Source organism: Dysidea avara, chromosome 2, assembly GCF_963678975.1.
Source record: "Dysidea avara chromosome 2, odDysAvar1.4, whole genome shotgun sequence".
Taxonomy (NCBI): Eukaryota; Metazoa; Porifera; class Demospongiae; order Dictyoceratida; family Dysideidae; genus Dysidea; species Dysidea avara.
This window is the reverse complement of record NC_089273.1, coordinates 54,288,509-54,360,597: the sequence shown is the minus strand read 5'-3', so window position 1 is coordinate 54,360,597 and position 72,089 is coordinate 54,288,509. Positions and strand designations below refer to the sequence as shown.

General features: G+C 37.7%; 2 protein-coding genes and 2 long non-coding RNA genes across 5 annotated transcripts; 3 read left to right on the top strand and 1 right to left on the bottom strand.

The window, feature by feature from the left end:
* Positions 1-13,202: 13,202 nt before the first annotated feature.
* On the top strand, positions 13,203-16,447 carry LOC136247706 (uncharacterized). Its single transcript, XM_066039537.1, has 6 exons — positions 13,203-13,904; positions 14,013-15,227; positions 15,295-15,456; positions 15,503-15,691; positions 15,772-15,904; positions 15,953-16,447. Exons 3-6 carry the CDS (start codon positions 15,433-15,435, stop codon positions 16,261-16,263), a joined length of 657 nt encoding a protein of 218 aa, XP_065895609.1. The 5' UTR covers positions 13,203-13,904; positions 14,013-15,227; positions 15,295-15,432; the 3' UTR covers positions 16,264-16,447.
* Positions 16,448-32,757: 16,310 nt separating this feature from the next.
* On the bottom strand, positions 32,758-34,083 carry LOC136247720 (uncharacterized). The gene is made up of 3 exons (XR_010697727.1): positions 34,016-34,083; positions 32,948-33,016; positions 32,758-32,897 (listed from the first exon to the last, which is right to left on the bottom strand). It is a non-coding gene; the product is annotated as an uncharacterized lncRNA (long non-coding RNA).
* A 154-nt stretch (positions 34,084-34,237) lies between these two features.
* Positions 34,238-64,751, top strand: LOC136247696 (uncharacterized). Of its 2 annotated transcripts, XM_066039524.1 has the most exons (8): positions 34,238-35,165; positions 56,662-57,276; positions 57,367-58,447; positions 58,495-58,874; positions 58,925-59,263; positions 64,296-64,376; positions 64,438-64,494; positions 64,545-64,751. In XM_066039524.1, the coding sequence occupies exons 1-8, from the start codon at positions 34,250-34,252 to the stop codon at positions 64,580-64,582; spliced, it is 3,507 nt and encodes a 1,168-aa protein (XP_065895596.1). In that variant the 5' UTR covers positions 34,238-34,249; the 3' UTR covers positions 64,583-64,751. The 2 variants fall into 2 exon arrangements, with proteins under 2 accessions (XP_065895596.1, XP_065895594.1); XM_066039522.1 differs by having other exon boundaries at positions 56,662-58,447.
* Positions 48,784-49,348, top strand: LOC136247713 (uncharacterized). Its single transcript, XR_010697719.1, has 2 exons — positions 48,784-49,017; positions 49,066-49,348. It is a non-coding gene; the product is annotated as an uncharacterized lncRNA (long non-coding RNA).
* Positions 64,752-72,089: the final 7,338 nt, after the last annotated feature.

The window sequence follows — 72,089 nt, the reverse complement described above, 5'->3', positions numbered from 1 at the left end:
AAACGAAGCAACAATAGGAAATACGGCGCGCGTTTGTTGGCAAGGCTGCATCCTTGGGTACGCGCGCCGTATTTCCTATTGTTGCTTCGTTAACAGGCCTTTGCTATTCATCACCACTAATCAACGATCCCCAAAAGTTGTAGATCCGGCTGCACAAAAAATGTATTGGAGATCCACCAGACCCTTTTTTTCTCCGCCCCCACACAAAAAGATAAAAAAGCGGTCTGGGCACGAGACTACTGTACGGGTGGAGGAACCTCACAAGTCATGTATCCCACAATTAAATCCACGGAGCTATAAAGTGCGTGGCTCACGTCATTATTAAACTGAGCAGACTAGATTCATGTCATCGACCATTCTAATGTTTAATTTGTTGTTTGGAATTAGTTGGCCCTTCTTATAGCCCATAAGGTCCATTTCGTAAGTGTCATGTGACTGTCGGTTCAATAGCCCCGGCACCGACTTTCGGTTCAGTAACCACTGCCTTATAATATGTTACTCTTGACTGTTTTATTAGAGTAAATGACTGTTCTATTAGAGTATCTCGATTTCTAAACATAGAGAACCACCTAGTTCACTTGTGCTATGTCAATATGGGTAGCAATTTGCTACATACACATTTATCATATTACACATAGTCATAAACTGCATAAAAAATGTTTGAATTATGTCTAAGGTGCCTAGCTATGTTCAATGAGCAACACTAAAAAATTCTGAAGGGGGGCACTGGCCCTACTGCCTCCCCCCCCTCCCTCCCCCCCCCCCCCCCCCTTCCCCTGGATCTGCCACTCTAGACCAGTACAAAGCCTGCAGCTACAACATGATAACCTATTAGAATGCCACATGAAACAAATTGTTTTCTCAGCCCGACAGTAAACAAAATGATTGAAAATGCTATTTTCAAGGAATTTTATTAAAGTTTTACATTTCCAATGCACACAGTTCTGTAGTATCATTACAAGGATTATCTTGATGTGTATCGTTTCTTTATTGAAGGTGTATAACAAAAATTATTGAATGATGGAATTTTAATTGGTTACAGGTGGACATAAAATCATTGGAATATCAGAGTATATACTAAACAACAAGTTACTGTATCTCTACAATACTAAATAGATTTTGATCAACACTGCAAGGATAATTTATGCATATACAGACGGATTTCAATAGTTTTATGTCCACCTGTAACTAATTAAAATTTCATCATTCAATTTTTGCATTTGCAATGCACACAGTTCTGTAAAGTATCATGTACAAGGATCATCGTGATGTGTATCATTTCTTTATCAAAGGTGTATAACAAAAGTTGTCAAACTTCAATAAAATTCCCCGAAAATATCATTTTCAGTCATTTTGTTTACTGTCAAGCTGAGAAAACAATTTGTTTCATGTGGTATTTGATGGACCATCATGTCGCAGCTGCAGGCTTTGTACTAGATCCAGCCTTTAAATGGTCCAGATAATAGAGGACCAGATAATAGAGGACCAAAATGTATACATTATATTATATACATTATGTTACATATATACTTAAATAAATAAATAAATAAACAAATAAATAATAAATAAATCTAAATGATTATGTAATGATAGAAACTTTATAGTTGATGTGTTTTTAATTGAATCATTTTTTGTACAGGTTAAGCGTGATCCCCGCGACAACGACGTGTTAAATGAGTTCCACAAGATGAGCAAGGCAATCTCAATCATCCACAACTTGGAGCCAAAAGGATGTGACATTGGTGAGTATTATGTTGGTAGTACTAGACCTTGTGGCCCTGAAATGTAAACTGTAGAGTATCTAATCAAAAACAGCCAAGCTGTAAAAAAGGTGCGGCCCCCAAAAAGGCCATGGTGAAAAAAGATGTGAAATCCAAGGTGGCAGCCAAGAAATGGCTGTGATGGTAGGTTAATGGTTAAATTTTAATAACAACAATTCAGGTGAATTTGGTGCCAAGACCAAGCGGCACAAAATTCACCTGAATTGTCGTTATTAAAATGTAACCATTAACCTACCATCACAGCCATTTCTTGGCCGCCACCTTGGATTTCACATCTTTTTTCACCATGGCCTTTTTGGGGGCCGCATCTTTTTTTACAGCTTGGCTGTTTTTGATTAGATATCACTTCTTTTTGTATTTGTATACTGCAAAGCCGGCCTATGGCTGGCTTTGGGGCTTTTTTAACCCATGTGTTTTTTTCTTTACCACAGGAAGAAGAAAAGAACTTAAAGAAGATTTTTAATACTTCAATTATTTTTGATTTTATTAGTAATTATCCAAATTATATACATATATTTATTACATGCCCATTATTCCCCACAGGATATTTTTTTGTAGCTGATCTCTCTACTGGGTGACTGAAATGTAGCTGAACTATATACAGGATGGTTTCTTTGTAGCTGAACTCTCTACAAGGTGACCTCTTCTAGCTAGTCTCTCTACAGGTGATTTGTTTCTAGCTGAACTCTCTACAGGTGATTTGTTTGCAGCTAAACTCTCTACATAGTGGTTTCTTTGTAGCTGAACTCTCTACATGATGGTTTCTTTGTAGCTGAACTCTCTATAAGGTGACTTCGTCTAGCTGAACTCTCTACAGGGTGATTTTGTTGTAGCTGAACTCTCTACAAGGTGATTTGTTTGCAGCTGAACTCTCTACATGATGGCTTCTTTGTAGCTGAATTCTCTACAAGGTGACTTCGTCCAGCTGATCTCTCTATGGGGTGATTTGTTTCTAGTTGAACTCTCTACAGGTGATTTGTTTGCAGCTAAACTCTCTACATGGTGGTTTTTTTGTAGCTGAACTCCCTACATGATGGTTTCTTTGTAGCTGAACTCTCTACAAGGTAACTTCTTCTCTACAGGGTGATTTGTTGTAGTTGAATTCTCTACAAGGTGGTTTGTTTGAGGTTAAACTCTCTACATGGCGGTTTCTTTGTAGCTGAACTCTCTACAGAGTGATTTGTTTGCAGCTGAACTCTCTACATGATGGTTTCTTTGTAACTGAACACTCTACAAGGTGACTTCTTCTGATAATTGAGGACCAGATAATAGAGGACCATAATTTCAATAAATATTTCACATAATTATATGTATTTATAATTGGATTTCTCAGATAGTGTATGAGACTCCCAAAACATTAGCTTCTCCTCAAGAGGACCAGATAATAGTGAACCAGGTAATAGAGGCTCAGATAATTGAGGACCAGATAAGAGAGGACAAGATAAGAGAGGTTCCACTGTGCAATGGTCAGTGTTGGGCAAGTTACTTTGTAAAAGTAACTAGTTACATATTACATATTACTTGCAACTGAATTATTTAGTTACAGTTACATATTACCCAAAAAATAAAGTAACTGTAATAATATTACATATTATATTACTTTGTGTCCACAGCCTTAAGCTGTCACGTGTGAAACCACCACCTTATCATGTGACATGATTGCGTTGTTGGACAATGTGGAAACGTTGGTTATAAGTAAGAAGCTGGTGAATAAGCTTCATTCAGTAGGCTTCATTACTTCGTTGTGGCTAGGCGTTACTCAGTGGATTACTAACGAGATTAGTAACTTCATTACTTGTAGTAATAATATTAGGTAATATTAGATTCGTTACAGTAACTATATTACTTTGGTAACACGTTACATTAGTAAGTAAAGTAACTTGAGTTATATTATGTTTTTATAGCGTATTTTGTTATATTACTTAGTTGCCACAAAAGTAATAATATTACATAACGCGTTACATAAGTAACGCGTTACTCCCAACACTGGCAATGGTTTGTTTGTATTAGATAGATGACCAGTGGCTATGTGCATGTAGTAACACCTCTAACATCACTTTCATCCTCTAGAGCTAGTAGTTGTAATAATACACAATCATTCTGTTATACTGACTGTTACATCATATCGTGTATTTTCTGCATGGTGATCATCCTCTTCTTGAAGGGTATATGAACCGTTCTTCCAGAGACATAATATGATTTGTATATCATAACACACAACAATAATTATTATATACATACAACTACAGCCACACAATCACATCAAATACACTCACATATCATCAGTATCTAGTAGTAGTAGTAGTACCAACCAGAAATCAGTGGTGGAGAATAGTACTTCAAATTGAGGGGATGAAAGTCATATGGAGTGGCTGTCATTTCTGAAGTATTTAAAAGTCCTTAGTGTAACGGCAAAGCACACTAACATGTAACACACACAAGCACGCAAAGTCTAATGCTTAGGGGCCTGCTTGAACATGTGTATATACTTGAATAGGATACTCCTATAATTATGGCAATAACTGTCATTACGATAAAGTACAAGTATATAGATACATCAGTAAAAGCATTTAAGATAGGCTCAGGTACTATAAATACATCTATTAATGGAGACATATTAAATAAATTTCATAGCAGAACCAACTGCAACTTATGTGATTCTTGTGAATGTTCTATTAGATTAGTTAGGTGACTGCTCTATTAGAGTATCTTGATCTCGTACAATAATCCCAGTACTGCTTTATGTAGTATTCTATTGTTACATAACCTTTAGCACAATTCATACTAAGTCAAGAGGAAGTAAAGAGATACAATAGTTACTGTACTTTAGCTACTGAGCATGGGAGAATTTGAGGGGTACTGCCCCTATGACATGTTCAGTGACAAGGTATGACATGTTCAGTGACAAGGTGTGACATGTTCAGTGACAAGGTATGACATGTTCAGTGACAAGGTATGACATAGTCTTAATAGTTTTTTTTTATCAATTTAGTCATGAGACAAGGTCATACAGAAGGATATACCTATAGGAGACTTAGGAGAACAACCTGAACAACAAGAAAAGACAATACAAAGCACAACACACACACACAAACAGACAAAATGCAATAATAATAAAACAAAACAGAACTACAAAAATCAGGTGGTCAAAAATGAATATAGCTGATGTTCAGTGACAAGGTATGATATGTTCTTTGTGTGCCATGAATAACTTATAGAAATAATAGTCCCAGTCCATCAATTTATTTCATTTGGACAAAATCACTGCTATGTTCATCCAGAATGAGATTTATTTAGGGACGCGTCTATCATGCTGGAATAAATAGCAATGAAATATCAACAGCCTAATTTTATAATTTAATTTTATAATTTTAGCAACAAAAACGTTTAATTTTGCACTAATTATTCCTAGAACTCATCCAATTATTCCAGAATATTCTCAATTTTTTTCCACCACCTATTGTTACTGGTGTAATGCAAAAATCCTTTGAACACAACACTGAAACAGTACGAGCATAAAAATTGCTGAAAGATCGATATACTCTAATAGAGTAGTCACTTATTCTAATAGAGAAATGTTTTAATGTTTTTATTTCTAGTCACTTTCCTTAGTGGGATGGGATGATAAGTATATATCGTGACTGACATTTCTATCATAAACCTGGTTGATGTTATTGTCATAATAGTACTGGTTGTAGCTATCAGCAAAACTACTGTTCATGTTGAGAGCAAGGGCAGTTCAACATCATAACTGTCTATAGCCAGTGTGGACTACACATCAATCACTTTATACATAATAAACCATACTAGCTACTATCAAGAGTAAATAATGGACAAGAGAGCATTGAACGTCAAAAATGACTATCAAAAATGACCGGGTGGTTTGATAGACCTGCTAGATGATGAGATAGACAAGCATGGTTACTCTGCATAGTTCCAAGCACAAAACTCCTCACAAAATTTTATCAGAATAATGCATGGACTGTCATATGATCAGAACGCTCCACATGGAGTATAAACAGAAGCCTGAGCAGATAGGTAAACTGCCTCATGGAAAACCAAAAAAGTTTCAGGACAAAGAATCAACTGCCAAAACAAAAAGAAGCAAAACGAAGGCTCTCAATTATTTACTCTTTGTCAAATGCTACTCCTAATCTTGCTACCACATGCCTTTAATACAATTTTGATAGTACAATAAGCCACAACATGATCATAACCACATATCAACACAACTGATAAAATGAAAGTCAAAAATGTATCAGTTATGTTTGTTTCCTAGTAACCAGGAAGTGTGGTATGGATTTTTTGGATATTGTCACTATGGAGTTGCTATGAACCCCAATACATCATCTTGAGCCAGACAATGACATTATAAATACACTAAAATATTGTAAAATACATGACCGGAGTTAGGAAAATCAGCCTTAATGTCATAATTTACAACTCAAAATATTGATGATCAAAATGAAACATTCCAAACAATTATCTTTACAATAATTAGAATCATTAGTCAGTTCCTTGAATCACAACAAATTGTGTGAAATATTTTAACATGTTCACAATACTCAGGGGAGGATCTAGGAGCTGGCAAGGGGAGGGGCACAAACAAGTTGTGTAACTAGCTACTGGTGGACATACTCAGAGTAGCAATAATCACCTCTCAGTGAATGTTTCACATATGCTACACGATAATTATTGTTAGAGGCACTTAAGTGCATGAAGGTGCTAGTTGATAGTTTTGGTTTGTTTCAGGGGAAGCTGCAGAGAGAAGAGGTGACATGTCTGCTTTAATATGTTAATAAACTGATTTTGCCCTTACTGGCAGTCTTACAAGGTATAGCTCTTCGTATTAGAAGGAAAGGGGCAGGGGAGGGGGGATTTGCCCCAAATACCCCGCCATTGATACTTTATTGGTGACACAGCAAAGTATAGATTTCTATGTGTTGCCCATGTGACTTATTAAGACTGGTCTTCCAAATCCGATCGCATATGTGACTGGATTTGCAAAAAGGTATACCTTTCCCACACACCAGCTAACAAACAAAATGGTATAATACTTGACTCCTTATACTGATTGACTTGCTCTTAGCCTCAAAATGTAGCCAGATACTGTAGCGATACCCATGGAAAACTTCAGGCAATTATATGCCAAGATCAAAAAGTTATGAAGCCTTAAAGTTCAAAAATAGGTCAAATTTTGTGTGTGAGAAAGGAACCTTTTTGCAAATCCAGTAACATATACAATAATACCTATACAGTTAGCTAGTCACTAAACAATGAAACATGTAACCATCACTTGTAACCATCATATCCTAACTGGACTGTGTGGCTTGTTATAGTTTGAAACCTGTCTGGTGATCAACTCTCCACCTGAGTCTCCAGGACTACTATACTCACAACAGTTCAACTATATTATCATACAATATTTGACCACCAGTAGCAAGCGGCAGCACCAGCACCAGCACCAGCAGCAGGTTTCTAGTGGAGCAATGATAAAAACCTAGATGGTATCTCATACTAATGGTTTCCTTTCCGGGTGTTTATCAATTGACACCTAGTCATACAGTCTGTGATGTCACTTTGAACTAACATCAAAAAGAATTGCTGAACTGCTGCTAGATGGCTTGATAGATTCCTACCAGATGACATATAATGTGTTATAAACAACCAATCTGTCACTGAAGGGACTAGCTGTGTGAGTAGTGTGCTCCAGTTTTGTATGGAGTTTCCTGGTAAATCAATATAACTGTTATTTGTTTGTATCCGGCCAGGGACAGTTTCTTGTTACCTCATTATAGTGACCATATCAAGTAGCTATAGTTTCCATGCTATCATACATTTGAATGTATTTTACAACTTCATGACATTAAGATAAATACCTAATCACTGAACATTGCTTTATTCTTGAACGTAGCCTTATTAATGTCATTACACTGAACATATTTTAGCAAAAATTGCACATTATGAGCACTGAAGTCTTCATATACAGCTAATGTGAATACCAGGATTTTTGTGGGACTAGTTGTACTTACAGATGGATCAAGGGCTGACACCAAATCACTGTAGAAGGTCTCTTTGAGAATAGCCACACAATGCTGGTCATGTATAACTTATTTCATAGGAATTCCAATATTTTCATATCAATCTCTTAACACAATTACAACAATAATGTATACAGTGGGTTAACAACTTACAAAAAATAATTTATAAAGTTTATTAAAAATAACACAATATATACTAAACTTATTATACAGTAACTCTATTACCTTATACAAAACTACATTATAACAGTTATAACACAACTATATAAACAACAATTAAAAACATTACATAACGTCATTATATAATCTCGTACTATTATTAGGCATTGCTTTATATCATAAACACAGTGTTACTATGGTTACTAGTTGTTGTTGTTAGAATAGCCCATTGGTATTACTACGTGATAATAGTGGTGAGATCATTACTGGGGGTAATGAGGGTGCAGCATAGGGAGAACCCCCTGGAGAATAATTGTTACCATAGTTATCTGTTGGGCGTAGTTGGCTCATGATGTGGACTATAGTTACCTCCTGGTTGCCATGGTGATGCAGCAGAAGGTTTTCCAGTTAAGCCAATCGTGTGAGGATAAGATGGGAAATTAAAGTTGTTCATTACTCTAGCAGGGCTGGTAGCACTGGTTCCCATTGGATATGACACACTGTAAGGATATGTCTCCAAGTCATAAGGGGGAATACCCCACGTGGGGCAGCACTGTAGTCGGACATCCCTGAGGGTGGCAGAAATGTGTTATTAGCTGTTACAGCTGGATAGTACTTGTTATTATTAGGGAAGGAACTATGACATTAGTAGGATTAACTAGAACTGAAGTCTTCTGGATCAAGGCTGGAGGGAAGGCATCATCATTCATACTTGCGTCTAGTTTATCACCATCAGGGGTTACTGTGTTATTGTTACATCTCAGTAGTGGAGAATCCTTGTCACCATCAGGGGTTACTGTGCTATTGTTGCACCCCAGTAGTGGGGAATCCTTGTCACCATCAGGGGTTACTGCGCTATTGTTACATCCCAGTAGTGGGGAATCCTTGTCACCATCAGGGGTTACTGTGCTATTGTTGCACCCCAGTAGTGGGGAATCCTTGTCACCATCAGGGGTTACTGTGCTATTGTTACATCCCAGTAGTGGGGAATCCTTTTCACCATCAGAGGTTACTGCACTATTGTTACACCTCAGTAGTGGGGAATCCTTGTCACCATCAGGGGTTACTGTGTTATTGTTACACCCCAGTAGTGGGGAATCCTTGTCACCATCAGGGGTTACTGTGTTATTGTTACACCCCAGTAGTGGGGAATCCTTGTCACTACAGTCTTCAACATGGCAGGAGAACTAGCTGTGGTGTGGTCACTGGAGTATCCTGTGATATCAGAAAAAGGACTGCCAATGTCACTGGTTGTAGAGTCTAATTGATGGGTGGGTCTTAGGGGAGTCCCCTGATAACTTTTCCTTTATTGCCTTGGGGGACTTGATGCTACCACTACAAGTGAGAGATACAAATTTAATATCTTTATTATCACTACACAAAGTAATCTATCCATTTTGCAGTGTTGTAACATCTACAACTCTCAGCTTGTAGGGTAGTCTGGTGCCACCCGCCCCTTCGCAAAAAGCATAGATTATAGACACACCCCGGGATTGGAAACTATGATGTCATCAAATTGAAATCTTCAAGTTTGCAAGCCGCTGATGCGAAGATAAAGAATTCTTATGATAGAACAGCGTTTAAAACACCACACAAAACAATAAGACTGGCACAAAACTCACCAGCACCACAGTATAAGGTAATTCTTTTGACACGCACTCACGGTCACTCCTCACCTACAGTCCATTAACATGTTTGGGATTAGTATGCGACTAATATACAGAAGTTTTCGATGCGTAAAAGGACAGGAGGGCATACAGCAGGGACGTAGCTAGCCAGACGGTGGTGGGGGGGCAGGCATCCCCCACAAAACACTCGACATTGTTCATGATTGCACAAAAGGCTAATGACCCAATGATGGGCTAGCCAACATACGGTGTTGTATTATTACAGCTTATGTAACTAGCTACGTAACTACTTCATTACTGATTGCTACCATACAGTTATCACTTATCAATGGAAGTATTTTTGTCGAGCATCATCGCACGTGCCACAGCCGTACTCCAACAAATTCGCCCACAATCCAGTAGAACTATTTTGTGAATATTTAAGTACAAATACAATGTGTCACAGTTACTTACGTCAGCCAAAGTCTGTGCTGCAGTCCTAGCACACTGGCATAGTATGAAGAGCTCACTCACTTCAGCCGGCGAAATTCAAATGCCATGAATTGGCATGAAAACCCAACTCTACACCTTTCCTGTTAGCAGAATTTATAAGCTTGTGACGGATTATCTGACTGACTGACAAAGTGAAAATTAAACTGGCATGCCACCACACTGTACGAAGATCTAGTCTCGCGTGGCCAGACCGCTTCGAGCAGGCGCTTATAATTTTAATCAATAAGCGCCGTGCTGAGAAAAAGCGGTCTGGCCACGCGAGACTATACGAGGATTATTATATTTATTATATTTATTATTGTGCAGCAATCAAAAGATTATAACGCACAGGTGTGATCATAAAAGTTACTTAAGTTATTACAAAACTCATTAGGGATAGAGGAATTAATTACATCAGCAGGGAGTTGGTTCCATAATTTGATGGTTGATGGGAAAAAGGAAAATTTGTATGCATCAATTAGAGTCATTGGTTGGTGATAGTAGCCACTCCTTAAACTTGAAAATTTAGGGGTAAGATCATCTGTAGGCACAATCAAATATCCGTTAATTATTTTGTAAAAAGTACTTAATTTAGCTTGGGTTCTTCTTGCCTGTAACAATGGTAGATTAAGAGAAGACATGTTAGTAACACTTGAATATCTTGAAAAGTCATTATCCAGAGTGATTAACTCAGGAAAATAAAGTTGGTCCATTTAACATTGTTTACTCCTCATCAGTCTTAACAGTCCCAAATTATTTCACTAACACCACATATCCCACCCGCCACCACCACCCCTTCCATTTTGAGATTCCGTTTGCTAGAACAGATCATTATAAATTTAGCTATTACCCCAAATCTATCCGCGATTGGAACAATTTACCAACTGACACAATAGTAGGCATTCCAGACCGATTTTTAAATTTTGGAAAAACGGGCTTTTTATATGCTCAATAGATAGAGTATTGATTGTCGATCTCAGAAATATATAGTTTGTTGGGTTGGAATTAGCTACTTTGGCATGCACAGTGCTTAAAAACTGAAAAAAGGTACATTTTTTCTCCAGGCTCCCCATATATTTTACAAGGAAAAATGGCACAATTGAATCAGGAAGCCATCTAGCAATTTTGACTATCTTGAAACTGCAGTTGCTCCTAGCTGCAAATTTGTACATGTAATGAGAGTAACTTCAGGTCTTATTGGATCTCAGCGATCTTTGTATGCTTTGTGGTGAGCAAATATGTTTCACCTACTGCACACTTCTCAATACAGTGGTGTATACCCCCGTAGGCAAGTGGCTATCTCAAGTTGGTAAAAACATCAAGTTAGCAACTTATAAAGTAAACAACTAAAGTGGAGGTGCCACAATGATGCAACAATACCTAAGGTGGAGTTGTGGTTTCAATTATGGCATTGTTATGCCGACTCTGAAGTGGTTTGTACTTTTGAGCTGATGACACAGCCATCAGAAAATTGCTCTGGAGCTGAAAATCGCTAACCCGAGCGAAGTAACTACGCACTTTAAAGTAAGCACCAGTGACTACCTTCCACCCGACAGTACGTTTTTTAAAGTTTTAAAGTATTCTACATACATTACAAGGTTTGAAAAGATTACAAAACAACACAGAACTTACTTATATGTAACGCGCACGATAAAACTAAGATTTTCATGATGATCAGCGTGTGGACAAACCCCACAGCGATTTTCATCCTCATTGGAGCTCGGACGACGGAACAATCCCAAGTTAAACACGAGTTGTCATTTTGTGCCAGGGTTCTATTGGGGAATATACGGAGAATTTTTTATTAAAAAATCTCGGATACTGGAATGCCTAACAATAGAATCCCAATCTCTACAAGTATTTTTAGATAAATTATAACTGACTCTTATCTATGTGATTTGTAATGTTTTTCCTTATCTGAACATATCAGTTTGTAACTGTGTTTTCAGTAATCATAATCATAATCATAATCACTTCGTAGGTTTATAGCATCATTGCATATCACTTGTCACTTCTGAGTTGCGACTCTTGCGAAGTCACTTTGAGCGGGTCATCTGTCTTTGGGTTCGAAGAATGCACTATCACGTGAGTAGTGTAGGCTAAATATAGCAGTGTCTAATATTTTCGTTCGGTAAAGGCATCGGGGAAAACCCCGTTTTAACAATTGCTTTAACGCGCAAGAAATCATCGTATTATTATCCATTCACAAACGAGTTGAATGTTGTGTGCACTCGCGTAGTAGCGCACAAACAGTAATTTGGGATGCGTGTCAGTTACAGGAAAGCTTGTGACGGAAGTTTTAAAAAAAAATCTCTTCGTGACGGGGGGGCGAATGCCTCCCCTTGGCTACGCCACTGACATACAGTTCATTTTTCTTCGTGAAATGAAAGTTTCAGTCGCTCTTTTGTAGATCAATGGTACATTCACAGTCGTTTTGCGAAGGTTTTAGCGTAGTTTTTGTAGTATCACAGTATGATGAGCGATTGTAGAGTCTCAATACATTTGTGGTACTCATAACTTTATGGTCAAAGGTTCAATTGAGCTGATATTCAAGTATATCATAATAAATGTATTGCCAGTCACCCCAACATAGTCAAATTTTTGTATTTTATATAATCTTTTTTTTTTTTAATTTTCCATTATCAACGATTAACATTCAATAGTTTTGTTGCATAAATGCTTTACAGTTGTATCATTGTTTTGTACTTGTTCTACAGAGCCATGGGTAGAAGAAAATTTTTGACTGCAAGAAAAGGAGATCCAATGAGCGTGATTCTTTGAAAGCACAGCAGCAGGATAAGAAAACATCATTTTCAAGAGTGCGTTTCATTAAACTTGTATATGGAAGTCTAGGAAATACTAAGGAACTAAGTAATGATGATTTATATTGTGACAGTAACCAACAGATTGACAGAGGAAAACAAATTGATAATTCTGTAAGGCTGATTATAGATGACCATGAAATGATTGATGAAGATGGAGGACAACAGACCAGCACTGACGCAGAACAAATTGACGATCACAGAGGACAGATTGATGATTACAGCAATGATGACCAAGGACAACAGACTGGTAGTTCCATAGAAGAGATTGAGGAGGACAGATTGACGATGACAGAAGAGGACAGATTGACGACATAAGAGAACAGATTGACAGTGATACAATAGAACAGATTGATGATGATAGGAGCTCCTTGGACAATAGTTTAATTATGGGTGAAATACCTAATGAGTTGCTCACTGATAGTCCTCTCCATTATGAGCCATATGAGTATTCTGTTTGGGAAGATGAAGTAGCAAATGCTGACCTGTTATATGATGAAGCGGTCACTGATCCTGAACCTCTTAATTGGACATTTTCGTGTGGTTTACCAGCAGTATCAGATATAAGTATAAGCAATATAGGTATGGACACAGAACAAGCATGTCTCAGTGCTCCCTCTGAATCTGTACCTACATTTCTGAATCTTTGGCAGTCATTGCAACATTCAGATATCTTAAATGCTGGTTGGTTTATTTTGCCATCAAATCAAAATGATGTCTTTCAACTTTGCAAATCAGGGATCAATGCAGCAGGCTCTCCCATGATCAATTACACGATTGAAATTTTGTTGGATCGCCATTGGGCTTTGTGAATTCCTCAAGGTGTGATTAGCTGGCAGAATCATCCAGTTCTCAAAGAACTACCTGTTTTTGTCAATAGTTTGGATGACCTTAAGAAAATAGCTGAGACCATCACATTTTCCAAGCGTTGCCCTGGGATCAATGATCCATAATTTTATGTAGTTGTTAGGAAGCACAAAGGAAGGTTTTATGATCATTCAGGTATGTACTATACTTTGATGCAACAGTTTAATGTGTCAAATAGCATTCTCTGATATTTTATGTTTTGTTGTTAGTAGCTACAATTTCAAGTTTTGCTTATTTCTGTAGGTAAAAAACTGGTTGCTTATTATGACCATCAGACTTCAGCTATCAGACATTTGTTGTGCTTGTGGATTAGTGATTCTCATTGAATTGTAGACATGTGCTATTACTGTTATCAATTTCAGTGCAACACTCTAAACAGTGCCTTTTCTACAGAAAGTAAGAGATTGGCAATAGTTAGCCCAGGTCGAACAAGTGCACAGAGTCATACAAATTACAGGTGCTGCAGTACACCAGAGATATCAGTACGTACAGCAAATGTGAAGCACACTGCTACTGTTCAGAAGAAAACTATTGAAAGGCTGAAAAAAAAATTGATAAGCGAATTCAGAGTAGTGGTGTAGATATTGAGGAGGAAATGAGCAATGACTTGGTTAGCATGATGAAGACTCATTCTGAGGATGTGCTGAAAAAGCACAGTGAGGAATCATTTCTGGGAATCTTCTGGACCCAACATTTGAAAGCAGCAACAGCAGCTATCAGCCGAGGACGATGGTGGCATCCGCTAGTAATTAAGTGGTGCTTATATTTACACCACCTCTCAAGTAAAGTATATGAGACCATCCGCAACTCTGGGATTATTAATTTGCCATCATCACGCACACTAAGAGATTACACACATTTACATCCCACCAAGATGGGCTTTTCAATTGAGGCTGATAGACAACTGTTAGACCTACTGAATCAGAAAGATGAATTGACAAAGTATGGAGTTGTACTGATTGATGAAATGTACATAAAGCAAGGGATTGTATTTGAGCGCTCAACAGGAGCATTGTTTGGTTTTACTGACTTGGGTGAGGTCAACAACCTGCTGGATGACTTTGAAGCCATGCTGAAGAAGGATACTTCATCATTGCAGAGACCACTTGCCAAGACCATGGTTGTATTTATGTTCAAGGGGCTATTTACTAACATAGCTTTACCATATGCCCAATTTGCTGCATCATCCATAACAGAGGCTGATATGTTTCCTCTTTTGTGGAAGGTAATAGAGCGTCTGACAAGAGTAGGGTGTCAGGTATTGGCTGTAACTTCCGATGGGGGGAGTCCCAACAGAAGATTATTTCAACTTCACAAGTTGCCAGGAATTTCAAGAGACCAAGTTGTTTACAAAGCACTAAACCCTTTTTCAGAGGAGGAACAAGAAGTCATGTTTTTCATAGACATCTGCTAAAAACAATCCGCAATTGCTTTCAAAGTCCTACCAGATCTTTGTGGGTAAGTGATTTAAGGCTGCTTTATTGTTATCATATATTGAAATATTGTATTTTGTCCATTGTTTTAGTGCAATGGAAATAGAATCATGTGGAAGTATGTTTAAAATCTATATCAAAGGAATGCTGGGAAAATTACCACCACACCTGAACTTTCACTAGTGCCAAAGTTAAAATATGAGCACATACACTTGACCTCATTGTCTAAGATGTGCGTTGATCTTGCAGCCCAGGTATGTAAATTATACTTTGTTGATGGTATTATTAATTTGAATATAGGTCATGAGTAGTACAGTTGCAAAGGAACTTAGAACATTTGCCACCAATGAAGCTGAAGCTACAGCAGAGTTTATTGAGCTAGTCGACAAGATGTTTGATAGTATGAATGTATCACTCTTATCTGAGCGAAAGTTAACCAGGAAGGCATTTTTGAAACCATATAGGAAACCAGATGATTTTCGACTCAAAGTAAACAACCAATGTATAGTTAAATTTTAATTATAATGTCCTTGCATCATGCCATGAAATTTCACCATTTCACTCTTTAGTTCCTTCGTGATGAGGTGTTGCCTTACTTTCAATCATGGGAGGCTAGTGTTAGGGCCAGGGAAGGATATTCCAAGAAAGAAATTAATTTGATGCTGCTATCAAAAGAAACACGTGATGGAATTACTCGATCTGGTAAACATGTTGAGTTACCTAAATGTTTATTTTATTCACGTTTTGCAGTTAATTCATTTTTGGAGCTGGTAGAGGGTATTTTTAAGATTCCTGGGGTCACTTGTTTTTTAAGTAACCGGATCTGTCAGGACCCACTGGAAAAATACTTCAGCATGCAATGCCAATCTGGAGCCACCAATGACAACCCAACTGTGCACCAGTTTGTTAAGAACAGTGACACCATCCGTTTGGTTGGTAACATGTGGTTTGAGGATACCCATGGAAACTGCAGAAAAAGTTCCAGCATCAAGCAGTTCATTGAGTATACAAAATGTCTCCCTTTGAGAAAACGTAAAAGAAATCGAAGAGCTTCTTTGTAAAACAATGTTACATAACACATAATTTATTGTACAATAATAATTATTCTATTGTTTTACGTAGTGCTTTTGCTTTTTCTGTGCCCTTTTTAGTTTGCTGTTTGTAAAACTCAAGTATTGAATTAGCAAAAGCTTTATCTCGGACTGTGATCCACAGATCTATGCAGAGTTCTAACAATTCTTCTTCCTTTTCTTCGTCAACTTTTAGCGTGATGCCTGTCAAGCACCAATGAAATTGCACATCACCATCTGCAAATATATCGTTCTTTAACCGGTGTCTGGTTTTATCATCCAGTTTGTGTGCAACGTTAAATGTGAAATTGGCCTTAGTACAAGCTTCAATCGACAGAAAAACTTCTTGTGCTTCTTCAGAAATGTATGGGTCATTCCATACCAAATCAACAAAAAAAAATCCGGACCCCTTTTGAATTTCATGAAATTTGACACAAACATGGACCCTATCAAGAAACTTTCTTACACCAAAATTTGGCTCATTTCATTGGTCTCCCTTTAAGTTATGACCACTCAAAGTTTCTGTTGAAAATGTCATTTTACTTACATGTCTTCAATAAAATGACCATAACTTTGCTTGTGATTGATGTAGACACTTCTGGTTTAGATTTTTGAAATGCATATTAAATTCTCTTTTAGGTGATATATGAAGGTTTATAATTGCTCAAAGGAAAAGGTCAAACCACAAAAATGTAGCTTTTTCCTTTGATCTTAATTTTCAAAAATAAATATTCTTTAATTAAATTTATTTTTGGTTTACATGTTACTCTAATACCCATCATTCACCACTGTGAGTTTAGAGTTGGGACCAATAGTAGATCATGAGTTATAACTATTAATGTGTAGCCTTGTAAACATTGCTGTTTGTATGGTATAAATAATTATGTGTATAGTAATTTCCAATACCAATTGCAAGTAAAGTATGTCAAAAATCATTTTATGCAACGAATTAGTTAGGGTTTGTATTGTCAAAAGCTCACTACAGTGAAACCATACTAACACAAGCCACTTTTAAATCTAAGAAAGTTTGTGCAGTAATAAGGCTGCCTATAAATAAAGGAGTCACTAATTATATTTTTGCTGTAAGTTCAGTGTCCTATAAAAGAGGTGGACACTATAAGAAGGTGGTCTTATTATAGAGGTAGCTATATTTATAGGGGGCTTACTGTACAACTAATGACATTCCAATCTATTCTTTCAATCTTACTGTATTATGCCGCCACAGATTATGATGATAGTTTCCAATCTTATATTGTGTATAATAAGTTATAGTAACTGCAGGATGCAAACGATACAGTTATTTATACATTTGTATGTATATACATGTAATGTGTTACTCTAATGCAACTATATGAAGCAACCACCTAGGCATTAAAACCAAGAAGTTTTGGATACCATTAAGACATGGCATTTTGATTAAACAATTTCCTATTTAAAGTTGGCCCTTGTATATATATAATTATAAAGAGGTGGCCACTAAGATATGTTCTACTGTATATCACTTTGAATCATGCAGACTTTGAATGAGCATGCATACTACTGACCACTTAAAGGCCATCTTTATATGTTTGTACCTATAGACAATGTCTTTGCTGGAAAAATGTACACTTCTAAAACCACTACGCATTGTCTTACTCATCAAAAATTTGATTGAATAGAGTGGAACCCATGACCTGTCTTAGTGGCCACCTGTATAGAAAGGCCACCACTTCATAAGGGCCAATTTTAAATTGCAGTTGCCTATATATACCGTAAAGCTTAAATATTTCGAAGGGAAAATTTTTGCTGAATTTGCAATTTTGGGTGTTACCAGTGAAAATTTTATGCTTGAAATATTTAGACCTCCATATATTTTAGGAGTGTTTGCAAATCCGCAAAATTTTTATTTTTAGCAACATTGCTCAACCTTGAAAAATTTGCCCCTCGAAATATTTAGGCTATACGGTACACTTATGCAACTGTATTAAGCAGCTACCTGCACATTAACTGTCATTAAGGCCCAATAATTTTGGCCCTAAGGTAACTCCATACATCAACTGTATCATGATGAAACTATTTATTATAGTAATGTAGCTCATAATTTGATTCTATAATTGAGAATTGTAATATCATAGAAATGTTCCATAGAAATTGCTATGTGTTACATTGTACAAAAGATTCACTACAGCAATTGCACACTAAATCATGTAATATAGAAGAGTATCATAGTAAAAGTTGAGACTGAAAGTGGTGCATATTGCATGATGGTCTCTACAATTATTCACATGTAACTTTGACATGCAACGAAATCTGATGCATTGATATCAGTACACAATTGAATCTTTGAAGGTGCAAGTTGAAAAGACTTTAAAGCCATTCTACTGCATCAGTCATTCATTACTACTCATTAGAAAAGCTCTAGTAGATTACAATATCTGTTAAGGGCCAACTTTAAATTGTTCTAGTAAGGCATCTATACACATCAAACTATATAAATAGCCACCTGCTTAGTAAGGCCAAAAAAGTTTGGTCCTGACTGGCTTAGACAGTTTCCACTATAGCTACATTTGTGTATCAAAATACGTGCTTGCATATCAATAATCAGCATTAAACACTAATAGTAGCAGTAGCAGTTGCTGTAGCTAGTGAAAATGTCATCGAGGCTACTATATAATAGACTTGGCGTCATAATCAGAAACCGTATATACAAGCTTGATTAGGGGTAAATTACATATTTAAGTCTGGGTTTTCTTACAAAGCATAAACAAATTTAATGAACTTTACTTACAAACCAACAATGTATAAAATGATTGTGACATAGTATTATATAAAGTTACTTGCAATTGGTATTGCATCTTTACATACTTGAACCATACAAACAGCAATGATTACAAGGCTACACGTTAACAGTTATAACTCATGATCTACTATTGATCCCAACTTTAAACTCACAGTAGTGAATGATGGGTATTAGAGTAACATGTAAACCAAAAATAAATGTAATTAAAGAATATTTATTTTTGAAAATTAAGATCAAAGGAAAAAGCTACATTTTTGTGGTTTGACCTTTTCTTTTAAGCAATTATAAAACTTTATATATCACCTAAAAGAGAATTTAATAAGCATGTCAAAAATCTAAACCAGAAGTGTCTACGTCAATCACAAGCAAAGTTATGGTCATTTTATTGAAGACATGTAAGTAAAATGAAATTTTCAACAGAAACTTTGAGTAGTCATAACTTAAAGGGAGACCAATGAAATGAGCCAAATTTTGGTGTAAGAAAGTTTCTTGATAAGGTCCATGTTTGTGCCAAATTGCATGAAAATCGAAAGGGGTCCGGATTTTCTTTTGTTGATTTGGTATGGAATGACCCGTATGTAAGCCCACCTCTGTCGATGGCTTTCACCCATACAGCAGACTCAGAACTTCTGATTTTTTCCTGATCCTTTTCTATGAGGTGATCCAAGCCTGCTAATAGTTCCATGTCAGTTGATCTTTTCTTCAAAGCAGCAACAACATAGCCTCCCACATAGCGTATGCCATTCTCTTCTTCATAAGAAGAGAGCTGAGCTCTTGCTTCAGATGCTTTATCAACAGGGAATTTCATCTTTATGATGTTATCAAAAAGTATGCTGGTATAGCTTTGAAAAAAGATGGCTTTTTGTGGTAACTTTAGCAAGCACAAATATGATTTCCATTTTTCTCGGAAAAGCACTGAGGTTTGCAATAGGTAAAATTCTGTCCACAGCTTCTCCTTATTCACTGATGATGTAGCTTATGTGAATGATTTGTCCACAATACTCTCAAGTTTCTCTATCAACCAACCTGCAAAAACACGGGTGTCGCCCAGTGATGGCGACTTCAGTCCTGTGAGCATTGCTCTGGCTGTCTTCAAGCAGGCATCATTAGCTTCAGATGGTACCTGATAACTTTTATCAGCAACCATGTCCAAGGGAGCATCACAAACATGTGCTACACAATCTAAACGAGAAAACAAGACCGTAGTAACATATTTGAGAGCCTCACGTGATACACATCACACAATAAAATCACTTAGACTACAACAAGTTTGATACTGAAATTTGATTGGCTGAAAACGTGGTCTCTAAATCTCGTAGAGCCACGGTCATGTCCAATAGAGACCACGCTCTGAGGCGATACGAAACACGATAATTACGCGCCTGTAACATTGGCAACGCATGGGCATTTAAATGGCTAGTAACAGCCGTACTGAATTAGAGGGAGGTGTAATGGGCTTGTTTGTACTAATCAACACTGCATTACTTGCTTACAAGCAGCTGTCGAGGCATAACAACAGCAACAATGAGTTGTAGTCCACTCGCTGAGTCCAGTACTTCGATACATAGCACGCGCCTGTAACATTGGCAACGCATGGGAGTTTAAACGGGTAGCAACAGCCACGCTGAGGTCCCGCCATGTAGGGAGGTGTAGAGGGCTTGTTTCTAGTAATTAGCCATACTTTTCCTATTTGCAAGCAGCTGTCAACTCAAGGTACAATAACGAGTTGTACTGAGTCTAAATAAGTTAGACGTCAAGAACCACTGGGTTCTAATCCTAAGGCTGCAGCACATGTTGTTGTAGACCTTCAGTGCTGGTCACTGTAAAGTGTTAATAATAAAAATAAAATAAAATAAAAATACGGGATTTAGAAAACCCTCAGGCCCTTAGTAGCGCCCTCGCTGCGCTCGGGCGCTACAGCCCAGGGCCTTCGAGTTTTCTAAATCCCGTAGAACCCTGGTTCTTGACGTCTAACTATAATTTAGAGATACTTTAACAATAAAAAATTATGTGTGGGGTACGTAATAGTGTATATTCAACATGGAGAAGCCTAGATTTAGCATAAAAAGTTAGGCAGGCGAAAAAAATCGGTACCACAAACTCGAGGAATTACAACATTGCAATATACGAATTTGCTTTAGACTAACTCTTGATAGAGGACAATCCTTGCGCCATTATTCAACCTCAGTAAAGTAAACTCTTGAAAAAACACAACGAAACCACGCGGTAGGACGATTTTTTAACGAAATACTTTTGATAGTGGGTTTCGTTTTTGAGCCAATTAAAACGTGTTGGTGAGGAGCGGCCGCGCGAAATCAGAGACGTCTATCCCGGGATGTGTCTATAATCTATGCAAAAAGGAAGGGTCTGGTGAAATACAAATACCTAATCATTTCAAAAGGAATTCAATTAGACAGCGCACATAATGCTTGTTACGTCAGATGATTGCACTTCAATTCGAACAAAAGCATTGTGTTATTATTTAATGGGCTTGTAGATGCCAAGGCAAGCTAACTTGCCAGGCTAGGCCGCAGGCCTTTGAAGGTGCCCATATCTAGATTGCTTCCAAAAATTATCCAAGCGCAGCTTGAAGGTTGCAACTGTTGGTGCTGAAATGATAAAGTCAGGTAAGGAGTTCCATAGATTGACTATTCTATTTGTAAAAAAGTTCTGCCTAACAAGTAATCTTGATCTTTCTTTAAAAAGCTTAAGAGAGTGGCCCCTGGTGGTAGCAGTATTTAAAGTAAAAAATGTAGATGGGTCCAAGTCATAATGTCGTTTAAGTATCTTATATGTTTCAATCATATCACCCCTTTGACGTCTGCAATACAGAGAATAGAGATCCAGAATTTCAAGACGGCTTTCATAAGTCAAGTGGGCTAATCCGCGAAGGTGTTGCCAAGGCGATTCCTGTGTGAACGTCATTGGCATGCACTAATTGGCTAGCGCCGAATCTGGGCACTAGAAATGATTTAGTATCTGTATTTCACCAGACCCTTACTTTATGCGAAGGGGTGGGCGGCGCCAGACTACTTGTAGGGCTGAAACTTTAGTAAACCATTAGAAAACATATGTAATTCAAAATAAGCATTAATTGGGGTTCTTTCATAAAGTCACATCTTAACACCACAAGAGCTTGTTTCACTCGAAAAAACTACTAAAAGTTCAATAAAACGTCTGTACTACCAGTAACTTAAAAAATCGCTTCCACAGGACCTAGATATTTTAGTTGTTTAGCCACTTGTGTTGACATTATAAGGATTCAGTAATCTGTTAGTCTGGTTTTTGGCGGCGCGTTTTTATAAAACATCGCTCTATTGTAGACCACACACCCAAGGACAGTCGTTGTTCTGTAGTAAAAACAAACAAGCACAATTAGTTACATTGCTAACACAGTTGTTGAAATTATTTATCCCTGCTTGGTTTAAAGCAGGTTTTGTAATTTGTTCCGCCCACGCATTTTAAACTATTCCGTAACCTTAATCTGTATGTAATTATATTGTATGTTATGTATGGGCACGGCTGAAAAGCAGTAGTTTTTCTACTGATGCAGTCTTCCCAAAAAAATAAATAAATAAATAAATACACCACCACCACCATGCAGTGTGAAAAATGAAGAAATAAATCAATAAATTAAAACAAAATTTTGATCGCTCGTATCTCGGAAATGTCTGTAGCAATTATCTTCAAACTTAGTATGTAGACTCCCCAACCCGACCGGCACTTCTGTAGCAATTTTGGTTCCGATCGGATAAGGGATCACAGAGAGGTGTGAAAATCGCGTTTACAACCTAATAATTTATATTCAGTGTGGCGCGCCGGCTTCTTTGGCCGCCCGACACACTACCGTGTGTGTTGACAAGCGGGTATCACTCCAATATACACTGTACTACGATCTGCGACCGCGGTCAAAACTGAAAGTCAATGAACAAGGCCGAATTTTCTCGAAGAACAACGGTCAAACTGTTTTCCCAGCACAGTAAAAGCTTCTCGAGTAAGTAGTGCACGAAAATATAGCGAAAATAAACGGAAACATGTCCATGGTCAAGACAAAAATTCGATGAAAGTCAACGGTCAAAATCGAAAATCGATCTTGACCGGCTTTGACCGCTGTGGCAGATCGTAGTTTAGTCTCGCGTAGCCAGACCTTCTACGCGCCAGGCGCTTATCGATTTTTAGATTATAACTAATATAAGCGCCGGCTGTAGATGCGCCGGAATCTACAGCTAGTCTCGTGCCCAGCCGAGCTCGCGCTAATGCGCAAACACCGTCTGGTGACAATGCTCGAGTTTCTTGGGCCCTGAAGTGCGATCCAGCCAAAATATTGGTTGGCCAATCAGAATCGACGAGTTGCATAATCGCATGAATGTATTTTTTTTATTTTATTTATTTATCTTTAGTTAAACCTAATTTAATTTATAAATGACAAAAAGCAGAAGAAAGAAAAAGCAGCTAAACCTACAGAGCCTACACAGGCCTACAAAAACACCGCATGGACCGCCAGCATACACACAGCAAAAACCCCGGACAGGGGCCTTAACAAGAAAGCCCTGCAGACTATTTACCAAACTGCAGGGAGTGGGAGCATGAAACAGAGTTCAACTCCCACAAAGGACTGCCAGGCAACAGGCTAAATTATAAATGTATGTAATTAGTCTACTTGTACTTTTTTACCTGTTGATCAGGTGTAACAGGCTGTTCAGCCTTATAAATTACCTGTAATAAATAATAATAAAATAATAATAAATAGATGTAAAAACGTCCGGGCATTGTGGCGCCACAGACAAACAGAGAGTTGCTCTAGCAGATGGCGGTAAGCTAGGCCACGAGAAATGCCACTCCTGGTGGTTGTCCTCAAAGCAATATCCTGCAAGACAGGACGACTAGCAGCAGACCACAAACCCAAGGACTCAACCACCAGGGGGACAAAAACACCTCCAGCAGCCTGTACAAGCTCATCATGGTGAGCATCCTTGTCTTCTTCTCCCTTAGCAGCAGCCACACCTGCTGAAACTGCAGACCGACCCAACAGAGATTCTTGTAATGGACAACGCACAGTAACATCGAAGTACGCAGGCTTCCCATGCACAAAGTCAGGGTGAAAAACATCACCCCGGGCGATCCAATCGGGAACCAGCACACCGTTGCTCTTTACGGCAACCAGTGTTGTCCTGAAGTAAAGCATGATATATCACATCACATAAAGCATCGTGCCTACGTATACGCATGGGTCCATGTCCACAGCCCAGCAGATGATCACCAAATTGATCAACAACACTACCACATGGGCAGCGAACTGGAGAAGTGGCAGAAAAGAGAGGGACACCAAGCCAGTATCGAAGAGAACATACAAACTCCTGTGAGGACATGGATAGGCCTAAAGAATCACAAGGAATGGCCCGAAGCCATGAACTGGTACAGGGGTCAGCAGAAATTGAACGAATTCTGGCTTGGTCCCGAATGGTAAGTGAATTAAGCAAAAGGGTCTGACGAGCAATATCAAGTTCATGTTGGAAAACACACTGCCCACAAGCTGGATGGATAAGATCAGGAAGGGAATCACTGTTAATCAAGGGCAGCAGAATTGAGGTAGCAACATAAATGTATTGGAAGTAGACGAAAAAGCAGACTATTTAAAGCCATTTTATCAGAAGTTACTCACCTAGGTTGTCCAAGATGTTTGTTGTCAAGTTGTTTTTCCGATCTCACCTTATGAATCGTGACTCGACGTTTAACCAGAAATGAAACGCGTCCTCTACTAATACAATGAATGAAGAGATCGCATCTAGTAAATTCCCTATTCTGAGTTTTACTTTATTTCTACCCATTTTCGAATGCTTTTTTTCAGTTTTTAAAACGATTATGCAACTCCTCGATTCTGATTGGCCAGCCAATATTTTGGCTGGATCGCACTTCCGGGCCCAAGAAACTCGAGCATTGTCACCAGACGGTGTTTGCGCATTAGCGCGAGCCCGGCTGGGCACGAGACTAATCTACAGCCGGCGCTTATAATCTAAAAATCGATAAGCGCCTGGCGCGTAGAAGGTCTGGCTACGCGAGACTAATTTTTTTTTCGTAGTTAGGGTCTGCAACGTGAAAAATGAAGCTGCAAGAAACAAATTCCCGACTATTGTAGTATGTTACCCTTAGTGCCCCATCACTAATACCACCCTTGGTTTGGAACTGAGTTCCCTTGTTGGAGAGACACGCGGATTTTAATACCTCACGTGATTGATCTTTATTTCGTGCGCTCCAAAGAAGACGTCCAGAGCTCCCAGATTCTGAGTGTGATATCAAGTGTTGTTGGCCTACCAAACCATGTATAGAAGTGAGTAAAACTTATCCTGTGTTTTCCACAGAGGCTGATTTTCTGCGAATGGGTCGAGAAAATTTTTCGTTCGAGGTGCTCTACCAGCCAAGAGAAGAGAAGCCAATCCTATCACATAAGATGGTAATGAAGTTGGATGTATAAGTATTCTACACACCAAGTTTGAAAGAGCTGTGACCTTTCTAACCATCTGGCTGGCAGAGATGAAATTTTCAGTGCAATGATCTTCAATGATTTTGGTGGGTTGCCTCCTTCCTACTATTGCAAACTGTCTTCCTAGGAGCTTTAAATCAGGGGAAGATCCAGAAGAACATCTGAGGTTTCTAAGAAGTGGTCAAATCCTTGATTTTTAAAGTTAAAAGGTTATTGGAAGCTACTACTCTAATAGAACATTCAGTATTCTATTAGAACAACCATGTAGTCACTACATTAACCATCTGCTTTTGGTTGTGTCAGTTGAACAGCTGTATAGATTGCTTGGCAAGTGTGCATTTTATGGATGTTTAAATCTTGATATTTTAACCTTGCAATGATGCAAGCAATGCAGAGTCCAGGATGCTGGAGAGTCTAATAGTGTTTGAAATCCATTCATTTGTTATGGAGTAATTATTTTGTATGAGCTGGAGCACTTTATTGCGGGACCAGCTCATAGCCTCACATTTTACATACCTGGTTTTCTATACGAAAATTAACAACAATAATAATGTATCTTGTGCAACTGCCTAAACAAATAACAACTCAGTAATGCAGGTATAGCCATAATACCCTAATGCTACTGTGTATATGGTTTATGAGTTTGTGAAATTATTGATTCATGACTAAGATAGAGGTAAAGCTTCACAGTTTTATCTGTCAATGTGTGAGCTGGGCGATATACCGGTATTGTTAGTAATCTGTGATATTTAAGTCATACCGGTTTTGATACTGCCTGTTTTTTTTAATACTGCCATATCGTCTGGGCACTATGGCCTCCCTGTGGGCTTGTTTCATCCCATATTTAGAAGGTAACCAGACATGTGACAATGTTTGTAGGCAGGTGCTGATGTATTCAACTAACCAAACTATGTAAGCAAGTTTGTTAGTGGTAGCTGGTACCTGAGGCATGCTGAGCTACCATGGGTATTTGGTGCTTTTATTGAGGTAAATGGCAGTTACTTTAATACCAATGGCTTTTACATCAATACCGTGATATTTAGTAATACCATGATACTTTTTATGGAAGGTATATCGTTTGCTATTTTTTCAATACCACCCAGCACTATCTATTAGAGTAGTTTATTACTTGATAGGTGTGGTAGACCAATAGATTACACACATTTCTGCAGTGTCCTTTTATCATGTTTTGCACAGGTAGTGAAAATAGGGCAGGGAACCAAAAGACCATGGTCCCCCAGTTTTGGTGGTCAATTCTTGTAGCAAAAGATCAACGTGCTCTTAATCATTCTAATAGAGCAATCACAAACTGCTTAATTTTTAAAGTGACACCCAAAGTACTGTCTCAGAGCCTTGGGGCATGCATCCAGATGGAATCTGTGTCTGTATGGGCTAATCAGTTAAAGAACTTTCTACATTCAATTGCAAGTAGGTTTGAGTCAAATATGCTCAAAATTTTGCCCAAAATGCTTTCAGGAATTTCCCACCTATTATGCTCATCAGATGTTCCCATTATGCTTGCATTATGCTCTTAGGTTAGTGACAATTCTGACAATAATCTTTGAACATTTTAATCAGTGAATACTCTTTTAGATTATTTCACTAAAAGTGACTGCTCTATTAGAGAGTATCAATCTACAATGCATTTGAGTGCTCAGCTTGCAGCATCCATGCACTGACTGTTCTATTGGAGAGTATCAATCTATTTTCATGGATTTAAGCTCCATGGCTTGAAATATCCACCTAATATGCTAGCATTATGCAGCATAACACTCCAGCCTATTATGCTTTTTATTATGCTGGCATATTTCCTAATTGCAAGTACTTTGTAAGGAGATGTGCGTGGTTGAATAATTCCTTGAACACATTAGTGAATTTTATTGTCCAAAGAATACATTTATCCTGTTGTATTGATTTCTGCTTGTCACAGGTCCATATGCATTGGACTGTTCTGTGTAACAACACCCGTTCAAAATAACAAACTTATCTTGAAAATACTCATCAATTTGCAATGTTATCTGCTTTAATGAAGCCAAATTTCTGTTCATCTAGATCTATTAATTTTGCATCTCTGCCTATGTCATTGTTTCCCTTACCATATCAATGATTGTTTGTTCCATTGATTGTTGAGTGCAGCTGTATGAAGCTGTCATCAAAGTTAATAAATGCATGGCTAGAGCAGACTAAAATGTAGCATTTCAAATCATTTGGGGTATCAATTCAGCCAACTAGTTTGTAAAGAATAATTGGCTATAAGCTTGTGTAGTATTGATGGATGATAAACTGATGATTGAGTTTATGTGACCTAATTTATTTAAGCGTATGGTCATGCACATGTATGATTGTTTACTGTAAACTACATGTGTGTAAAGTAATAGACTAATCACACAATTTGTTCTTGATGTGACCTAGAGAATGTGAGTAGGTTAATGTGCAAGTATATATGGTATGCCTCACTATATAGCTTAATAGGATGTGGGAAATGTATGCAGGAGCTGGAATAAGAAATGAAAGACCTGGCAGTTTGTCTGCTTATTGAGCACAATGCAACTACTGAATATAGATAATAATTATAGAGTTAATTATGAAGGAGTCATTGCAGTGATAAACATGCTTGCTTATGCTCATAATTATAAATTTAGCATGTGCTTGTTGTACTACACTTGAAAGTAGTTAATACAACTTTATGATAAAACGGTCTATTCCTCAGGGGCAGCAGAGAAAGAGGGCTGCAACCCCTGTGAAAATATTATGGGGGCTTAGCCCCCTAAAAGTATCTGTAGCTGTGATGGAGAGCCTAGCACAATAGCATCAATAATTTAGATACTATAATAGAGCAATCAAGATTGAAGTATACTCTAATAGAGCAGTCACAGTATTCTTAGAGGAGCAGTGTAGCAAGCTACGTATGTAGTTATAAATAAGGAGATATAGCCTAGTTGATGAAGGGAAACTATTGCCAGTAGGTAGTACAGTGACCTTTATTGGTCTTCAACTTACTGCTAGACCATGGCATCATCAATCTAGACCCCCCTTAAATAATGTCTGCCCTTGCTATTCATGCATTAAAATCATACTGCCAATCATTCCATGAACTATCATTAGATTGACAGCTATCATGGATGATTCAGCTTTGGTGACTGCTTTCCAAAGTAATGTGAGTGAGATGATGAGTGTGCAACATAGAACACAGGGAAATGCAATACTTAGTGTGCTGGTCCTAGCATGAGATCAACTACATGGCAGGGGTCTGGAATTCCATCCTAGAACACTTTTGTACTTAAACACCTTGATTGAGAGTGCTAATGACAAAATGGAAATTGTAATGCTATAAATTAACATTGTGCAACTTTTTAAAGTATATACCACATTGTTTCAAATGAAACTATAGCTAGATGCACTCCTACAATGATAACTAAGTGCGTTTGGATAAAAATGTAACTACACATGTCAACAATTAGTGAAAACTAGCAGCGATTCTATCATCATGTACATTGCAGGATGTCTGGGATGCCATCCCTGGAGGACTACTTTACTTGTACATAAAACACCCAACCACACTGCATGAGGATATCAAAGTGCACAATATGCACCTCAAACATTGCAAATTATACATAATTGTGTTCTTCAGTATGATTAAAGCTATAGCCTTTGCCCTAAACATTGAAGAAGTTGCTAGCTAGCTAGGTTATGCAGGATTATTGACATACCGATATACACAAGGTTTTTGATCTGAAACTATATTCTATATTATTTATACAATAAAATTATAACGACTGTGCAAGTTTTATTAACTAAGCAACTTGTCTACAGCTGTTCAATTGACACAACTAATAGTAGATGGCAAATGTAGTGACTATACATGGTTGTTCTAATATAGTGAATGTTCTATTAGAGTAGTAGCTTGTAATGGCCTTTTAACTTTAAAAGTCAAGGATTTGACCACTTCTTAGAAGCCTCAGATGTTCTTCTGGATCTTCCCCTGATTTAAAGCTCCTATGGAAGACAGTTTGTAACAGTAGGAAAGAGGCAACCCACCAAAATCATTGAAGATCATTGCACTGAAAATTTCATCTCTGCCAGCCAGGTGGTTAGAAAGGTCGCAGCTTTTTCAAACTTGGTATGTAGAATACTTATACATCCAACTTCATTACCATCTTATGTGATAGGATTGGCTTCTCTTCTCTTGGCTGGTAGAGCACCTCGAACGAAAAATTTTCTCGACCCATCCGCAGAAAGTCAGCCTCCATGGAAAACATAGGCAAAGTTTTACTCACTTCTATACATGGTTTGGTAGGCCAACAACACTTGATATCACACTCAGAATCTGGGAGCTCTGGACGTCTTCTTTGGAGCGCACGAAATAAAGATCAATCACGTGAGGTATTAAAATCCGCGTGTCTCTCCAACAAGGGAACTCAGTTCCAAACCAAGAGCGGTATTAGTGATGGGGCACTAAGGATAACATACTACGATAGTCGGGAATTTGCTTCTTGCTACTTCATTTTTCACGTTGCGGACCCTATCGTAGTATTTTTTTAATTCCGGCCCTAATGGCACTCCCATCCTCCCCGATCTCTAGCTAGAAGTTAATCCTAATTTAATTTATAAATGACAAAAAGCAGAAGAAAGAAAAAGCAACAGTACAGTCAGTGGCGTAGCCAAGGGGGGGCAAGGGGAGGCATTTGACTAGGCGTTAGGGAGAGCACATTAGCACTCCGTGAAATTAAAGCTCACGTGATCTCACGTGACCTGATGACGTCACACAAGCCTACGTTGTGTGATACGTCATCGTCCGGGTGCATTCACTCTGGACTTGCAGCTCCAAGGCTACATCAAGTGTGAATTTCAGTGCATCGTTTTTATACTCCTCCTAGCTGAAATCGATGGTGGGTATCTATAAACAACGTTTTGAAAACGTTTATAGACTGTACTGAACTTAGAAAAAAAACTGAAAAGTCTCGAGCGAAAAAAAAAGTAAACTACAGCGGGAATCGAACCTTCGACCACTTGATTTCAAGCCTCATGCACTACCACTTCGCTACTGTGACTACTTGTATAATATTTACTAATTCTAGCTATAAAAGTCTAACACTCTTACCCTAACCCTAACCTAGCAGTTTATAAATGATTGCCTAACTCTTACCCTAACCCTAACCTAACTTTTACTACCCGATGTGACATTAAAGCTAGTCAGTTCTCTAACCTCGAGACGAAACAGGCTCAGGAAAGTGTTCCTTCACTACCATTCTAATCTATAGACTAAATAAAAGACTAACCAGTCGTATGAACAGCCGTACTGTATTCCGCGAGGCATTTCATCATTACCTCGTGGCCAGGAAGACCAGACTAATCACGTGATATAGATTACGGGTTAATTTACGGTATGCTAATGTGCTTTCCCTAATGGGTACTGGCATTTGCCCCCCGTCACGAAGAGATTTTTTTTAACTTCCGTCACAAGCTTTCCTGTAACTGACACGCATCCCAAATTACTGTTTGTGCGCTACTACGCGAGTGCACACAACATTCAACTCGTTTGTGAATGGATAATAATACGATGATTTCTTGCGCGTTAAAGCAATTGTTAAAACGGGGTTTTCCCCGATGCCTTTACCGAACGAAAATATTAGACACTGCTATATTTAGCCTACACTACTCACGTGATAGTGCATTTTTCGAACCCAAAGACAGATGACCCGCTCAAAGTGACTTCGCAAGAGTCGCAACTCAGAAGTGACAAGTGATATGCAGTGATGCTATAAACCTACGAGGTGATAAAGTGTTAAATGGACCAACTTTATTTTCCTGAGTTAATCACTCTGGATAATGACTTTTCAAGATATTCAAGTGTTACTAACATGTTGTCTTCTCTTAATCTACCATTGTTACAGGCAAGAAGAACCCAAGCTAAATTAAGTACTTTTTACAAAATAATTAACGGATATTTGATTGTGCCTACAGATGATCTTATCCCTAAACTTTCAAGTTTAAGGAGTGGCTACTATCACCAACCAATGACTCTAATTGATGCATACAAATTTTCCTTTTCCCCATCAACCATCAAATTATGGAACCAACTCCCTGCTGATGTAATTAATTCCTCTACCCCTAATGAGTTTTGTAATAACTTAAGTAACTTTTATGATCACACCTGTGCGTTATAATCTTTTGATTGCTGCACAGTAATAAATATAATAATCTTCGTATAGTCACGCGTGGCCAGACCGCTTTTTCTCAGCACGGCGCTTATCGATTAAAATCAGGCGCTTATAATTTTAATCGATAAGCGAGCAGGCGCTTATAATTTTAATCGATAAGCGAGCAGGCGTTTATAATTTTAATCAATAAGCGAGCAGGCGTTTATAATTTTAATCGATAAGCGAGCAGGCGCTTATAATTTTAATCGATAAGCGAGCAGGTGCTTATAATTTTAATCGATAAGCGCCGTGCTGAGAAAAAGCGGTCTGACCACGCGAGACTAGATCTTCGTACAGTGTGGTGGCATGCCAGTTTAATTTTCACTTTGTCAGTCAGTCAGATGATCCGTCACAAGCTTATAAATTCTGCTAACGGGAAAGGTGTAGAGTTTGGATTTCGTGTCAATTCATGGCGTTTGAATTTCGCCGGCTGAAGTGAGTGAGCTCGTCATACTATGCCAGTGTGCTAGGACTGCAGCACAGATTTTGGTAGTCTGGCGCCGCCCGCCCCTTCGCAAAAAGTAAGGGTCTGGTGAAATACAAATACCTAATCATTTCAAAAGGAATTCAATTAGACAGCGCACGTAATGCTTGTTACGTCAGATAATTGCACTTCAATTCGAACAAAAGCATTGTGTTGCCAAGGCGATTTCTGTGTGAACGTCATTGGCATGCACTAATTGGCTAGCGCCGAATCTGGGTGCTAGAAATGATTTAGTATCTGTATTTCACCAGACCCTTACTTTATGCGAAGGGGCGGGCGGCGCCAGACTAAGACTTTGGCTGACGTAAGTAACTGTGACACATTGTATTTGTACTAAAGTATTCACAAAATAGTTCTACTGGATTGTGGGCGAATTTGTTGGAGTACGGCTGTGGCACGTGCGATGATGCTCGACGAAAATACTTCCATTGATAAGTGATAACTGCATGGTAGCAATCAGTACTGAAATAGTTACGTAGCTAGTTATTTAAGCTGTAATAATACAACACCGTATGTTGGCTATCCCATCATTGGGTCATTAGCCTTTTGTGCAATCATGAACAATGTCGAGTGTTTTGTGGGGGATGCCTGCCCCCCCCACCACCGTCTGGCTAGCTACGCCCCTGAGTACAGTGCTTATTGGAGTAACACCCCCTTGTCTTCAGTGGCGTAGAGGTTACTCTAATTAATGACATAAGATAAAACAGAACGTTATAAACAAGTTATCTTACATATGGGCCTCAGCGACCTGCACAGCAATCGGTGCCTCAGCAATGGGCCAGCGAAAACTGGACCTGGCACTGCGAATGCACATAATGGCAGACCTCAACAAAGAGAAGCTTAATTTACATCTCAACCATCCCATCACTATTCCATAAGAAAGACTGTGCTTTGCACTCAAAAGGTTGGCTAATCTCTTATAAAACTGAGTAGCAGCATTACCCATTCCACCAGCTAAGGTGGGTACTGGAAGGACACAGGCCCAACCAATCAGTTCCAGTGCCCTACCAACTCAGGTACTGACTGTACGTAGTTAGCTATAGCTAAATGGTATGATGCGAGGTGCAATTAAGCCTCCTACAGCTACGTAAAGTTCTAATAATAATTATTATGCAAACAAGACGTTCATACAGCTAGTGTCCTACTAGAGATGACAAATTTTAGCTACAAAATGCCACCAAATTGAATCTTAGCATGTAATTTTCAAAAATTTCCTGGGGTCATGCCCCCAGATGCCCCTAGCTGCAGCATGCTTCGCATGCTGATTGCTGCAACTTGTACGCATACAATGGTGCCCAACGGATCCTTCAGGGCTAGCTACGCCACTGCTTGTCTTGATACACTATCGTTATAATTTACAAGAAGGCTGTGCCTAGAGTCACGGCAATCACGTGAATAAAAAAACTTAGACAAAAAACCTAAGAAAACGAAAAAAAAAGTTTGGCTAAAGCGAGGATCGAACCCAGGACGTCCCATACTCTAGCCCAGCGCTCTACCAGTGTATCACTGCGGTTCCAACTATCCTACTCCTTTAGTTTGTACCTTATATATGTCATTCATGAAGAAGCCTATATAAATAACACCAATAAAGAAGAAACTAAACCTGAACCCTTACCTAACCCTAACTCTAAAGAACAAGGCGCATCCCCTAAAGTCGAATGCTCGGGGCATACTACCAGGCGCATCCCCTAAAGTTGAATGCTCGGGGAATACTACTAGGCGCGTGCCCTAAAGTCGAATGCTCGAGGAATACTAGACCCTGCCAACCCCAGCTCGCCTCAAACTCAACAAAAACTTACCTTCATACAACTACTGTGTGAATTCTGGTTGACTGCGCCGTGACTTTAGCACCAGTCACGGTGCCGTGACTCTAGGCGCAGCGTTACAGGCAATATACGGAGGTTATTAGCAGAGATTTCAGATTCTTTGGATTCCAAGTGATTTGTGTAGGATTCCAGATTCCCCGGGGTCGAGACTACACATCAACGAGAGCCGGCGTAATCTTATCTGATAATCACCTAGTCACGTGCACTATGGCTAGTAGTGACGACGTGAAGCATTTGATTCTTAAAGGAGTGAAAATTAGTAATCGGAGGGGATCTTGTAGGAGAGTGTTTGAAGCGGATTACAATGGGACTAAGTGCGCTGCTAAACAAGTTCGCTCGGAGAGAGCATCATCATTATTATTTTACCGTGATAATGAGCAGGCAGAACAGATCCGAACACAACGCTTTCTCCACGAATGTCTGTTACACAGTAAACTTGATCATCCAAACATAGTAAAGATGTTAGGAGTGCATTATCCTAGTGACAGAAAAGTCCTGCCAGCTGTAGTGATGGAACTGATGGAGTACAGCCTTACCACAATTTTAGAGAAGTCCCAGGACATTCCCATGTATGTGAAGCTGTCAATATTACAAGATGTCAGTAGAGGAGTCGATTACCTCCACACTCTAAACCCTCCTGTGATACATCGTAACCTCAACTCCAACAATATCCTATTGACTAACAATTTGGTAGCCAAACTTTGTGGCTTTGGATCAGCACAGGTGGTGTCACAAATATGGCCTTTAGATATAATAGATGAAATTGAATTCTTTATTCCTCGAGGTACACATGAACCTCGACATGGATTACCATTAGACGTTTTCTCATTTGGCTGTGTGATCTGTCATGTGATCAGCCAACGATGGCCAGTTTCGTCAGGTCAAATGTTTGCTCCCAGACCAATAATCACATCATTGCCACAGCCTAGCCAAACAATTCCAGCAGTTCCAAACTCACCTGTTCATGCATATGTGCTATTGGAAGTTGACAGACGTGAACGTTACATTGATCAGATCAGTGATAGGTCGCTTAAACGACTGGTGATATCATGTTTGAATAATGATCCAGAAAAACGTCCTCCAATATCACTAGTGTGTGGGAGGATTACCAGTATAATAACAGGTGAGCTTATAACATACCACATGCAATACCCCTACGTACAGAGCAGGGCCATGTTAAACACTTTTAGAAGCTAAAAGCAATCCATAAAGTTACTCGCTTGAGGTAGTTTAATTTCAATGGGGTCTTGTAGCTACATCAACACAGCTTTATACTTCAATGTACTTTCTCCATGTTTCTCTTACTCAAATTGATACTTGCTGATGCCACAGTAAGCAGCATGTATCACCAGCCTACCACACAAACACTTGTGTCCCTTCAAAGACAGGTAAATCTTTGAGCAGAATTTCCCATACAGCTTTTCGTTAACTCTTAAGTGACTTGGCAAAGCATGCATTGGTGAGTGGCTTATATAGTTACAATGTCCTTTTCACTGTTGGCCAACCATTTTCTGAAACAGTTAGACACCGATACCAGCAACTTTGAAGCATAAATGCTTCATAGGAGGTGTTAGAATGATGTAATAGAAACTTTGCCTTGTTAAACTTTAACTTGTAGTATGGTTAGTGGGCAGATCAAAGGCTGCCACCAGTGTTACAAATCAGTTGTAAACTGGTTTACAAATAATTGTAGCATGGCTAAGTACCTCCTTTTGGCCACACAGTCTGGCCGCTAATTAGTTCAAAGACTTCAAACGAAACCATACACCAGACCAACACAGGAAGTCACAATGCAAGGCTAATTATGTCAAGGGCTGACAAGGAGTTAAATTGCTCTGGAATGAATGAACACACAACACTGCACTGTCTGAATAAATGGGAAGCAGTACAACTGCTGGGCTGAGCCTGGTGTGAACGAGCCAGGTGTCTACCACAGGCTCATTCACCAATAAATTAAGCTATTAGAGCACTGCACCACTCAATAATGAATATCAGACACTTCAGCTATACCCACGTAAATGATGGGGAAGCTGTAAAATGGCTGGAGTGATTGGCACCAATGATGGCACCGTGATCATGAGTAACAAACATTAACTAACCATCAAGACAGTAATTAGTGAGTAAAATCGTTCCTTGTACACAGCGCTCAGCAGTAGCCAATATTATCCTTGCATTCTTGCTCCTTCTGTGTTACAAATGGGCATCTTTGATCTGCACATGCCCTGTACCACAAAACAGTAAGAACACACCCATTCGGATTGTATCTGATTTGTAAACACAACACCTGAGGGTTGCAGGCCTGAGGGTGGAGTGTTTGCAAATCAGATACAAACCTCATGGGTGTGTTACAACTATTACTTAGACAATGGCAGTCAATGAATGATTTGATATTTGCGAAGTGTGTAGGTTTATATTCCAGTAAGAAACTTGTACAAACTTTGACAAACAAATTGCAGCAAAATTCAAGATAAGGGGCCATTGTCTAAATTGCTAAGACGTGCATTACTGTGGACAGGAATGATGTAATAATTGCAACTCGGCCTCAGTGAATATTACATCATTCCTTCAGGGTTGTTTATCCACTGAAGAATCATAGTACTGCTTGTCTTACCCATGTTATGCAAAGTTTACTTTGATGTGTGGAGGTCTCTTATTTATGAAGAAATCTGATATCAGGGGGTAGTTGGAAAAGGCGGATGTGGTCAGAGACGGACACGGATGCAGACACGGACACGAACATTTTCAAAATATACTTTTACATTTATACAACAGTTGTTTTCATACCTAATGTTATCTGTACAGTAGTCAGATGTAGAGTTCGTCTTTGAGTAGTGCTTGTACATTTATAAGCGCATGTGTGGAGGATAGGCTAGCATGCTACAGACTACCACATCCTATTGTACACATGCTATAGAAATCTTGTGCGTACTCACAGAGGTTCAGTTGACATGCCCTAACTTCGCTTCACAAACCAGGACTGTAGTAGGCATAAGTGCCTGTGCCTTATACTGAAAGCTGTGAGCTCTTGGATTTGGCCTGTGAGAGTAAACTAGGTTGGATCTCTATAGTTCAATAACTGCTTTAGATTTTTAGAGCATTTGTACAGCAGTACATGGTCTATAACACTTGTAGTGTGTAGTCAATCCTCTGCACATGTGTTATAAATGGATTAGTACTACGTGAAAATCATGCATGTCTGGGACTAGAAGTGAAAGACTACTACACAGAACAACATTGGGTATGAAAAATTAACTGTCGTATAGATGTAAAAGTGTATTTTGAACATGTCCGCATTCGAATCCACCTATATTCACCTTTCCAACTACCCGATATCAGGTGATTTACTGGTAAGAAAGAGTTTATTGTCAAAAACAATCAATGTATGCAATTAATGTTATAGCTTCCATGAGGTACTTTATTTTAAACACAAAACTATATTTTCCAATAGCTATAATGCCTTCTCCTTGTATGCATGATACTAGGGTGTAATGTATATGCACAGCTTTGGTAACTAGCTATATGAAGCTTCATAACTGTAAGAAGTATTTTGTAAGACAGTCCCCTCTTGGTAGTTGATACTATGCAGTATGACATTAACATGCAGCAGTATAAATAATCGCTCACATATTACATATGCAGGTAAGACAAAGGCTCTAGACCACTAAAGAATGTAATTAAAATCCCTAAACTATAAAACCTAATGCTTACATAGAATGAGGAAAACACCACACTGTCAACACTATCACATGTTAAATTTAGTTAGCGAGGCAATACAGTACTTGTTACTACTGTAACTACATTTAATCATTTAACTAAATCATTTAAATACTTCACCATCAAGTACCTACCTCACAAGAGCTCTTATCTAACCTGCCATCACTATCCATAGTTGTTTGAGTACTGTGCAACATATGGTATTGTGTAATGGTGTATGTTTACAGCATATTGCTACTTTGGTGGAAGGAAGGCAGCACCTTTTGTCACTATCATAATATATATGACTGGCTGAGCAAAAACCAGGTTTTTTTGTAAACTTATTGAAATAAACTGGGTAAAAATACAAGTGCCACATAAAAATTGTAATCATGGTTTAATCGGTTCAGTACACAGTGTAACTAATCTCAAATCAATAAAACTTATGTATACAGCATCAGATTCGTCTGTTTCATGGAGATTATGTTTAGAGTTAGCAAACAGCATGTGAGTTGTAGGCATTTAGCTATTTACAATGCAATAGAAGTAAAGTTTACCATTGTTATTTCTTTGTTGGAATGGCCTTCTCCTTTGTCTACACTGAGGAGTACAGGGAGAGCACCATACTGTACTGTCAGTGATTAAAGTAGTACAGATGGTTAATAATTACACGTGATTCAGCAACAAAATACTAACAACACTTATTTAAGCACACTGTTCATATGTCACAATATTACGAGATATTTACATAACCTACAACACACTCAATAATGCATACATTACTACACTACAGTCTGTCACATATCTTCCCTTTCAAAATCTTAATCTATCAGGTGGTGTTATCACCTGACTGGCTTCTGGTGACAACTCTACTAGGTATCTCATTGGGAGTCTTGTATTCTCCAAAAGTGCAGTGTCTGCTTCTTGTTTAACTTGCAAATTTATACTGTTTCTTCTCATCTGCCCATTGGGTGTTGGGTGTGGATATGATGTAAGATGGGGAGTGGATGCTTGTTGAACAACAGTTCCAGGTACATGGGAATTCTCTGTCTTAACCCACACAGGAGTATTGTCCGTTAATGGAGGAAGAGAACAAACATGATGTTGGTTGTTGTTGTGTACTTTTCATGAAGTTCTGGACTATAGTATGTTCACGTTGAGCTGAACCCTCAAAAACATTTAATAACTCATGGATGCAATTACACACGATCTTGAAATTTGGCTCATTTGTAGTACTGCTTGACCCGCTAAAAATATTTCAAAATCTTGTTGTTCAAATGTTAGACATAATATTTACGGTCAATCAAAATTTTCACAATACATTTCCTATGGGGAAGCCATATAAGTACAGTGCCCAATACAGCCCTTTCCCAAGCTTGTAATGGAGCCAAACCGTACGTGTCTGTTGTTGACACCTTTGCTGTTACCAATAATCATCTGGTTGGCTGAAATGTTAACTCTGTTGAGAAAAAATCCACTTTTAATTTTTAGCCGTTTTTCAGGATTCAGCTCAACGTGAACATACTATAAGATTACACCACTGTATTGGAGTAGCACAATAGCTTAGTAGTGCTATATAGGTATCTTTGGGAATGCTTTTGATATTACACATTGTTCACTCTGCTTGTTACACATTGTTACTTATCCATTTGGCTGTGGATAATAGGGGCTGGAAGTGATATGATGAAATCATAGGTTTCAGCAAATTGCCTCATTTCTGCAGATGTAAAATGCATTCCATTGTCACTAATCATATTATATTGAACGTGACTACTGTTCTATTAAAGTATCAATGTGTAATTTTTATGTCTTTTTCACAAAAATTACACCTACCATGCCTGAATTTTGCTCACTGCTTTTATCCACCCATTACTCCAAAATGTTTGCAGGCAAAATCAAATGTGTCTCTATCCACTCCTAATTTTTCCCAGGGAAGATTTGATTGTAAAGTGCTCAACGTTGTCTGTCTCTGTGCAAGAATTGTCTGCTGATATTAAGGGCATGCCTTGATGAAATCGTCAAGAGCTCTTGTGATTTCTGGCCACCAAACTGCTGCTGATACTCTGGATTGACACCTTTGAAAGCCTTGGTGGATCTCCTTAGTATTTCTGCTCTCATAGCTTCTGGCACAACTATATTCTTGAACCAAACAGAAGGAGATTGTCATTCACAATGAGGCTAGTGTGGACTAACCAGTATGTACTGAGATCACCTTTAAGAGTGTTGCAATTCAGCCATTGTGAGTCACAGAATTGTATCAGCTGGGAACCAGTATGGTCATTCAGTTGAGCCATACTATATGTATCAAGGTAATCTTACACCCTGTAGTTGCAGTGTAGAAAGAATAGATTGTACCCTGTAAGAACACTTCAGTATCTGATATTACTTTGTGTGTTGATTGGTGCCCTTAAAAGAGTATCAGCCATATACATATACAGTTTCTTGTCTGGAATGTGACATAATAGAGAATACTGGAACCTTGGAAGATGTACATGAAAACGGAGAGCTCTTGGTAGGAGGAAATCTATTTGGACAGGTGGTTTGTGGTCAGTCTCGAAAATGAAGGGCCTGCCCAGGACATAGTCAGTTTTTTTTTCTCAGCAGAGTAAACTAGAGTCAGAGATGTTTTTCATTTTGAGCATAGCAACTTTCAGTACCACTGAGGCTAGGCCTGCGCCTATTATGCCGGCATAATCTTGAGAATAATAGGTAACCAATTTCGTGAGAATAATTCCGGAATTATAGGATGGTTACAGGTATAATTTTAGAATAATCGGATGACCACGGGAATAATCGGTGGAATTAGGGTGTGTGTCTCTTATTGATTACCTAGAAGAAAGAGTTAAGTTATTACAAATGATATAAAGCTGACAGGAGTGCTGGCTGAAAGTAGCTGAAAAGCCTCTAAAAGATCGATATACTCTAATAGAACGCTCAAATACTCTAATAGAGCAGTCAGATCGTTTCATGTTAACAATCTGCAGCCAGCATCAAGGATTTAACTACATATGATTATCTGTAATTACATCTTATGCCATTGTATCTTCTTCACACCTTTAAGCATTATTATCTACCTAACTTAGTAGCTATACAGTAGTTACAGCATATTATTATAATACACTAATGATTAAATACACTTGAATTATTACTGTAGGTAGTTATTCTAAGTCTACTGTAACTATTATGGATAGAATAATGATGTGTAAGGTGGAATGCTTCACATACTGTATGGCTATTATAATTTGAACAAAACTACGCGGCAGCATCTTGAAAACTATTAAAGCGACTAGCCACAGATATGTACTGAATGAGAATAATTATGGAATAATAGGCTGGATACAAGAATAACAGAAGAATAATAGGAGAATTTTTTGGGAAATTCTGGAAAGAATAATAGGTAAAATTTTGAGCATAATAAGGGAGGCAAATCTCATTGGTTTCCACTCATGATTCTCTTGATACTTTAGGAGAACTGCTCCCAGGCCATGTGCTGAAGCATCTGCACTAATCTTAGATTCTGCATTGAGGCCATAATGAGCAAGAACCCGTGGTAAAGCAATTTCCTTCTTCAATATGTGCAAAGCCTTCATGAGTGGGGGTCCACAGCCAGGTAGTGTTCAACTTTAAAAGTTCTCAATAAGGTTGTCTTATGTCATCTATTTGAGGTGAAAATTTCTTAAGCTGGTTAATCATACCCATAAATCTCCAGAGTTCGGTAACTGTTGTTTTATCTTTTGAATAGCTTCTGTCTTACGAGGGTCTGGAGAATTCGACATCAGCATCTATGACATGACCTAGGATAACAATTCTAGAACATGAAAATTGGCACTTATCTCTGTTGGCTGCACAGCATGATGTTGGTTCAGTAACTCAACAAATCATTCCCAGGCTTTCCATCTTTGTTTAACTTTCTCACATTATGGAATTGGTACATTTCTTCATATTGTCAAACTACTATAACAATATAACTTGTTACATATTACTAGTTACTTCTATACAATATAACACGTTACAGTTACATATTACTCCCAGAGAAATAGAAAAGTTACATAATTACACGTTACTTTGGGGGCTGTAACTAGTAATATTATTATTACATTACAAGCTATAAATTAAGCCCAACCTTCTAAATACATGCTCCCAACCTACAACTACAAGTGACACACGTTTCTGTGGCGTAGTTCAGCATACTTTGTTGTAGTACCAAGGGCACTCCTCATACACTATCACTGTTTGTTCTTGCCTGTACAGCCGTATTCAGTGCTGTCAGGACCCAAACTGCAGCCAGTCACGTGCTGCATACAACATGCATTAAAAATGAAAATGCGTTACCATTTCCAGATGTAATATCCATTATAAATTACTCATTACTTTGTTATGTAATGCGTTATACTACTTTGTTACAACATCAGTAATATTATTACATGGCACATTGCAAATGTAACTCATTACTCCCAACTCTGATCTGAACTTCTCCATAACCTTGCTGTAATTCCATCTGAGATTTGAGTGGTTGTTGGGATATCATCTACATCAGCTCCTAAGCAATAAAGGAGTGTACTGGCTTGGCATTCGTCGCTTTTCTTTGACAGTCTGGAGGCCATTCAATATTGTTCAAATCTACTCTTCCATTTTGGCCACTTGTCCACTTTGGTAAAACAGAACAGTGCTGGAGGAACCCTCGCCATCAAAGAATCCCACTTCTAACACTATGTATGGTCAGTGATTGAAGCTGTACAGACGGATAACAGTCACATGTGGTTCGCAACAAACTACTAACACTCTTATTAAAGCACACTGTATATACTCACAATATTACCAGATATGTACATAATCTATGACACATGCAATAATACATTATGACATGCAATACAGTCTGTCACACATACCTTGATAGATTTGTCAATTCATGGTGGATAGATTAATCCAATCATAGCTTATGAAGTATGATTGATTATTTAAGTGCCTGCAATTTATTTGCTGCATTGTTGCTGTTCAAATACTGTTCCAACTGTCAAGAGTGTTCATCATAAAAGGCTGAAATTTTGGCTGTGCACTGCTTTGTTACTATAGATATGTAAGTAACAGAGAAGCAGTAAAAATATTCAAAGAATGTGTGAAAACACCAGTTTTAGCTCAGCCGGTTACATATGGCAAAGTATATCCTTTGTCAAGTTCAGGGTAAAGTGACTTCATAATGGTAATAGAATTAACATGTTTACTGATTCTACACCCATTCACATAATGTAATACCTTTGGGCACTCTTGGAAGCTTCTTTGATGGGATATAAACTGTGCTGCAATTATTATAGTTGAGTGCTGCACTGCAAAAAGAATCATATCAACAGTCACTGCAGGCTAATTAAGCTATTTATGTGTCTATTTTGCTCAGTCTTTAAGGTTACGGTCAACCGGAGGAAATAACTAAAATACCACGTGCTGTACTTTAGGTTATAATGTGTATTTGCTAATAAACATGCGTATTTACTTACTGACCCATTACAGTCCATAGAGTAGTCTAATAGGTGGGAAATTTGAAGCTGCTATTGTTAATTACTCAAGAGTAATATTGTGGCTTGTGAAGTGCTTTGAAGCATTAATACACATCAAATTGCTGGGAAACTAGTACCATTTTTGCCAAGATGATTAGTCAAAAAAAGCCAGCAGACACATGGGCAAGGACAATAAACCATTAAAAAGGCTTACTTTAGTGATTAGAGTATAGTGCACAAAAAGTTGTTTAATTTTCAGTTTCACACAAATCCTTCTAATATTGCACTAAGAAAATGCACTTAAGAACACTTTTTGGTATCTGTCTTTGCACCCACTACTACTGAATTGTTCTAAACCACAGCATCTAGCCTGTCTAGTAGTATACTGTAGAAAACTGATGTGAAGTGAAATGCCAAATAAAAACACAAATAATTAGTGACATTCAAGTGCCACGCACTAGTACAACTAACTGTGTATCACAGATATAAACACCCAACAACCTTTCTTTCACTAAGCTGATGTTTGCTTCGAGCCTTACAGAACTAATTATAGTGCTAACCTTGTACGTAGACATCAAGAACTCATCACGCCATACTATTAAGCAATCACCAAATATTATTAGCAAGCTTTTATCAACTCATTTACACAACATTCATACTATCCTAGTAGCAAGAGTTAATAATAGTGGTAGGGAGAGTACTCAACACTGAATATGGCCTGTATATAGGAGTTTGAGGTTATGGTCACAGCCTTTCAATCTAGGGAAGTCAAAGTATGCACTGCAATAAAACTCATTAACTGTACCACATTGTGTAATATTCCATAAAATTTATATTATTATTATTAGCACTTTACAGTGACCAGCACTGAAGGTCTGACAGCAGCATGTGCTGCAGCCTTAGGATTACCTAACCTAATTATGATGATTGCTAGATTTTGTGTTTGGATTTTAGTGCTATTTACCACTAGGGCAGTGTAAACATTGTGTAAATGAGTTGGTAAAAGCTGTTTAAGGTGGCGGTTACCTCACAATTTCCAGTTTGAAGGATATTTTTAAAATTCAGTTATGAACACATTTGTAGAACTACGCGAAAGCAAACACCATTACATCGTAGACCAGTTATTCCTCTACCTACACGATGATTTATACGGCCATTAGATGCTGAACTATAACACTATAGAGCTGATTGTAAGAGCATGCAAAAATATTTTAGGCATCAGTTTACGCAGTTTGTTGCACATTATGGCAAAGTAAAACATGTAATCTATCCTTTCGCAGCATAAGCGGGCACAATCAACACAACTTCAGCCTATGCCAGGCTGAAACACAGCTATGGGATTTTGAAACCCTTTTGGCCACCGCAAAGGGACCTAAAACCTGCTGTAACATCGCCAGGCAGTACAAAAATCTTTTTTTTCTTGACATGCGGCCCTGCTACAATAACTAATCACTTATTTTACGCTAATACAGAGGTCTCCCTCACTAGCATACAAGAAAAAACTGACGCAGAAAGTTGTACTAACACTTTAGCATACCATACAAAACCACAAAATTAATGACGTATGTCGCCTAAGGTTTGTGCGAACCACCCGAATCCTCGTAAACAAAGCTTCTAAACTACTCTACTTACTTTAGTGAATGTCTTCTTTAATAATACTCGCACAATAATAACAAATTTCTTCTTGTTACAAGGCAGTGGGCCTCAGCACAGGCAGCTGCCATTTTAATTATAATCACATGATGCAATAAATGAATTTTTGTGGCATGATGTATGGCTTCGTTTGCAATGGCTTCGTTTGCAATGGTTTCAAAACCACGACTTCCAGGTAACAGCCACCTTAATATATTTGGTTACAAGCGTTACAGAACTAATTACAGCACAAACCTTGATGTGTTTTGTAGACACCAAGAAGTCATCATACCATACTACAGTTAAATCATTACCAACATCAGTTTAATGAAACAAAGTTTGTTGGGTACTTATATCTGCCTGTTTTAGTGTGTGGGAATGATGTCACTAATTATTTGTGGTTTCTATGGAATTTTACTACAGTATACTATTTCTTGATGCATTTTCTGCAGTATATTACTAGACAGGCTAAATGTTATGGCTTAAACCAGTTCAGTGGTAATGGACAAAGGAAAATCGCTCTTAATTCCATTTTCTTAGCGATACTGGAAGAATTTGTGTGAAACTTTGAAAATTAAATAATTGTTCTCATGCACTGCACCCTGATTGCTAAAGTAAGCCTTTCGTAATGGCTTTCTGTCCCTGGTCGTGTCCCTGCTGGCTGTTTTTCACTAATCACCTTGGCAAAAATAGGATTAGTTTCCCAACAATTTGACGTGTAGTAATGCTTCGAAGCACATCACAAAGCACGCTATAACTCTTCAGCGATTAACAACAGCAGCTTCAAATCTCCCAACCTATTAGACACTGTAATAGGCCAGTAAGTAAAGATGTGTGCTTATTAGCAAAGGCGAATTATCACCTAAAGTACAGCATGCGATATTTTACCTATTTCCAGTTGACCATAACCGTAACTAAATTCATTTTACAGAAGTCATTTTATCTTTAACAGAAACCTACACAGTTCCAGGGGGTAGGTCATGACATCACAATAATTATGTGACATATCCGTACTGTACATTTTCCATACAGTTTAGTTCCAGTAAACTGTGAATTTTGGCACTATATTTATTGTCAGAAATAATCGTTTCAAGTACCTAGCCCCACCTAACCCAACTCCAGCGAAACTATGATGATTTATGCAATAGAGCATTATTTAGAATAAATCCTAACCTTATTTTCGGGTACCTGTATTGTTGTTCACTGTATTCTTAATCGCCAGTAGTAAATTCAATCGACTTTTGCATCTACAATTATGCAAGAAGCCGGTACATTAAGTTTTGTATCATGTAATTATCAATGGAATTCAGTTCATTTACATATGATCGTACGTATTATGACATCATGACCTACCCCCTGACCCAATTAATTCATTTCTCACAAAAGTCCTTTAACAGAATCCATTCCACAGAAACCCTTTAACTTCTACACTTTTAACCATGAATGCAATTGCACTCTGCACGCTCATTTTGGACAGATCATACAAGGTTGGATACTCTCCCTACCACCAATATTAACTCTTGCTAGTGGTAAATAGCACTAAAAATCAACCACATAATCTAGCCTTGGCATTTAAAGTTATGGTGTATTATGCAATGTGGTACAGTTAATGAAAATTTGTGGTGCACACTTTGGTTTCCCTAGATTGAAGGGCTTCAACTTAGCTTTGAGTCCACATGGTTTGTGTAGACAGCCTTTCCTAACTCGATTAACATATGGCCATATGTGACCGTCTGAGCAAAAACCCAACTTGTTCGCACAAGCATGCATATTGAGAAAACGAAATTTAAAAATAATTCGTAAATTTACACATGCTACAAAGAAAAATATGCTAGTTTTTATCAGGCCAGTATTTGAAGAAGGAAGACACCAATTGATTAAAACTATATACCATCTTATTCGCCTGCTCATGAAGAGTTCAAAATTCTTTGTTTTGTTTCTGTAGCTTCAACGGTATTTGTGTCAAGTGCATTTGTTTACGATACGGTAAACGTAAACAAGATCGTCATCGTTTCTTCTACCATATCCATATGTGCAAGTTAAGGCCCAAACGAACTTGGATTGTCAGGGTTCGAACATTCATCAACTAAAGTTCACGAATCTTTCAAACTTTTAAATGGAGCTGATTCCTGTTAGTGCAGTACATAAGCCCTTAAAATTGACATAATCGTTCACTTTTTGATAAAAGCACCAATTTTTTTACAGGGTATATGGAGCATGCACTAAGTGTTTTAAGAAGGGGAGGCACGTAAAAAGTCCTCAGGAACACCCCTATTTGCACCCTGACAAGAAAACTATTTGTTACTATTAAAAATCAATCATGTTTCTATCAAGTTGACTGCTGGGCCTAGTATCATAGTAGTACAAAGCATACAGCTGGAACATAATAGCCTATTAGTAATCTATAAAAAAACAAATAGTTTTCCCACCTAGGTAGTAAACAAAATCACTAAAATTTCCATTTGCAGGGATTCTGTTAAAGTTTTGGACCTTCAATGCTGACGATTGTGTAGTACTCTGTACAAGGATCATCCTGATGTGTATCATTTCTTTATTGAAGGGGTATAACAAAAGTTATTTAATACTAAAGTCACAGGTGGATAGCTCAACAAAAAACCATGAACTATAGCAGCTCAATTATCAAGCACAGAGCTTGAACGAAAGGTGCCTTGTCCTTATACTGGGCACCATATGAAAGGTAATTAAATTTCTAGTTTAATGAAGGCAGTTGCAAGTTGTTTCCACATCTTGTTCTCAAGTTACAGCGCTTTCAATTCAGTGTAATATAGCATAAGCAAGAAAAGCACACAGATGAGTATTAAGGTATTTATTAGTGCTGTGATAATGCTCAAAATAAGTATAAAGGAGCTGGGTTCCAATGAAGTGAGATTTTGAGCACTAAGAAGTACCTTTTGACGCATCCATGTGCTTTTCTTGCTTATGCTATATTACACTGAATTTAAAACGCTGTAACTTGAGAACAAGATGTTGAAACAACTCGTAACTGCCTTCATTAAACTAAAAATTTAATTACCTTTCATATGGTGCCCAGTATAAGGACAAGAGACCTTTTGTTCAAGCTCTGTACTTGATAATTGAACTGCTGTAGTTCATGGTTTTTTGTTGAGCTATCCACCTGTGACTTTAGCACTAAATAACTTTTGTTATACCCCTTCAATAAAGAAACGATACACATTAGGATGATCCTTGTACATAGTACTACACAATCGTCAGCATTGAAGGTCCAAAACTTTAACAGAATCCCTGCAAATGGAAATTTTAGTGATTTTGTTTACTGCCTAGGTGAGAAAACTATTTGTTTTTTTATAGATTACTAATAGGCTATTATGTTCCAGCTGTATGCTTTGTACTACTATGATACTAGGCCCTGCAGTTAACTTGATAGAAACATGATTGATTTTTAATAGTAACAAATAGTTTTCTTGTCAGGGTGCAAAAAGGGGTGTTCCTGAGGACTTTTTACGTGCCTCCCCTTCTTAAAACACTTAGTGCACGCTCCATATACTCTGTAAAAAAATTGGTGCTTTTATCAAAAAGTGAACGAATATTTGGCTTAGGCGCTGGACTATGTTTACAAATTATAAATCACAGCATATTGTTAAATGCATGTCTCACAAGTTTGTAACACACACATGCAGTTGTACTGACTCAACAGTTTTACTGAGAAAACTTGAAATTGAATACCACAAGTAAAATTGTTTGCGATTACTAGGTTTTAAATACATTTTACTACTGCTATACAGTTAAGACAAGTAATGGCACCACATAGAAACCTTAAAACCTCATAGAGGCATGGCCTGTGACCACCACTAAACCATCAACACATAACTTAATTAAATGCCTAATACCATATGTCTGACCTCCCCACATCATTATGGAACAAAGCAAAATGGATAGCTTAAGGGTGCTCGCTGATATTTGAAGCCGTTTAAGTGCCAACCCAGAAACCACATGCGGCTATTGCATCATAATTGGCATTACTACGCATACTTGTAGTATCCGTGTTAAGCGGACATGTTTTGCGCCAGAGAACACGAGGAAGAATAGCATGTTTTTTCGCTTCAGAATCGTCACTGAAGTGTTAGCAAATGATTGTCTGATGGATCAACAGTTACACTAACATGAATTAATCTAAAAGTAAGTGTTATTTAAGGCAACAAGTGTGAACGCACTTTTCACTTGTAGGCAACATGCGTTCGTGCCTTGTTTTCTCGAGTGACAGGGTATGCTGGTAGTTAGTATTGTAATTGTAAGCTGCTTATGTAGGGGACAATGTTACCAGCTGGAATCACAAGGCGTTACAAGCTGCTGATGATGGCGTGCCTAGCGTAACCTATCCAAGAGTGACTTGGAGACTCCAGGCGGAGCAAGAAGCTGTTCCTGTGTGTGAAGAAGAGAAAACAGAGCTTTTTGTGTTTAGAACAGCGTTTATGACATGTTATTTTGAAAAATTGGTGATTGCGGTCAATAGGAATTTGTGTGGTTATTGTATCAATAATGTTGGGCGCACGCAATCTTTGCACATGTTTACTAAAAATAAAACTAGTTTTTGAGTGATAGCCGTGAAGGCTTCAAAGTTTGTAGGGAGATTCGCTGATACATTCTCCAGAGGTCTATGTTTAGATTTTGTCCGTAGCATTATGGCTTCATGAGTTACGGCACCGAGAACATGAGATTTTGAATGGTGTAGCACACTTTTAGTACTAACTTAAGTTCTATGTACACTGTGTACTAATACTAAACATAGAGTTGTGAGTTATAAGCTGAAGTTTGTTCAACGTGGTTTCCAGTGCGCTACTGTGAAAAATGGAGAACTAGTTTCGATTTAAGCGCTTCATAAAGAACTACGCATAGTTATAAAATGGTATAGGCTAGTAGAATTCTGTTTGGTTTGTGTGGAAGAGAAAGAGAAGCACTTCCAACGTAAGTAGCATATGGATTCATTTTATACATTATGTGAGTATAAGCAACAATACAAAAATTGCATGTTGTATGGCTTCAAATAGCCGCGAGCACCCTTAACTGTATCACTATCTAATTAGTAACTATAGTTCGAACTGTTCAACCCACATTCAAATGTCTGTTCGTTTGAACAAACCTTCGAATTCACCTAAGTTTGTTAGGGCCCTAGCGCAAGTATCCACAGGGCTAACACTATACCTTGGCCAATGTGCTGATCCATTGTGAATATTTTAAGCCAAATTGCAATGTTGTAGACTAATCCAAACGGAAGTTATGACTGCGAATGTAAGCGCCTGTAGTTTATTTTCAGTATAGTCACAGTGCAAATCGATTACCTTGTTCTTCCTACTGTCTAGTGGTATAGTTTCAAACCTACACACCACAGAAGGCTGAAACTTTGGTGATCCATTCCTTGGACATTGCTAATAAAGCTGAGTGAATAAAATTTTTTTGTTAATTGTGCGGACAAGTTGGGTTTTTGCTGAGACGGTCACATATATCAACTCAAAGTTTATTTATCGGACTGCTTGGAAAGGCTGAATGACCACTGTATCAACAATCACTTACTTACAAAGCCATACAGAACAGCATCTGGCTTTTTTGTTAGGCCATGCATATCTATAGAATTTGCTGTATGTGGTTTGAACCTGACAATTTAACTTTAAATGACAATAGCGGCAGGGTGAGGGAGGACGAAAATAGCAGTAATTGTAGTGGCTCTTGTGATCTTTTTTTGATAAATAAGATAATTGGTTTAGTGACCAAACTAATTTATTGTTTTCAGTTGATGCTAACAGGCACTTCGCTATCTATGTGATGCATAATATATTTGATTGTGAATACTCATTAACAACAAACTGTATACATATATGTATGCATTGAATATTCTAAAAAATAAAAAAATATTTTGTATGAAGTTCTGACTGCTCTTTGTACTAGCAGAAGCGTAGCCAGAAATTTTCAAGTAGGTTCTACTCACCAAGTATAAAATCTCAATAACATTTACATCTTAATTTTTCACATTCCCGGTGAATTATTAATATTATAATCTAATCCAAAACAGCCAAGCTGTAAAAAAAAGAGTGCAGCCCTTGAAAAGGCTATGGTGAAAAAAGATGTGAAATCCAAGGTGGCGGCCAAGATGGCTGTGATGGTAGGTAAATGGTAAAAAATTTAATAACGGCAATTCAAGTGAAATTGGTGCTGCTTTTTATTTTTTCACCATACAGGGTAACTTGTTTATACAGTAACTGAACTTTCTACAGGATGATTTGTGTCTAGCTGATCTCTCTACAGGGTTACTTTGTCTGGTTGATCTCTCTTAAGGGTGATTTGTTTTTGTAACTGAATTCTCTACAAGTCACTGGTTTCTAGCTGATCTCTCTACAGCGTGATCTGGTTGTAGCTGAAATATCTACAGGGTGATTTGTTTGTAGTTGAATTCTCTACAGGGTGACTTATTTCTAGCTGATCTTTGTATAGGGTAACTTATTTGTATCTCAGCTCTCTACAGGGTGGATTCTTTGTAGCTGAACTTTCTACAAGGTGACCTCTTCTAGCTGATATCTCTGCAGGGTGACTTGATCTCTCTACAGGGTGACTTGTATCTAGCTGAATTTTCTGCAGGTTGACTTGTTTCTAGCTGATCTCTCAGAGTAACTTGTTTCTAGTTAAACTTTCTACAGGGTGATTTGTTTGTAGCTGAACTCTATTCAGGGTGATTTGTTTGTAGCTGAACTCTCTACAGGGTGATTTCTTTGCAGCTTAACTATCTACAAGGTGAATTCTTCTAGCTGATTTCTCTAGAGTAACTTGTTTCTAGCTGATCTCTCTACAGGGTGACTTGTTTCTAGCTGAACTCTTTACAGGGTAATCTATTTGTAGCTGAAATATCTACAGGGTGATTTGTTTGTAGCTGAATTCTCTACAAGGTGGTTTATTCTAGCTAATCTCTCTACAGGATGACTTGTTTCTAGCTGATCACTCTACAGGGTGACTTGTTTCTAGCTGAACTCTCTACAGACTGATGTGTTTCTAGCTGAGCTCTCTCTTGTTTCTAACTGATCTCTCTGTTGAGTAACTTTTTTTGTATAGCTGAACTCTTTACAGGGTGGTATTTTAGTTGCTGAATTCTCTACACGGTGACTTGTTTGTAGCAGAATTTCTACATAGTGACTTGTTTGTAGCTATGAGGTGACTTGTTTGTAAAGATGAATTCTCTACAGGGTAGTTTCTTTGTAGCCTAACTGTCTACAAAGTGACTTGTTTTTAGCTGAATTCTCGACAGGGTGACTTGTGTGTAGCTGAACTCTCTTCAGTGCGACTTGTAATGTTCTGAATTTCTACAACGATATATTTGTAGCTGAACTCTTGACAGGGTGACTTGCTTGTAGCTGAACTGTCTATAAGATTAACTGTTTGTAGCTGAACTCCCTACAGAATAATTTGTAATGTAATAGAATTCTATAATGGAGTACGTTAGTGTTAGAAAGTATTTCTTGTATAATCTCTACTAGTCTCCTAGGTCCAATTACCAAGTTATTGCGAATAGTTCGGTGGTTTTCACCAACCACAAAAACCTGTAGCTTAATTGTGACCAGGCCTGCAAAAACAGGGCATGTGGGCACAAACTACATCTTGTTGCTCTACACATCATATCTCAGTACTGAAACAGAATATTTGAATTCTGTAAGTTGCATCATAAAGCCAACTAAATGCTTACTGAGAACTTGAAATTGCATTGCCATAGCATAATGGTATAGAAAGTGATGAGTGATGAAAGTTTGAAAAAAGTAGGCAAAAATCATGTGCTCATATGCCCTATTTTTGCAGGCCCAGTCACAATTACAGAATGATGTTATAGCACAACAAAACTAAACCTGAGCCATTACTCTTCAAGGATATCTCTAAATTGTATAAAGATTTTTTGAAAATCCTTAAATTACACAGAAAGTTAGAGGGAAAAGTTTCTAAATCCATCAATAATCGATCTTTGGCAGAGTATTGGGAAGACAATATTAAATTAATGACAACAATAATTGATTTGCAGTTTTACGCTTCTTGACATAATGAGCTTTGTTTTCTATGGTGAATGAAGAATGGCCTATTGGACACTACTAACTCATTTACCCATGGTTTCCTATGAACTCAAATTCACGGGTTATTCATATTTATGACCCTATGAATGCTTTCTGTTTCATAGGCTATGAATTTTATGCACCCTATGAATTATATATGAATCATCCCATGAAAACACCGTGACTTTAATATGAATTATTATCCCATGACTCCCATATGAATTGACCATGAAACTACCACCATACAATGGATGAATATGTCATGAACACTCTATGGAGTGTACTATGAAATTTACATGAATGTTTCATGAATTTTACATGAATTAATTAATGAAATTTACATGAATATATTAATGAAATTTTCATGAACATCCTATGAGATACCATAAAAGTGTTCCAGATCTGATATCATGAAATAATGTCTATGCTGGACAGAAAATACTATGTTAATCACAAAGCAGCAACTCCAAAACACCTACAAATTGAAGTTCAATGTAATTACAACTTATCATGAATTACAACAGTTGAAACACATTATACCCATGTCCCATACTACGATAATGGACCATAAATCTGCCATTACGATAATGGACCATAAATCTGCCATTATGTATTGCTATAATGCACGTATCTTTATTTGAAAGTTCTGGGATCACAGAGTAGCTAACAGCATATAAATATCTAAGTTTATTTGTACACATAATAAACAGTTTCTAACTTACACACCTTATACATAAACAAAATGATGTGTAAATTCAAGACTGAAAACATTAAACGCAGACGTACTGGTCCCATTTGTTAATACATATCTAAGTGTGCATGGGCAAAAAAGCAAAAAATAAATAAAACAGCTGAACACTCGTCCTGGAGTACCTATAGCACCCACAAAAATAATTATTTGAGGGGCAGGTACCTGTAACCAGAATAATGGATACAGCTAAGATGTGCTTAGTCTAGCATTTATCCAAAATTAAGCAGAGAAGAAGAGTACTGCAGTTTTAGCAATAAGCATTAAAGTCCAACTCTGCTCCCAAAACGCTACTCAACAATTCATGACAGCGAACATTAGCCAGTTCCTCTACTTTAAAGATTATCAAACAAAATTTCTTGAGGGCACACAGGTGACTAAGTGAACATGCGTAGTTGATTAAGTTAACATGTCAGGTGACTAAGTAAGTTCGTAAACTATAGGTTAATTTTAAAAAGATGTATGTAAATGCTGCAGTGACCACTGTACCAATACATCAAATAGATTTGAATGTGTATCTTGTCATATCCTATGGCTACTTTTTGCTAATTGGAACTATCAAACACAGAATGGAACAATTTGTATTGATTCACCAAACACTCGACACTACTCAGGACATCATGTGTAATTAAATTGGTCTTTGATTCAGGAGTCAGAAGTATGGCAATACTGACAACTGAACACATTTACATTTCCAACTCTCTCCCTTGGTCTCACCGATGTTGCTGCACTAGCAACATGTAATAAAGCAGTGTAGCACTTTCAAAGTGTTCTATGTAGCTCATTTGATCTGGTCTGTCCCATTCCTTAGTGGTAACCCTTGAAAGTTTGTAGCCTAGTGCATCTTAATATTTAAATAGGGTGCTAACTTAGTATTAGTAGACAACGTTGCCGCCCTAGCAGTTAAGCAGCTGAAAACACTGATATAATGTAGCTATGCATGTTCAGTACCATACCATTTACATTCAGAAATGGGCAAACACCTACTATAACTTCATGTACAACTTACTAGAGAAGGCAGGTGAAGGTTGCGACATGAGTGAAATTCCTAGCATCGCCTCCTTCACTTCAATTTAAGCTTCACCTTTGGCGAGGCTCCCATCTTTATAAACTGTATTTGCATTTTTCTTCCTTGTTTGCTGGTAGAACACTAATTGATAAACAAGTGTGGCTTGTTCCACACGCTAGTTCTTGTAACAAAACATCGCGCGATAATTAGCATTTCAGGTGAGCCTTGAGACGAACAGCCAGCAATTCCAGACAAAACAAAACCAACCCCAAGAGTCAAATAGATTCCTTACTATAAACTACACGTTGTAAACTACTTCAATTACTCAACTAAAACTACTAGTACTTTCACCTTAACTTTCACTGTTGCTATGACTGACTGGTTACTAAGCAGTACCGCGTAGTGCACATTAATTAGAATTACTAACAATTCATGTAGTTTTCGTAGACTGTACTCCACACAAGTTATATTCATGGTTATTTCATAAGTTGTACTGGCATCATCAATGTGATGTAAACTATCTACTTGTGAAGTTCACGTGCATTTCATAGAGTGCCACCAAGAAGTGATAAAATTGTTTTCATAGGGTTTCCATGGCCATGTAGAATGGAAAAATATTTTCATAGGTAACAAAGCAATTCATGCACTTTTCATAAGGAATGTAGGATCACTGATGTTTCCCTTGTGTGTAAATCCATTTGTATTTCATGGAATTGTAATAAATTCATGGGAATTTCCCGACACTATGAATATACCGTGAACGCTTTTCAGGGTAAATTCATGTGTAATTCATAAAATTCATAGATCATTCATGGTGATTTCATGGCTAAAAAAGTTACTAGTGTGGAGAGTGTAAACTGGACCTTCATAGGTTGTTCACTTAAACAGTTGGGATCTATTAAAACCCGGAATAACGGAACAGCGGAATTACGGAATAAGCATTCTTGATATTTTATGATTATTTATACCATCTATAACATTTATACAGTACTCACCTTGTAGCAACTCCGCAATCATGATTGCAGGCAGCACTATAAGTCGATCCTCAGGGTGATCTTTAAATAAAATACGCACAAAACTAACCACTATAGAATAACCTAAACTACTTTCTAATACACTTTGCTACATAATCGTTACAAAACTGTTTGCTACATTTGCTTATGCCAGCTATCATACATGAGTAACTGCCCGAATTTATTAGTGACAAAAGTCTCCACCCCCAAAAATCTACCTTGAAATAATCTACTTTGGCTAACCTTCTTCAACTTTGTTAGCTATCTATCGCCAAACAAGTTTTAGAAGAATTTTAAATGTTAAGTGATGTTTTAAGCTCCCATAATTTTTACAACTCATGACTAATAAATTCAGGCAGTTACTAGTGTGATAGCTGGTAGAAGTAAGTATAGCAGAAAGAACTTAATATTTTTGTAACGATTATGTAGCAAAGTGTATTAGAAAGTAGTTTAGCTTAGTTAGGTTATTCTATAGTGGTTAGTTTTGTGCATATTCTATTTAAAGATTGCCTAAGGATCGACTTAGTGCTGCCTGCCATCGTGATTGCATTCTTGGTGGAGTTGCTACGAGGTGAGTATTGTATAAATGTTATAGAATGTATAAATAATCATAAAATGTCAAGAATGCTTTTTCCGTAATTCCGCTGTTCAGTTATTCCACATTCCGGGTTTTAATGAATCCCAAACAGTTGTGATAGTTTTGATGAAATGTTGATGATAATCAATTATTTACACTACTTTGCTTTTCAAAAATATGATTGGGCCTGCAAAAATTGGTAAGTGGTCACATAAAATCTACTTTTTCAAATTTTCATGACTCATAATTTCATATAATTATGCTATGATCATGAGCATTTGTTGACTATTTAATTGGCTTTATAATACAAACTACAGAATGTAGATATTCAATCCCATTAGTGATAGTTGTAAAATTAATAATTATGTTTGAATGTGACAACCATACTGCTATAGGCCACTATTCTAATGATGACAGTATCAAGATGGCCTATTCACTAGCTATGAAACAAGGAGTAGCAGAGTCCAGAGACCTACAAGTACTGCTAGTTGGAGCAGAGAACACTGGAAAAACTTGTCTCATCTCATCTTTTCTTGGTGAGGACTTTGTTGAGGGACAAGCAGCCACTGAAGCAGTTGAAGTTGATGTGTGTAAAATTTACTGCAAAGACTGGACCAGAATCAGTCACTCTGACAAGACTAACCTCCTCCATCATCAGTTTGTTGACCAGCTCAAGGAGAAGGCTATGGATATGATGGACACCAAAATGGAAACTCTAACTCTGTTCACAACATCCATAAAGTCTGTTACTCTAACTGTCAAAAATGTGGATGTACCCCATCGACATGAGATTTTTGACCAGTACAAGGGAAGGGTTTTGACATCACTTAAAGCCACTGATAATGTGTCACCCTCCAGTAGACTTGCGGTGAAATCTGGTAGTGTTACCCCTACTATTGGCACTGTTAAGCGTCTTTCTGAGACACGCCCACAAGGGATCCATGATGGTTCTTTCAGCACTTCCCAATATGATCCTGAAAGCCTAAATCTTGCTCTGTGGGATTTTCCAGGTCAGGTGATCTTCCATAATACTCACTCTGTATTCATTTCTGCTAGTGGAGTAGTGACAATCACATTTAATGCTTCCATGATGTTGACAGGTGAGATTGTTCCTCGTGAAGATTCCCCTGCACCTCCAGAATGTGCTACCATCATCTCTAGTATCCACTACTGGCTACAGGTAGTTGATTCAATGTGCTCAGTAGAGGGAAAGAAGGGAGACCTGTCTCCATTACAACCAGCTGTAATACTAGCAGGTACTCACATTGACTTGCTTCATCCTGACATCAAAATTGCTTGGAAGATTGCTAAGGAAATGATCTTACCTCAACTTATAGAGGAACTTTCTGACAAGCATTATGCTCAACACTTGGTTGGCATGGATGAAGGCATTGAGGCAGCTCTAGAGCAATTCTGTTTCTTTATTAGCAACAAGTGTAGGGATGAAGAGATAGAACGTCTGAAAAATACTACCATTAAAGCTGCAGCATTACTGAGGAAAAAGCAGCCAATCTATTTTCTTAAAATTGAGCGAGCACTTTTGCTGCGCAAAGAACAGGTAATATCAAAATCCAAAATGGTTGAGGTGATTGCAGAAAGCACATTTCCAATAGCTGAAAGTAGCTCAGAGTTTGAAGGTGTATTAAGGTACTTCCATGACAAACGTGTCATCTTGTACTTCAGCCAGATTGAGTCTTTAAAGGATCTGATAATCTTGTCCCCACGATGGTTAGCTAGGCTTTTCAGCTACATCATCACTGCTCATTCTTACAAAAGAGGTAAAGGGTTTGATGAAGCTTGGAAACGTCTAACTGAATATGGTATTCTCCATGAGAGTCTTCTCCAGCACATGCTGGGCAAGTTCCACTCAGACTACATCAATGTAGTAAAGGTTAGCAAGAAACAAGTGGTGGATATTCTGCTCTGTTTCCACCTAGTAGCTCGCATCACTAGAGAAGCTTGGTTCAGTGAAGAAGGTTATCCATCACTACCAGATAGAGGTGACACCTTCATTGTTCCTTCTCTTGTTCCTTGTGATGATGGGAGGAATCCTCCTAACACCAACCAGGAGAGGATCGTTTACTTCAAGTTTGTCAGTGGCTTTATCCCAACCAGTCTCATCAACCAGTTGATAGCTGATTGTATCTGTCGTAATGTGGAGAGGAATAATCGGCTGTTGTGGTGAGTGTAGTGTTAGTAAGTGTGGTGTATTAAGTGATTGATTGTAGGATGAGACATAGCAAGGTGGGGTTACAATTGGGAGCAGATCAGGTATACTACATCAGCCGATGTGAAGAGAAGAAGAGTATCCAGTTGACGATCACTATGCCAGTGAGAGATGATGTGAAGAGTTGTGAAGAGAGGAGGGAACTGATTGATGACATCACCAGAATACTGGATGACATTATGAAGGTGTTCATGCCAGCAGTGAAGAAAAGACCAGTCTTATTGATTCCCTGCCCAAACTGTCCTACCCTCCATATCACACTTGATGAGGTGTGTAGTGGTGACACCATCTTCTGTACCGCATCTGGTAAAGCTGATCCACTTCGTGGTTACTATGGTGACCTGTTACCTCATGGATCACATGATCATACTGCTCTACCAGGTAAGGTGTTATGTGATATCATTGCTGATTGTATGGTTAAGTGTTCATAGGAGCTGACAGGAAGTTGGAAGTGTTCACTAAATATTATGCTAGTTTAAGTAGTGTTCTACCAATCAAGAGTATCACCAGTCATTTCATCAGTGCAGGAGTGATCAGTTTTGAAGATGAGGAGGTCATCCAACAAATGAGTAGTTCATTAGCAAGATCCACTCTGGTTCTTAGGAAGATAGCTAGCTCCCTCCAAGCTGGTCAGACCAAAAGTTTTGACAAGTTATTGTTCATCATGGAGGAACATGGAGGTATGCCTTGTGATGATCTAGCCAATCAGATGAGAGTAGAACTAGTTCAAGATATGGCTGGTAGGATACCTAAAGCAGTCTACAATATAGGTATGTAGCTGTGATGTTTCTTTAATCTACAATTGTGAGTAAAATTAGGAATTTCACTTGCTAGTACTGATCATTAGCTACAATAGAAAGTGCTTACACAATGGGATCATCACCTACAGTTTATAGTTAGCAACAAACTGACATAGCTAAAGTAGTACACCTCCTGTTATAATATACCTTTAGTTGCTAGCTTGTAAAGTTCCTTACACTTGTTTGTTGACTTTTTGTAACATATTTTTCTATAAGCACTGCATCAACCGACGTCAATCTGTTTACTATGACTGTTGGAGGTGTAGCTCCAAAATTACAGACAATTTTCTACATACGTGTACTTTGTACTGGGACACTAAGGAGGACAAAGTAAGTGCATGGTACATGCATTGTACATATGTACTACAGGGTACCAAAATGTGCTTGTTAGTTTAGCAGAAGCAACATCTAACATTGGAAAATCAAGCCAATAGCTTTAGATTTTATCAAGGCTTGTCCAAAGGAATCAATCAATAAGTCAGTCAGCACAAAATTCCAACAAACAGATTTTAAAATTTTAACGTAGTGAAAGTGTTTTAAGTTGCAATTTTAAGCTTGCATGGTTATACTTAGCCAATACAGCCAAGGCATTGTAAAAGTAATGTAAGGCTGGTTTCGGGTCCATAATATTTGCATGAAAAGACACATACTTTGTGATCCCTACTATACAGTACTACCATACTGTATGATGGAGCCCATAATCATTGGATACCCAAAACATGTACGTACATGGCTGACAATGCTAGTAACAATAAGCTTTACAGTAGTATGTGTACTGATTTTGATAAAACTAGGAGCCCACCAGTGCTACAAAATTGCAATGACAGTAATGGTTGTGTATGTAACTATACTAATCCTATCTGTGTACAGTAGAGCCTGTGTACAACAGTCACCTTTGAACCAGAAACATATAGCCTTAAATTCAGGAGCAGTTACAGAGAAAAACCTGCATACGGCAGTCTGCAGTAGTTTAGTGGCTGTGACTGTAATAATTACTGTTAAGAGACTCATGCCAAAGGAAAGTATTTTAACTGATCTTTTAATTGCATTTGTGCAACCATTGGATGCTGTGGTTAGGCATAAATATGTACAGAAACCATTGGGAAATGGACAATCACAGACACAAGACAATCACAGACACAAGACAATCACAGACAGTAATGGTCACAAGATCTATTGTCACTTTAAATCTAAAGTAGGTATCCGAGTTTTTTTAACCAGCACTGGAAACTACATTGATTTCTATGCCCTGTGATGTTTGTCTGCTGTAAAAATGCTAAGCCAATAGCAAGTTATGAGCCAGCAAAGTATAGAATTAGAGATGAAATTGTTTTTCGGAGACAAAATACACAGACAGCTGCTTGCTTTTATTGTTTACCACAGGTACAGTACATGAACAAGTGATACAATTACCTGGACGATGTATCTTGGCCTGCTGAACATGCTATTAACTTAGTTGGCTGTTATATCGATTCAGCGCTTTCCCATGAAGCGATTCACTACAAACTTATTGTTAAGATTTGTTGGCATTCTTGAACGATTTTCTAACTCTGAACTTTTGAATAGCAGCTATGAACAGGTAACTTTTCTAAATTCAAGGCCCTATAACTCAGGCATCTTTCATCCTGTTTACAGCAGATAACTATGAAACAACAGATAAATCAATGTAGATTCTTCCCATGTACAGAATATGTGAACATACCATATACGTTGTAAATAATGGAAGTTTTACTGTAGGTTATCATCATTTTCCCAATGGCTTCAATACACTTTTATGAGCATCCACAGCATCCAGCAGTTGCGCAATGGACAATTAACACTGATTGCATTCCTAAGGTCTTACATGCAACTGGACTGAGCAAGTTATGAATCTTGTTAATGGCTTTTAAGCTATGAAGCCAGATAGAGTCTATTGATAGGCAGTAAGTGTGATAATTGAAGCAGTGCCAACTGTATATCTGGTTCCAAACTATATTGGCTGAACAAGCCATTAATTGCATGGTCATTATAAGGCATCAACTGCTATGTATTATGAGAGTTGATTCAGAAGTTATGTATACAGTGATTCTTAACTGGTGCTACACAAGTAACCTCTTAATACAGACCACAATGCATCCCTTCTGAAAGTGCTGCATACGGGTCTGACAGCATAGCTATTTTGTACTGGGGTCATTTTAACTTCATTATTTGTTCCAAAAGAGCCAGGTAATAACATTTTCAGCATTTGGTAAACACTAATAGTGACAAACGTCACTGACAAAGTAATGACTTAGCTAATTTGAAATCAAATTTCTTCCTGGATAACTTTCTGGTATGAACTGCAGTGGAACCTGTGTTAACAGTCATCTGAATTAATTATATTGGTAGCTTTTGTATAATGACCATGGTCACAATGTTCCAATACAATGTGCGTTCTAAATTGAAACATTGAAATAATTATTTTCAGGAAAAATAAAAAGTATATTGGTAAAAAAAATTTCTACTCATATTGTAAAATCTGCTTTCTTGTGCTGTACCCCTGTAGCCATGTAAAAGCTAATGCAGCACTATAATTATAGCATGATATGTTTTGTTCCACAGCAGAGCTCCGACCGGATTTGCGAAAAAGGGTCTTCCACACAGATCCAAATCTGTGAATTTGGTAGACCATAACTTGGTGTTAAAGAAATTTGCAAACCTGAAATTTTCTCCAATTATCAAGCTATGTTGGTGCTCACTCATGACAGAGTTTCAAGTCAATAGTGTTTTTCAATTTCAAGTTATGCATTGTCAAAGCTCATAAACTGGATGTATGTGGAAGACCCCCTTTCGCAAATCCGGTCACAAATTAGGAATTTTAAATTCAGTTAGGGGCCATATAGGCATTAAAGTAGTGAAACGAAGAAGGTGGCCTACACCTGCAGATATACTACTGGACATTTAATTCCTATACCCATGACTGAATTAGCCCATCCACTATAGTATATCTGCAGGTGTAGGCATCTTTCATAGTTTCACTACTATTTTATACCTATCACCCCTAACGATGATGTACTCCTTTATTTTAGTGTGAAATCAGTGAAAGATTGCCAGCTATTACAGAATGATCTTTCTGCTATAGTCTCATGGTCTAAACTGTGGCAGCTTAATTTGAATCCTCTTAAGTGTGAGGCTTTATCTATTACCAACAAAAGGAAGCCTATTACTTTTACTTATTTTATTGGAGATCAACCACTACAATGGACTAATCTTGTGAAGTATCTGGGGATTCAAATTAATAGCAAATTACAATGGTCTACTCAATGTCAGGCTGTTGCTACTAAGGCTACTAGGATTTGGAATGTTTTAAGACGTACCATGTTTGGGTGTAATTCGGAGGCTAGATGTAGAGCATACAAGGCTATAGTAAGGCCACTGTTGGAGTATGCTTGTGTAGTGTGGTCACCACATACTGCTAAAGATGTGAATTTGTTGGAGGCTGTCCAGAGACGTGCTGCACGGTGGGCTTGTGGTAGTCGTTGGAACCCAACCACATGTTCTTGGTCTCTTCCCCATGAAACCTGTTATCAAAAGTTGCATTTACCTCCCTTGTGTTCCAGGCGTGACTATTTATCAGTTTGTACTCTTCAGGACATTCGTCACAATGGTTCCATTCCTTTTCTGAAGTACTGTACTTACAACACGTTGGCTACACGTAGTCATTCTCTTTCTCTTGTACCACCCCTGTCAACAATTAATGCTAGGAGGTATTCTTACTTTGTACGGGTATGTTTTGTCTGGAATCAAGTGCCTATTGATATCTTGAGAATTGCAACCCGTACTGCCTTTTGCCATGCTGCATATAAACACTTCTGTGGCATTTTCTAAGTAATTTATTGTTAATGTTGTATTGCTTTCGTGTATTGGTATTTTGTTGTGTAATGTTGTCTTTGTTTTGTAATGTTGTATTTTGTAGTTATTTTTGTATTCTGGACAGTACCTTGTACAGGCTTACACCTTTTGTACTTGTCCTTCCCGGTCTGTGGTAAATTGATAATAATAATAATAATAACCCCTAAAGTTTGTAATTTTTTCTTTTACTTGTTTACTTTTTGTAGATAATTACGGCTGGTGAACCCACGCATACCACATCAAGCAAAAGAATGGCGCTAAAACTGTGTCTTCATGGGAACACACACCCCAACTATCAATTACATGCACGCAGTGGCCATTACGCTTCATTTTCAACTATGCCTATTCAGTCCATTACACAGCCTTACAAATGAAGAGTAGACCAGAACTATCTTTAAAATCAATCAATTCACTATGGAAAATATGGACAATTTATTCCAAACATAGGAAACCATTGTATGCTACCATAAACCCACACCTTGAGCTGTCAGTGAAGATATGTAGGCGAATAAAGGAGAACAAAGGTACGTACGTAAGTCCATATTACATGTATTGTACGTACTGCGATATGCTAAAACACACCTGTCAGACAGAAACGACATCTAACAGTGATAAAAATCAAGCCATCACCTTAGTCATTATAGAGTTTTTTAATCTGAAGTTAGCAAAAAAAATTTCACTGTATAAAAGATTTTGTCCCAATTTATTGAAACTGCTTAGGGGTGGTACTGAAGGCACTTGGTTATACCTAGCCAATACTTCCAAGGAGTCATGAAGGTATTGTGAGGCTAGTTTCTGGGCAAAGTTTTTGTGAGAATGTGCAAGGCCCTAATATATACAGTACTACAATACAGTATGATTAATATCGTTTATCTACTAACATGCATTGTGCATATGTCATTTGGTCATTGTAGGGAACTTTTAAAAAGTAGTGCATGCAGCTATGCAGTAAAAATGCCAGCCTGTGCATTTTTTTTATTCCATAAGTTTCCAACAGGCATGGAGGGCTAACAATATGGGTTAGTCATGAAAGGCTAGATTTGGGCTAATTTAAACCATGTATATGAAGAGCCTTTTCATAAATCCAGTCACATTCATCCATATTATACTAATGTCCTGTTGTACACCATAGCTACACAATCATCACATGATGCGGACACATCAGGAACACTACCATCAGATACACTGTCACCAGGAACACTACCATCAATTGGTATAGTTACTAAACTATAGTGTGTAAAAGTGCTATATATGTGATCCATATCAATCACCAGCTACTACTAGCCCGAAAGATGAGGTAACCCTGGCTATGGATCATAATCAAGACAGAGGTAATCAAAATAGCTAGTCTGTGTAATTATATGTATAAACTTTTTATTAGGTTTACATTGTTGCCAAAGGAGGTGTAGCATATTATAGAAGTAGAGCCTTTACAGAAGACTAACTACACAATTAATAGCACACCAACTGTAGTTCATTTGCACTGATCACATGTTCAATGTTTCACCTTTTTTGTATGCTTGTATTTTGTATATATCAGTCATTACAAACTAGTAATTTTACTGTTGAGCACTTATTTGCTGTATTTATCTATGGCCCTAAAGTTATTGGTATTGATGTAAAATGTAGTTAGTTACAAGTGGCCAAGATGATTACTCCATCTGTACAGCGAATTTCAAAGCATTACCCCAAGTGGTTTTTCTGGTGGGCGTGGAAAGTAGTCGTTTTTGTATTAGTTAATCTCGATTGCGTAATTGTTACACACTGTTGGTTTTTTCGTTGTATCTTCCTGGTTTTTAGCTCGATTTCTTTCAAACCACAAAAGGTTTGAGGTTCAATAGTTAACCTATTCACCCACCGATTTTCAGCTTCTTCCCGTAAGCGGTTTATCCTGTAGGTGTGACAACATATTGGTGTTATTTTTCGTGAATAATGGCTACTAACTCTTTGCCTGTTTATCGTATTCCAGCCAAAGTTGGTACAGAGATGTGCCTTTATACCCCCTTTATGTGTACCAAATTTCAAGGCAATCGGATATTGCGTTCGCGTTTTATAGCGGTTTTTGTAAGTGTGCGAAAAGAGGAAGAAAAAAAAAACAAAGAAACTAAGCCAATTTATGAAGTCGGATATCTCGGGAACGCTTGAAGCGATTTCGCTCAAATTTGGAATGTGGAGTACTGAAGTTGGAGAGAGTGTCCACAGCAAAACTCGTCTTGTTTCATCAAGGCAGCACAGAGCTACGGAGGTGCGACAATTGTGTTTTCTTTCTTCCTGTCAATATACTCACGCGGGTGTTGCGCGCTGGCTTCTTGGGCCGCACGACACACTACCGTGTGTCTTGATTCATAAAATTGCTTGGGAAGCACAGCCAGTCTTTCAAAATGCTGGATTCCCCTACTATAAATTATAGAGAATTAGTAATACATCAAAGGCAAAGAAACAATAACTCTTCACTTTAAGTGCTGTAGCAGGGGGTTAGGTATTGCCATTTGGAAGAAGACAAACACAAGATAATTTTTCACAGTTTATTAGTCCCTATGGTGTATATAGCACTGTACTAAGAATTCCTGCTTAAAAGTATTCTTGAAATGCTCTGTATAGTACCAAAATCCATAATGACTATATTAACTGACTCTAATAGAGCATTCACCAAATTCGTGAAATTGTTATGTTGTAAATGCTTATGAAAATTCAATGCTAGTGAAAGCATGAATGCTACTGAGCTGTAGTAGCTTAAAGTCTACAAAGAAATTTTGAAATTTTGAGAATGATTTTGGTGCTAATTTTGGCTGAAATAAAGTAGAAATTTTTAGAATTAGCATAAGGTCCCTTGCACAAGCATCACAAAAATTTAAACATAAGGTAATGCTGGGATTTGATGTGCAGCTGCATCTCCAGAGAATTTCTATAGCCACTAGGGTGTGGATAGAGTCATTAACTCAATTTAGAACAGGTGGTTTAGTTGTTTAAAATGACAAACAGTGTTTATAATTAGGCAGTGGTTACTGAACCGAAAGTCGGTGCAATAATGCCGAGGATATTGAACCGACAGTCACGTGACACTTACGAAATGGACTTTTAAGGGCTATAAGAAGGGGAAACTAATTCCAAACAACAAATTAAACATTAGAATGGCCGATGACATGAATCTAGTCCACTTTAATAATCACGTGAGCCACGTACTTGGGATACATGACTTGTGAGGTTCCTCCACCCGTACAGTAGTACTCTTCAGGAAATCCGTCTACAATTTTATGTTGAAGAATGGTGGAACCACGGATGGTAATGAATTACAAAGTTGGCAACTAGTATGAAAGTTGGGACTTCATTAGTCAAGAAGGCTGGCCACTGATCAGTAAAGTTTTGCAGAAAATGCAGTGTATATAGCTACATGAGAGACTGCAGGACCTTTTACTAAGTAGACAACACCAAAGTTTGTGGAAAAGGCTAAAGAACAGCCAAAATACTACATGTTTATAAAGTTTGTGCTCATGAAAGACAGTTGTTCAAGAGCCATCACAACAAAATGTAAGTGTTATCAAGACATGTAAAGTGAAACCTGTGTATTTATAAGGACATGTTGGGGCTGACCAAAAGTGTCTTACCACGGTGTCCTGATTTTAGGCATGAGGCTATTATGCTCCAAAAATTGAGCATTATGCTTTTGAGCAGTGCTCAAAAAATCACCTATTATGCTTTTGAGAATTGCCCATTATTCCCAAAATTATGCCACCACAATTGGCTAATAATGCCAGTTTATTGCTGTATCAGACCATTTTCATTGATGTTTAAGCTTCAAATAGTCTTGGATTCTTTAGATGGTTGCTGTATTAGAGTATTTGACTTCAATATGACTGCTTTATTAGAGTAAATAATATTCGGTGACTGTTCTATTAGAGTATCTCAATCTTTTTTAATGGAATTGTGCAATCTGCAGATTTTCTTACTGTTAAAGCTTTATGATCACCTCAAAATGCTAGCATAATTCCTGATTCCCACACATACCTATTATGCCCGAAATTACGCTGGCATAATCGCCGCATCCCTACCTGATTTTCCAGGTCAGTTTATGTACTAAGGAATACTTTGGGACCATTGCCAGGTGTCCAGATTATGCAGATGTCCTTATTTTCAAGTGTCCTGATTAACAGGTTCCACTGTACTCACTTAGTGTATTGCCAGTGTTATAATTGGTAGAAATTGTAGTGTACAGGAATATGCAGATTGAAATGCATGTGGTGTGTTCGTGTGCTCCTTGGCAGTGCATTTTTGTCTCATGTAGTGCAGTATCCACTACCTGAAATGTGTTTTATTGACCTGAACAGCAGACATGGAGCCAAGTACATGAGTAGTTATACTTAAGTACAAGTTTGAAAGTACTTGTACTTAAATACTTTCATAATTACCGCAATGTACTTGTACTTATACTCAAGTATTTTGCCAAGTACTTGTACGTACTTGAGTATTTGAAGTACTGTTAAGTACTGCAAACATTTTAGCTAGTACACAGTGAGTGTCAATGAAAATTAATTTGATGAAGTTGTAGTTTTCAAATTCTTTAGTACTTTTTACAACCTTACTATGTATCATGTAGCCACAAGCAGCTGTTATTCTGGTTGGAATTCTGGTGTAATAAAAAACAATGTTGTTGTTTAAATTGAGAGTTGAAGAGAATGGTTGACATAAACCTGAAAGTACCTGTTGTCCTAAAATATTTTGCAATTCCTGAAGTTTGAGACTGTAAGGTTAATCCAACTACTGTAATGAGGGTTTTGTTGAATTGGTGATAAGAAAATTTCATTTATAGTGCATGCATCCTTCTACGTCAGATACCCCTCCTTGTGAAGAAGACAACTCAACTATGGTAACCAATCAAAGTTAGTTTAATTACTATACATGCTGAGCTTGATGACTACTTGGAAACCCCATGTGTACCGAAAAAAGCAACCCTGTAAACTTTTTGGAAACATAATCACAAAGCATATCCTTACTTTTACCATTGTGGCAAAAGATGTTCTTTTAGTACCTGTATCATTTACGTAACCCAATTAAGCAGTTATTTAGCACTGCAGGAAAAGAATTAAACCTGAGCATAATAGACATACATTGATTTAAAATAAATGATTATTTGTGCCGTGTAATGGTTCTGTGAATATAAAAGCTGTACCTTGCATGTTTGTACCTCAAGCTTAAGTTATTATGCACGGCTGTATAAATTTTGCTATAGGAAAATGTACTGTACTTGTACTTTACTTAAGTACTCTCGTGATTTCATTTGGAGTACTTATACTTCAAAAACTCAAAAGTATAGTTGTACTTTACTCAAGTACTTTTAAATTTACTTGGCCCCACGTCTGCTGATCAGTTAACATAACTGCAGTATTTCTGTTTTTACAATCAATACTTTGGGTACAATGCATGCTACCAAAATAATCTTGGCAGTAAACAGCACAATTGATGTAGCCAATTGGTAGTTATTGTATTGGGGAAAGTAAGAGTGTCTTTGTTTCATTTCTGTGCTATCAAGCGTATATTAAGCTTGAACAGCCTTCTTGCTTGTAAGCATGGTTGAAAACGGGAAAGTTTTGCAGAGCAAAAAATTTTGTGTATTTGCAGTAAAACTTTAACAATGAAGCTTAACATTGTGAGCAACACATAGCAATTTAGTGGAAAATTTTCACATTTTGCTTTGAAGCCACAAAATGTGAAACTTTCCCTGTTTGTTATAGGGTAATAACCATACAGTACCTTGATGGATTTGCCAGTTCATGGTGAACATATTAAGCCAAGAATACTGTTGCACTCATAAATATTATGTACTGTATGTCCTTGGTATACTCACTCCAGTTTTCCTGTTCCTGCTCTCTACTCCAAGTGTTCCAACAGGTAAGGCTGAAACTTTAATAGTCCACTGGTTTTCCCCTAAGCAACAAGAAAGGAAACTAGTTGGGTTTTTGCTCAGAACAGATGGTCATTATAAGTATCACACATTAAAGCAGTAAACACTAAACCAAGTCAGTGCAGTTAAGTAATGGAATTGATCCAGTACTTATTAAATTGGCCAAAACCAAACAGAAATGTAAACAACATAAAAATTAACAAATCTAGTCTGCTATATACGTAGGTCTGCTATGTAATAATCACATCTACATGCATTTTGAATTTTATTGCAGCATATAGGATGATTGAACCTTGAAGCTCCTCTTCTCACATCATACTCCTCAGGAAATTATCTTCAGTCAAATTCATGGTGGAACAAAGTCGTGAGTTTCACCCATGCTCTAAAGTATCAGGTTCAGGTGGCTCTTTACCAACTCAGCTATACCAACTATTACATGTGTATACATAATCAGTGTGTGCATTAAATTACTGTACACTGCCACATATCCCCTGTTTGTAACATAATATTATAGATGGAACAAAGCTTTTCATCAGTTCTATGAAGTTACGATAACTGTGGTTTGGTGTACTAGTCAAATAAGTAAAATTACATGGCTATTAGTTGCATTACTCTGTACTGTTGTACTTGCTGTCAACTTTATTGCATGAGTTCTAATAGCAACTAATAATATTATTAGGTAATGCATGGATGAATAAAGAAAACGGATGGGACTCTAGTATGTCCTGTAGTGACTATGGGCCTGTAGCCTTGGTTATCAGGTTTCTAAAGTAGTTTCGAAAATCATGGGTACGTCATTACTTTGATATTGCATAGTACACAGTTTGTACGAACACCAACACTGTTGTAGCATTACAAATATATCCACTTTTTGATTTGAACACTTAATGGGATTATCAATTGGAAGTCAAGTTGTTGTGTGATAATGTGTGCATGTACATATCAAAGGCATCTACTTGTAACATTGAGGAAGATACAAAACACTAACTTTAATTCACAAAGTCTTTTGTTGCACTGTTATCATGCATGCGAATATTCAGTGATGGTGAAACAGATCCTTCAGGAAAGCGGATGAATATTATGTATATACATGTATAATTCAAGTACGCTGAATGCTGAGGTTATGACTTGGTTCGTAATCACCTCTTAGTGCTGTCTCACTGCTTATTTTTAGTCTTAAAAGTTGTTTTAACGGCTAGAATGTCTTAAGTACCAGCAACATGATAATTATTTTAGAGGTGCTTAGTACACATGAAGGTAGTGGGTTGACAGCTGCTTTGACTTTTGTTTTAGGTGAGTATGGGAGTATTATATGAATATTTTTATAAGTTATATAATTGATTATGGCCTGGCAAGGTTTATTATTTCAATCAAAATGAAGTATGGCTCCTCCACAGAGCCAGGGGAGGGGGGTAGGCATTAGCTTCAAATGTCCCATCCTGGATCCGCCATTGGTAATGCATGGAGTACACATACAAAGTTTGCTCTGACAACTTCTTACCATGTCAGAATACTTGAAACAGTTTTATATCGAATTGTTATGTAATGGGCTATAGATGACACTGGCTTCTGTCATGACATTGGAGAGCTATGGACAGATTTGTGTACTTCTCTAGAGTTTTACGATTGACTGGCTGTTTATTGAAAGTATTAACAAGGAGTGTTTTATTAAAAGCGTGTAGCACAACTGTTGTGCTTCTAGAAAATTAAAATATGTACAAAATTTCATGTTGCACCTCAAGCTTGATAAAAATGCATCATCAAAATGTACATGTGTATAACACATTATTTACATCAACACACAGAATCCAAACTGGCTAAAATCACCATACTCTTATACCCCAGAATGTCATGTATACCATCGGTTAACCTGCACACTTCAAGAAGCCACTGTGTTTGTTAAATTATCACTGCATGTACGTACTTGCAACCTCTGCTGTAACTGTACAGTAGGGGTGGAGTGATACCTGAAATCTCTGGTTCTCAATACTCACTGTGAGAATTTTAAATAAATTAGCAAAGATTGCTAAACCAAGTGGCTGAAAATAATGCATGCCGAGTAGTATAGCCATTTTGTAGTAGAGCTTTCAAATGTTTTGGCTGCCTTTCATATACACAGAGTAGCTGCAAATGCAAGTATCATTCCCCACCTAGAGTATATTAGTGTCAGGACACCATGCACCCACAACCTCAGTAATAGAAAACAAGTCAACTTACTATTCAATACTGTGAGCTAGGTGGTTGGCGCAAGACTGTATGTGGCTTTCAAGAATACAGTACCTACTGGCCCATCATGAAGCCTAGACTCTTATATTCACACAAACATCTGGGCACAGCAGCAGCAGATCTAGATGGGTTTCTGGGGTTTTGACAGAAATCCCCTTTTAAATTTAGCTCAGTGGCAGTCTAAATACATAAACATTGTTGTAGTGACAATTTGTCATAGCAAACAACTATATACCACTGTGTTTCATGTAGCTGCACTTAACTAACACCATTTATAGCTATTAAACCCTCAGCAACACTTCACTTTTCATCTCCCACTGCATTAAAAGTGATCGATATACTCTAATAGAGCAGTCAAGCATCTTGCCCTATAGTTAGCTATAGTATTTATAGTTTAAAGCATTCGATTTATTGCAATTGCTAACTAAAAGTAGCGTAAAATCCAATCTCAGAGCCTCTAAAATCTCAAAATTTCCAGGAGAAATGTCATCAGGTGTCTTAATTATTCAGCTAAACCAACTTTCAGAAACCCCCTTTTAAAAATCCTGGATCTGCCACTGCACAGCCACACCAGTCTACTGCTACCACCAATAAATATTGGGTGAGGTGATCTGTTAAAGAAGTGGACTGGGGAACATACTTGTGTTGTAGAAGCTTTTCAATATCATGTTCTAATTAAAAGAAGCCTTCAGTATAACTCTTAGTATTTGTAGTATGAATGTGACCATGACAACTGAAGAGAAGGATTCTTCACTGTTCCAAAGTAGGTTGGCAAATGGAAGTTTTGGTGAATTTATCATT

Excerpts from the sequence above, each read along its gene's own strand:
- LOC136247696 (XM_066039522.1), top strand. The coding sequence starts at position 34,250 with ATGGCTAGTAGTGACGACGTGAAGCATTTGATTCTTAAAGGAGTGAAA. Across the intron at positions 58,448-58,494 it reads AGGAATAATCGGCTGTTGTG|GATGAGACATAGCAAGGTGG; the intron begins GTGAGTGTAGTG and ends GATTGATTGTAG. Across the intron at positions 64,495-64,544 it reads GGATCATAATCAAGACAGAG|GTTTACATTGTTGCCAAAGG; the intron begins GTAATCAAAATA and ends ACTTTTTATTAG.
- LOC136247706 (XM_066039537.1), top strand. The coding sequence starts at position 15,433 with ATGTGCGTTGATCTTGCAGCCCAG. Across the intron at positions 15,457-15,502 it reads GCGTTGATCTTGCAGCCCAG|GTCATGAGTAGTACAGTTGC; the intron begins GTATGTAAATTA and ends ATTTGAATATAG. Across the intron at positions 15,692-15,771 it reads CAGATGATTTTCGACTCAAA|TTCCTTCGTGATGAGGTGTT; the intron begins GTAAACAACCAA and ends TTCACTCTTTAG.